The following is a 72,089-nucleotide window of genomic DNA, read 5'->3' on the forward strand; positions in this document are numbered from 1 at the left end:
ATATATATATATATATATATATATGGGAGAATTATTTAAGTAAACATTTCCATTATAGTTTTACAATGAATTAAATGGTAAACCATACCAAATACATTGAATTTTTGTTGCACATTATAGGTATCAATGGTTTTAGAGTTACATTAGTTAATCATCAGGAAAAGGACGAAAGAAACAGAATAGAACTCAGAAAAAGTTACTCAGAAAATGTATTAGAATTAAATTATGACATTAATAATTGTATGCAACATGATTGTACTTTATATTATGCTTTGGGATCAATTCTTACAGATTTCTGTGACAAATAACAATATTATTTAAAGCTTTATTCTTATTTTAGAACAAGAAGTGTAAATTGCGTTAAAGAATAAGAAGGTAGGGGTGTGTAGAAACAGCTGATGGCAAAATATGTAACATTATATCTACGTTACGACAAAAAGAACTGAAAAGGTGAAAACTTGCGTAATCTTTTTTTTTTTTTTTTTTTTTTTGTTATTTGGGTTTTTTCGCTATTCTTATGCCTATGGGAATTATCATCGTAAATAAAAGAACTCTTTCTGGTATAGAAGGCTAGAAAAAAAAACGCAACGCTGCCATCTATTGTCTGGTCTGAGTAATGTCACTGAGCTCTGGTAAAGAAACGCTCTGTCTGAAGAACTTAGTCGCCGTCCTTGGTAAAGCGTACTTTCATGATCCTTACCTTTGTATTCGAGTTGACTTCGAGAGAAATCATAAACATACAGTCAGGGACTTTTACTACTGCTTTCGATGATCTGAGACGTCTCTCCTCCTGGTCCTGGTATGGACCGGGTGTATCTCGATCTCGACTTCGGATTTCCCGTGAGTACGAGTTACTTTAGTTTCCTTTGTTGTCTTTTTAATTTTAAAGTTTGATTATTGTAGGATTTATTACAGTCTGAAACTTCAATTAGATTATTGTATTCTTAGTCTCTTATCGAATTATCTAAATTTGACTTTAAAATACAACTTTCCCTATAGTATTAACGTAATGATTAATGGTGACCTTGAAATGCAGATGGTTTATGGGGCTTTAGAAAGTTAAAAATTTCTGCGGATTGAATGTGTGAATTTTTTACTTTTAAAATTGCTTCGTGGCATAAATATAACTTGCATATACGAAGTTTATTACTTATAATGATTTGAGTATGATTGTTTTTGAATCTGTAACTTGGGGGTTTACTTATAATAGTTAAAAGTATTTAAATATTCATATTGACAGCTTTATTTCTGAAACTTTATTTCAGAGCTATTAGAAAGCATTAAACGCACTGACCATTGTTTATGGCTTAATATTCTGTAAACACTTCGAAACTAATAGCTCTCGTGACAAATTACCATGGCAGTGGTGATAGTACGGGTACTGATGTGCAGCGTATTGTATTTAAATCAAAACTTCAGTGTCTAATGGCTAAGTGAAACAGATGAAAAAGAACCACATTTAAAGCCTATGTAAGAAACTTGCCATTAGTGCGTCTTTGTAATTAACTTGCAATGAGTTTCTAATCTGTTTCAAAGTAATAAGGTTTTTTAAATTGATAACCTAATGTTCGACTTTGCATTTAAAGCCTTTGTAAGAAACTTGCCATTAGTGCGTCTTTGTAATTAACTTGCAATTAGTGTTCTAATCTGTTTCGAAAGTAATAATTTTTTTAAATTGGATAACCTAATGTTCGACTTTGCATTTTACTTTGGGTTAATAATTTTCCATGAATCTTAACTATTTTGTTTGTAATCTAGCTAGGTGTTAGTCGTTAGTATTACGTAACGGCATAATGAGGGGGTTAACAAACTGCATTAGTAGTAACTGAAATAGTAGGAGAGGTGTTTAGTAAAGGTAAAATGAATAGCTGTTTCAACGGTACTTGGCGTACATTCTTTACCAACACTAGGAGTATAGATATTAAGAGTAAGTTACGAAGTTAATTTTGTTGTATCGATATTAAGAGTAAGTTATGAAAGGTAACTTTGTATTTGTGTGAGTATACTTTAATTTTTGCATTCGTATATGCAGCAATGGTTATACGTAATTATTTTAAAACTGCTTTTAACATAACCTGTAAACTCTGTGAATTTTTTTAGTTGTAAATTCCTAACCTCTAATTTGATTTTTTGTGTAACTTTAAATTTAGTCTGTGATAATGATTTTCCTAGTTGTAAATTCCTAATCTCTCAACTTTTTATTTTGGTGTAACTTTAAATTTAGTCTGTGATAATCATTTTTTATTGTAAAATCCTAATATCTAATTTGATATTTTGGTGTAACTTTAATTTTAGTCTGAATGTTTTGAAGTTTACAAATTCCTAAAGTTTTAATTTGTGAATTGTCAATGTGATAGTATTGTATGTTTATTAACTCTTAATCTCTATTCAAAAACTTATACTTTATCCTTAAAAACTGTAGCACATAATCTCGTGTCCCTTTAGTTAAGCATTGCCTGTTGACTGTTAAATCTTTCCACAGGACGATGGAGCTAGAAAATAGTGGTTTGACTGTGAAATGTAGACTCCAAACTATTACCTTCAGTTTACTTGCTACATTATCGGAGGACCACGAAAAAAATGCAGCTACTACCCTGAATTGAAATTGATAAATTTTACCAAATGGATCGAATTCGGGAAGGATACAAATTTTACCAAATGGATCTAATACGGGAAGGATAAAAGTGTTCTGACAATTATTTAAAGCTCTTAAAACTTCCCACTGCTAATTAAAGGAATGTTTTTTCTGGTGAGCTAATAGCAAGCAATGGGTAATGGGTGTACTGTAATGGTTCTGGTGAACTGGTTGCAATTTGATTAAGGGAGGTATTGTATGTGAATCATTTATAGCGAATTCGAAACCTGAAGGGAGTAGAAGGCGCTGTTAATTGAAGCAGATACTGTTTTTCTCATGTTAATTCGTTGGATTGTATCAGTTGCAACTTGATAGGCTTAGCTGGGAAGTTATTCTGTTAAGATAGTTTTCATGGTATTTCCTGTAACTTTGAGCCATAGTTGTTTCCGGGAAATTACTTTTTGTGGACTGTCAATTCTACAAACGATGCACCAGTTGTGGTAACTAAGTTTTGGTAACATTTAAGTTTTATCAAATTTGATCGAAGGCTGCACTCTGGAGGTTATTGCCAATCTATTGGAAATAGTTTAGGAATTATTGGTTAGTCTTAATTGATAAGTAAATTAAATGGGATTAGTGCTGAATAGATCTGCATAAGAATTACCTGGTCTTAAATTGTAATGGGGAGGAAGGCACTGAGACTGCATTGCAGGGACTGAGGAAGGCACTGAGACTGCATTGCAGGGACTGAGGAAGGCACTGAGACTGCATTGCAGGGACTGAGGAAGGCACTGAGACTGCATTGCAGGGACTGAGGAAGGGCACTGGGAGACTGCATTGCAGGGACTGAGGAAGGCACTGAGACTGCATTGCAGGGACTGAGGAAGGCACTGAGACTGCATTGCAGGGACTGAGGAAGGCACTGAGACTGCATTGCAGGGACTGAGGAAGGCACTGAGACTGCATTGCAGGGACTGAGGAAGGCACTGAGACTGCATTGCAGGGACTGAGGAAGGCACTGAGACTGCATTGCAGGGACTGAGGAAGGCACTGAGACTGCATTGCAGGGACTGAGGAAGGCACTGAGACTGCATTTGCAGGACTGAGGAAGGGACGAGGACTGCTTGCAGGGACTGAGGAAGGCACTGAGACTGCATTGCAGGGACTGAGGAAGGCACTGAGACTGAGGGAATGCATGCAGGGACTGAGGAAGAGGAACTGAGACTGCATTGCAGGGACTGAGGAAGGCACTGAGACTGCATTGCAGGGACTGAGGAAGGCACTGAGACTGCATTGCAGGGACTGAGGAAGGCACTGAGACTGCATTGCAGGGACTGAGGAAGGCACTGAGACTGCATTGCAGGGACTGAGGAAGTTGCTAAGAATGAGTAAGAAACTGAAACTTAAAGGGAGTAAGTTTATGGAAGTTTGCTGTAGGCATGATGGAGTGGTGTTGTGGAAAAAGCTTTGAAGTTGGTTGATAGTTTGCTTTTGAAGAAGTCTTGTTTTACTGATTTTGCTGCAGTAATCCTTGGCGTACTAAAACTCCCAGGGAGTATGCCTTAAGGTAGTGTTCTGCCTCTTGGAAAGTAAATGGCAATAGTTTCTAGATTGCTTAACTATTGAGTCGACAAGTGACTTTCGGACTTCAAAAAAGGTAGTGACTGGAAGGAGTTTATTTGGGAGTGTACTTTGCCACAAAATTGTCTTGGACCTGAAATTGAAACCTCTTGAGGGAGTAAATGCCAACACGTGATGGAGTCTTATTAAACCGGATTGAACGTTTGGGTAGAACAGAAACCTGAAGGGAGTACGTTTTTGTAGAAAATTTTGGCCGTTGGACGAATATTTTGTAGTTAACATGAGTTAGTGTAGTTATCCAGGGTTTTGCACTTTGCTCAATGCTGGGTAGAAACTGAAACCTGAAGGGAGTAAGTTTAAATGGAATGTAGAGCACGGCTGTTTTAAGCTGCTTGTAGCTTTGCCAGTTAGCAGTAATAGTTAGCCAGGGCTATAGTTTTTTTTTTTTTAAATCCAGGACTGAAACCTGAAGGGAGTAAGTTGTTGTAAGCAAAACTCTTAATATTGACAGGACTGGTTGGCAACTGCACCTTAGCGCACTTAACTGAAGTTCTGTAAGCATGCTAGTTCAGTTATTGGACACTAGATTATTACATTAGTTTTAAAATTTTGATTTAGGAGACTTAAGTAATTTCAGTTGGAGATTAAGAATTTTCTTTCAATATTTAGATACTGATACTTAACTTTATTCTCTATTTTGAGTTGATGGGGTTTAAGTATGAGGATATGTCTATTATTTTAGAAAGCTTTTCCTAGTTTGAATTTTTTTATGGCCCTTAAACTTTAGCTTCTCTGAACTTAAGCAATTTTTGGAAATTTGAGAGACTGTACTTGGTATATACCTAAGGGCTTTGGCCTTGACACGTCCATTACATAATGGCTCGAAACCTCAAGGGAGTAGTTGCCTTGAAGTACACTTACACTGGACTATAGAAGCTCCAGAGCTTCGGATTTTTGGTGTTCCTGGTGTACGGAGTGAATTATAAGCTTTTTTATTGAATACACATACTCAAGCCAATTTGTTTTTCCACACCCAAACTTTGTAGTAGGCAATGTAATCTGTAATGGAATTAATCGCAGCTGTTAGCCGGCTTGAGTATTTAGGTCTAGTAATACACGAAAGCAGTAGTGAATATTAAAGAGCGCCATCAATTTTATGGTATAGTTTTTAGAGCCTTATGTGGTTATTAACGAGAATACATTGTTGTAGCCATGTAAGACTAGTGTTATTCTTGTAAAACTTTTATCAATTTTTAAGTGGCAACTTTAGTTCCTTTGTTTCAGGTTTTCATTGAAAGTACTGTAAGCTTAACTTTAATGTTACTAGATATGGGTGTATCTATATGAATATACGAACTTTGTAACTGTATTAATAAAGCTAAAATGAAACTTAATTTTTTTATTGAAAATTTCAACCGAGCTGTAAACTAATTACAATGGAGTAGAAGTTCTGGAAAATAAACTGTATATGAAAGTGACTTCAATTTGTCATTTGAGTACATAGACGTAGAACTGACAATACTGTTTTGTTAAATTGGCTTTAGTCTTTGTTCAAAATTCTAAGACATTGAATTAAAATACCTGCTAGAATTTTGGGAATTTGACTTACTTTAACTGGCATAAATTTTAAGTTTTCTTCGAATTATTTAATTTTTTTTGTAATAGTGGTAGTGTAAAGCTTACTCTTCACTAGCAATCTAACTGTGTTAAGCATTAACGTTCTCTTGACATTTGTATAGATTTAGCGGTATCCAGCAAATATAAACTTAATTTGCCTAAATCAGGCTGGAAAAGTTTTATTTCTCGTGTGTGTTAGTGTAACACTGCTCCCACTTCACTCGGAAGTTTGTCATACGTCCTGCAATGAGGGTAGTTTTTCAGTTTTAAGTATTAACACTGGATCTAGCCTGTTTGAAGGTTTATATCTGCGAACACACCACCCAAACAGACTGACCAGACACGGCCGTGTGGACGACAGACTTTCTTAATAGATTTTGTCTGCTAACGAACTAAATTTCCCAAAAGACTGGTCGTATGGAAAAGGTTTCGGGAATATCTGACTATAGAAAAGTTTTATTGGATTAATCAGTCGTTCAGGAGAGAGTATGTGGGTGGTGGTGTTTTTTTTTTTTTTTTTTTTTTTTTTTTTTTTTTAGCCTGTTTGCAATATGTATTAGACTGGTGGAGTAAATTAATCTATTTCTATCATATGTTCCGTATTCCACATGGGGTAGTTAACTGAAGGCTACAGGCCTAAGGACTTGTGCAGCAACGAGGCTGCTGTTCAGTAGCTTATGGTGTTTATTTATTTAGTATGTAAAGAAATCCAGATAAGTCATCGAATATTTTTTTTTTTTATTTTTTTTTTTTTTTTTTTTTTTTTTTTTTTAGCGTTCTGTTAAGACCTAGTGAAGTCTCTCAGGCCACACGAGCGAGCTCTGCTCTGTAAACTCTGCCTCTCTAATTATATATGCAGACACACACATTATGTACATCATATGCACATATATTTTATGTAGAGAGAGAGAGAGAGAGAGAGAGAGAGAGGTAGGAGAGGGGGAGGAGAGAGAAATGTGAATGAGTTAAGGCCTGTCCACACGATCGGGCCTGATCGGCGGACTTCCCCTCTAACAGGCACACTTGACGGGCAAACCGTCAAATTGCCCGATGGGTCTTGTAGCAAAATCACCATTGTGGTGCCCGATGGCTTGAGCTTCGACCCTGGCAGACGTACGTGAACCATATACATTTCTGTTACTGAGCCATTCTTTCTTTGCACCATATTCTCTTCTTTTTCATCACACACAAAGCAATTATCATGCTACACTATCTTCTTCTTTGCGGTGGGCACCATGTTTATCGTACCGCACTGAACACACTACTGGCATCGTCGGGCACGCCCACCTGTCCATCGCCTCACCCGTGTGGACCAAAGACAATACACGAAAGATGGGAAGCTCAAGGCACAGCCGCATCGGCCGCATACAATTTAGTACCTGGCATGAAATGAAGATGGCGGTAGCATTGCACCTGCCTACATCGTCTGTTTGTTTACTTTTTCACAAAGCGGGGCATTCAATTTCAATCATGAGTGGGCGTAGCCATCATCACCCGTGTGTGGTTTGCAATAGGACGAAAAATGATTTTCCCCATCAGATTTTTCATGCTTATCCTCAGAATAAAGAAAGGTAATAAAATCATTACATCTGTTACAAAGTACATGATGACTTTTAGAGAAAATTAAGAAATAAAATAGACCAAATCAAAATTGAATGTCGGTGCGTGTTATTCCGAAATAAATATTGGAAAATATTTACAATACGGTGGACGCCTCTAAGCGGAAAGAAAATATATTTATATGTGATTTTCGACTAGAAAAAAATATTTGCCATTTGAAACCCCAACAACCAACCTAACCTTCCTGGTAGTGTACATCAGTAGCCTAATCATGTCAACAGTTACCTAACCATGTCAACAGTAATTTGCAATGGAAATGAAGCTATCTTGCAAAACATATCAAAATCAACTAGAAAAACTATATTTTCTTGTCATTTACAGGCGTCAATTGTATTTCAAATAAATACCTTAAAGTTATATTTGCATATCTTGAAAATCTCTAGAAATATGAAATAAACATACCAATTCCTATCACTGTCATACAATTCGTGAATATTGGGTCTCCATGCCTTTTCCAGATAGGCTACTCACAGCAACTTTGATATACTGAATATATACTGTAGTTATGTTATATTCTCAGCAGCTTACCCTTGGGTTGTAGTTATAAACGTTTACCTTAATTTTTCATTAAAATAAGCAACTATTTAGCAAACAGAAGTTGTTTCATCAGGAAGGATGGATCTTGTGGGTGCATTCATATGGAAGAGCATAAGTAGGTTAGTTAAGTTAGAGTGTTTTACTTTAATTTCAAGTTCACTAACCTATTAATCTATGATTGAATTTTCCTATATGTATGGATAAAAGCATTCAAAATAAAAAAAAAATTACATGCAAACCAGCATATCTGCTCCCACAAGATCCATTCTTACCGTTTCATCTATGTTTCTGCATTATATGCTCATAATTGTTCAATTTTTAAAATGAAATCTTGTAATTGGTACCAACACCCCACATAGTATTCCAAAGTAAATTTACCATTTGGCAGCAAATGTACGCAGCAATACAGTAGTAATAAATTGGCAAAACAAGTTGTGAAAACCTATGATATTTGCTTGTACTGTACATGATGCAAAAAGAAACATGGTTCAAGTCAATTAGAATAATTGTTTCAAATTTTTTTTAGGAATGTGCATGCTTCTTGCAAAAAAGGCATTTTACTAGAAAATACCAGGCACAAGTGTTGGTTACATTACCTTCATAAAAGGGTGCCAATTGAATATGCCATTTTTGAGAACTCCTCAATTGGGCTATGAGATTTTAATAAATTGTAAAATAGGTTTGTTTCCTATTTGATTTGTGATTTCAATTTTTATTTGCTTTTTATGAAAATTAAGTTAAACCTAGATTTTTGCTTATACATTATTCTGTAAAATACAGCATTGCATTTGTTATAAAAGGGTACCTTACTTTTACTACTTTGTTGTTGTACTTTTCTTAGTTTTATTAACAAATATTGCTTAACTTTTGCCTAATCAGCATGCAAATTAAGTCTGCTTTTTCATTTTGATTTCATATTATTGGTTTTGATTATCCCATGCTTTCTTTGCTATTTAAATTCTAATATATGCATGTTTTATTTGCATGACTTGTACGATTATTGTATGCAAATGAAGCATGTGCCATTTCTTTTACTTTGTTTATGTTCTTTGCAAGAAAACAATTTGTGTACAGTCGCTTAGGTATGTACATTATACATTCATAACACAAGCCCAAAAAAGGAAAATAATTACTGTATACTATATTGGTGAAATAATAAGATAAATGAGAATAAGTTTGTTTCATTCTAACTGTGCCCTCTCAATTTTAGATAAAGATACTTAGCAATTAATGTTAACTGCCCTCTCAATTTTAGATAAAGATACTTAGCAATTAATGTTACATTAACTGAAGGATTTTATTTAATGATTCAGAAATGCCTAATATATAAGTCATAAGCTATGATAGAGCCCTATAATCATGTTAACAGGCAATAATAATCGATTTAGTATTCAATAATTTATAAAGAGAAGTTTATTGCAGCATAAGAATAAATCTTAACATTTAAAAAAGCCGCGCTACGCCACAGCCGAGTTTTAGTTGAGGGCATGATCAATAGATGGCGCGCATTCTGACGGGTTGGATGATTTTTTTTTTAATGGTATTAATAGTCAGTTTCCCATCTTTCGTGTATTGTCTTTGGTGTGGACAACATTCACGGTTAAGTCCGCCAGAATTTACCCGTCAACCCTGGAGCACGCCGATCAGGTCCGGTCGTGTGGACAGGCCTTTATAATTGTTACATTGATTCCAACAGCTATAGCTTACAAAAAATTAACCGGTGAAGTTGCTTTTGCAAATGCAAATATTAAAAAGCAGCAGTATTAGTATTAGTAGAAAAAGTGGTAGAACCAGTATGGGTGGTGGTAGTAGTAGTTGAAATAATCATTAACCAAGGAAATTTTTGCTCCTAACTAATGATTTATTGAATCAAAACTATGTTCTAGTATTCATATCCATAGGGAGGGGGTGTACATTACCAAGTGGCCTCCTTAAATCATTCACTGTGTGATAAGTTATCTTAGCTCAAATCGATGTTATAAAAGTCATAGGTAATGACGGAGTGTGTTGCTTATTGCGGAAGGATCAATTTTTGTTGCCATTAACTTGTTACACGATTACGTCATCAGGAGAAACTATGTATATAGCCTGCGTAATCAGTATATAGTTATGGTGCATGTATGCATAATGCAGAACTGCATCATTGAGTGCATTAAAATACTCCACCTTGATTTGTTTATGAACGGATTATGCATATACTGAAACAAATCGTGTTTAAAAGGAAATAACTTTCACTTAAGGAGTAACCTAATAACTAATCGTAGATGGCCCCAGAGAAGGATAATGAACGGGATATCATAATTTTTCAAACAAACTATATTTACGAACGTAACCAATTTTATTGTCTTTATACATATCAACATGTACAGTATGCACAATGCTAAATATGAATAAGTAAATAGTCAAAATAATTCAAGCATATCTTTAGACATGTTTCGTTCATGCAATGACATTTAACACTTGTGTATTGTGATATGGTATATCTATGAACACATTTGTCTCTACAATCTTAGTTGACGCAGAAATCTTGCCTAATTTACCTAAAATCAGGATGTCATTAACAAGTTTTTGTGCATAAAAATTCTGTTTTGGTCATCCCAGACATTTGTCTGAGGTCATTAGCAATTACAACACCTAAAGCAATACATTCATCATTGTTAATCATATCCTCGGATGATGTTAGTGTTTTCAGGTGATGGGGAGCTTCCTGTAATACATTATCAGGGGCACAAGGCGTTTTGGTTGCTCGCTTTCTGCTCGTTGAAGGGGTGGTAGCAAGTTTTCCGCTCGTTACCGGTATAGGTGTGGCCTCGCGTTTCTGGCTATTCACATTAGCGGTTGGAGTTGAGGAAATAGTGTCGGTCATACCAGAGACTGTTGAAGAGAGTGATGGCGAAGCAACGGGTGATCTTGGAGTAACAGATGGTTCGTCAATTTCCAACAGAAGTGGATCGTTGAATATCTGAAATACGCGCATTGATTAGTTTTAGTTGGTTGAATTTTTCGTGTGTGTGTGTGTGTGTGTGTACATATTCATAAATGGCTTGATACTATTGGTAACCAAGAAGTACACTTGACATTGTGTATATGTTGGTAACCTCCACATTTAATTGTTCAGTGTGATTTGGTCTGATGAAGTAGCACCAGTTTCCAATGGGATATAATTTACCAGGCCATTTGAAAATTATATTAGAGTAATAACGAAATGCGTGGTGGGATTCATTACAATTAACCAATATTCAAATACTGAGTTATAGTATTACAAATAAGGGAAGACTTATTGATGATATTTACAATAACACCCACCACAATATTTCATGAGGAGAGAGAGAGAGAGAGAGAGAGAGAGAGAGAGAGAGAGAGAATACTTAGTGGAGCATGCAAATATAACGTCGTATTGCTTAAGTGTATTTATGCGCTCTTTGTTGTATTTACAGACGCCTTCAACACCAGAGGAATGGAAAAATGTGAGCAACGATTTTTGGAGAATGTGGAATTTCCCAAACTGCCTTGGAGCCATTGACGGCAAACATATTGAAATACGGCAGCCGCCTGGTACCGGGTCCTATTTCTATAACTACAAAGGCACTTACAGTATCATTCTTATGGCTATATGTGATGCTAATTTAAGTTTCACCTATGTAGATGTTGGTGTAAATGGACGGGTGTCTGACGAAGGTATGTGGGCGAACACCAGTATCAGTCAGCGTATTGTCAATCACGTTGCCGGATTGCCAGAGGATGCCAAGCTACCTGGGAGCGATAAAACCTTGCCATTTGTCTTTTTGGCAGACGGCGCTTTTCCTTTGCAACGTCATATAATGAAGCCATATCCATACCAGAAACAAACTACAAGCGAACGGATATTTTCGTATCGACTCTCCAGAGGACGACGTATACCGTGGAAAATGGATTTGGAATGCTTGCAAATAGATTCCGAGTGTTCCTTGCACCAATCAATTTAGCCCCGTAAAAAGTTGACATAATGGTACTTGCATGTACTGCTCTCCACAACTTTTTACGGAAAGATTAAATAAACCAGTATTCACAACCCGAGGGGTGCTGGAACCGAGAGATGGGATCGTTGCACCAGGGGAGTGGCGACAAACGAGTGCAGATTTGCTAGGACTTCAGGTGGTGGGGCGTAATGCCAGCATTGAGGGAAAGGTGGTGCGAGAAAAGTATATGGAGTATTTTCAGGGTGAAGGAGCAGTGCCTTGGCAAAACAAATTTCTTCATGACAGCGGAAATGTTTCTTATGATGTTTGAAATATAAGTGGGATAGTAAATATAATGGGTATTGACAGTATGCAACAATTCATTGCATAAATGTATATGGGAATAAACAGGGTTGACAAAAACATTTTTGTTTCTTTTTATTCAAAAACCATGTATTTGATTTTCTGGTTTTAACTTTGTTTTTATGGATTTTTTTTTCAACTGTTTCCAAATTTTTTGTGTTCCCAGGAAGCTAGTTTTTATTAACTTTGTCTTTCCCGGAACCAAATTGCTTTGAAACCATTTGAAGATAAGTGTAGTACAGGTTTGGATAGCAGATTAATAAGGTAACATGATCATGAGCATCTAAATAATGATATGGCAAACTAGCAACTGTTAAAACACTTCCAAGCTCAAGCTACCAGCCTGCCTGGTAACTTGGCATTTAAAAGCAATCACAAAAATAAATAATAAAATAAAACCCTTTTTTTTTTTTTTCCTTTTTTTGGGTTTTTTGGCTGGTTTAAAAAACCATGGTTTAAACTGCGACCTTGAGATAAATATACTTAATGGATAATTTTTTTTTTTTTTTTTTTTTTTTTTAACAGAGAGAGAGATACTATACATGCCTCATGGTCTGATAATTCCGCAAATGATATCTCCTCACTACTGTCGAGGTTTGACAGTGATGGCCGTACTGTATCACCGGAATTTAAAAATGATTAGGCGTTGAAGCACCATAATTTTGGTGTGTACTGGTCTTCATAATTTTGGTGTGTACTTGTCTTCGCTTCCAGCTCCTGATTTTTTGCCCATACTTACTTTGCGCATTTCCCTTCGATGTTGATTTCGAAGCAGAGCTAATTTACGCTTTACCTCTACTTCATTCATATTGCTTTAGATGTGCAGTGATTTCTTTAATTGCTGCATTTCGTGCCTCACGGTCTTTGTACACTTCCTTTCGTACATCCCACAGACATGGGTGTTGTCGATACAACTCTATTAGGTTCAGAGTTACCTGTCGAGACCAGTGTTCCTTGGACATGTCTGCTGGTTGATGGTGGAACACGAGAACTGACAGCTCGTTGGTACTGCAGGGGTGACAGGAACTCCAGTGTCCCGTGACGTAATTTTTCTGCCATTCTCTACTGTTTACGTGAAGTGAATATAGTTGTTTGTAAAGGGATACGGGCAAGGTGTAAATTACATACTTAAATTATATTGAGGCACAGACATGTCTCTGTATGAAGACATTTGAGAAAGTAAACAAGTAGATAAAGCACGTAGCAACAAATAACCCAGAAACATTCATCGTCAATGAAATGTATAACAATATCATGAAAAACCGTAAACAAAATAGTAAACAGCACAGATATTTTAAGGAAATGAGTTCAATAAATAATATAAAACTGAGAAAGATACATATTTATTAGATATTAAGATTTTATAAAAGCCAACTCCTTTAAATATCATGTGCTGTTTTGATGGTGATTAAGTGACGAATTTTCTGTACCAAATATTTTATGACACATCTAGCACCATGCCTTCATTATCAGGTTATGGTTATCGACCACTCTTGTCAACCAAGATTTAACTTTGCCATTGAAGAGCTTATTTTTTTCTATGTTTTGCGATAGTGGTTCATTAAGATATATGTTATAATACAGTACACTGCATAATTTGCAATTTAGAACTTTTATTTAATTGGTTCGTTTATAAGATTAACCTTAATTACGAGTATTAACATAAGCAATGCATGCATATATATATATATATATATATATATATATATATATATATATATATATATATATATATAATGACTAATAATAATAATAGTATAAGTAATAGTAATAGTAAAAGTAATAGTAGTAGTAAATAGTAATAGTAGTAGTAGTAGTAATAGTCATCGTCATCGTTCATCGTCATCATCATCAATAATAATAAATAATAATAATAATAAATAGATAGATAAGTATATATTATACAATAATATATATATGAGTGTGTGTATGCGTGTGTGTGTGTGTGTGTTATTTATTTATGTGTGTGGGTCTGCATATATATATATATATATATATATATATATATAGTATAATATATATTATCTATATTATATATATATATGCAAAAGCAGAGTCCTGTTTTCCTTTATTAGAAGACGAATTTCCGTCAGGGAAGACCCTTGCCAGGCAAAGCCTTGATACTTCGCTAAACAATAGGGAAGCCCTGTGCGAAGCTTTGCTCGCGGTTTCTCCATTTCTGACGTCACACCGAGCAAAGTTTACCAGCAGAGCTTGCTCGTGTGGATGGGGCCTTAGTGTAACACTGCTCCCACTTCACTCGGAAGTTGGTCATACGTCCTGCAATAAGGGTAGTTTTTAAGTTTTAAGTATTAACACTGGATCTAGCCAGTCTGAAGGTTTATATATATCTCCGAACAACACCACCCAAACTGACTGACCAGACACGGCCGTGTGGACGACAGACTTTTCTTAATAGATTTCGTCTGCTAACGAACTAAATTTCCCAAACAAGACTGGTCGTGTGGAAAATGCTTCAGGAATATCTGACTCAATAGCAAATAAGTTTTCTTGGATTAATCCGTCGTCCAGGAGAGAGTATCAGTCTCTTTTCTTTTGGTAGTGAAGCCTGTTTGCAATATGTATTAGACTGGTGCAGTAAGTCAATTTCTATAAAATGTCTCTTATTCCACATGGACTTGAGCAGCAGCGAGGCTGCTGTTCAGTAGCTTATGGTGTTGATTCATAATTTAGCGTATAAAGAAATCCAGGTAAGTCATCAAAGTTTTTTTATGTAGCGTTCTGTTAAGACCTCTAGTGAAGTCTCTTAAGGTTGTGGGATTCTGTTGCAGAAGTATGAACATCACATGTTTAGTCTACAGGGCTTGACGCTTTATTTTACCCTAAACTATTTCTGGTGATAGAGGGCCCCGTCCACACGGTCGAGCTTTGCTCTGCGAAATTCGCTCGGTGTGACGTCAGAAACTGAGAAACTGCGAGCAAATCTTCGTATAGGGCTTTCTTAATGTTTATCGAAGTATCGAGGCTTTGCCTGCAGCAGGAGGGCTGTTAACTGACGGAAATATTTTTGCTAAACTGATAAGGATGTCACCTACGGGAAAGTTTCCGTAGAGCGCAATTTCTCGTAAAGCCTTCGCAAATAAATGAAAATTTATACACATTACCAAGATGAATCTTGGTTGACAAGAGTGGTCGATAACCATAAGCTGGTGATAATTAAGACATGCAGGTGTGTCCTAAGCAACATGTTTTTATAGAAGCTGGCTTGCATAAAGTCTTAATATCTTTTAAATAATTCTTTGTCAGTTTGTTCTTATATACTTGTAAATACCTTTTTTCAAATGTTTTCCTAAGTTTCATTCGTTTGGTGCATTTCCTTGAAATATTTTGTTACTACTATTCTTATGATCTTCGTTGAAGATTAATGTCTTTAGGTGATTTGTTGCTACGTTTGTTTTGAACCATTTTCACTTAACGCAAATAGTAGAAAATAGCAGAAATATGACGTCAGAGTACAGCGGAGTCTGCCAGGCTTTCGCTTTCCAACCAGCGTCGTTCGAGCAACATATAAATGCGTACGACAGGCTTAGCCCACAAAGAGTCAGAGCTGAATAACCGCTGGTTCCATGCAACGTAAAAACACCGTACAAACAAACAAACAAAATTTATCATAAACTGATGGCCTTATTACGTAATACTTAAGATGTTCTACTGGCTTGAAGCGATACCTAATCCACTTCTTGAATGCTCCAGTGGAACATTACGCGGGTTTTGTCTTGTTTCAAGACATTTCTTATTGTAAAGTCTCCCCTAATTTTTTCCAATTCCTGTCCATTATTTTTACCTTTACACTGATATTTTGCCCTCAAACTATTATATCCAGTGGCTTCGGTACATCAAAAGTAGTTTTGATGTACCGAAGAAAATATTTTATGCTACTGTTCCGTATTTGTCCGATTCAAAATTTATCTTAAACCTCACTCGTATAATTGAACAGGAAATTCCCTGTCTTAAAGTCAGGCTTGTGTCGAGTAATCCTTGCACTATTCGATCGTTTTTTAACATTAAAGATCGCCTTCAGCCCTTCATGAGATCCAACGTTATTTATAAATTCACATGCCCTGGATGTCCGGGCTCTTACGTTGGATCGACTCGGAGGTTGCTGAGGGTCAGATATTGTAGCCATTTAGGCTTTAGCTTCCGAACAGGTCAGAGGATAAAACAACCAGAATTTTCCAATATCAGAAACCACTCTATATGGCAAGACTGAAATTCAAAGAGAACATTTTACAATATTGATTATGTTAAACCCACCCCTGACCACTAACAACGCTGGAGTCGTTATATATTAAAAGACTGGTGCCCTCATTAAACGGTAATTTGTCCTCGTCACCTTTGTACCTGCATAGTTTGTCGTCGCTTCTCTCTGCCAACTGTAACTCATTCCATCTTCACCTCTGATCATGGACGGTTGGTGTTTTTAGTAGTCGCTCTTTTTATTTACTGCTCTTTTTAATCTTTTTTAGACTTTATTTTTTTTTTAATTGTGAATTCCTTTTAATCTTATTTGATTGTTTATAATATGTCTTTGTATTTTATTCACAGACTGATGATGCACACAGATGTATGTGCGAAACGTATCATATGCAATAAACTTGGCCTTTTAATTCTCGTATCATGGACTCCTTCTAGACACTATATATATATATATATTATATATATATATATAGATATATATATATATATATATATATATATATATATATATGGTGTGCGTTTTTAGCCTAGCCAGAGCATTTGGCGAACTGATAACCCTCAGTCTCTTCTCTCTCTCTCTCTCTCTCTCCTCTCTCTCTCTCTCTCTCTCTATTCCATCAGGTCATTAAATTAGAGTCTTAGAGTCGGAGTTACAAAAAATACATATGTTTATTCAAAGTAAAGTATTAGTTGAATAATTCAAGTTCTACAAGATAATTAATGGAATGAGATAGTTCAAAGTCTCACAGACAACTAACTCAGATAACCCCCCGGTATTTAAATGTCTTAATCAGTAGTTAGTCACACCAATTATCTCTTCTCCAAAATACAGTCCCCTCACTAGGACACTCAGCCCCCTCACTAGGACACTCGGTCCCCTCACTAGAACACTCTGTCCCCTCACTAGAACGCTCTGCCCCCTTTTTAAAAGACAGGAGAACACAACTAGTGGAGCACACACACAATTGTAAAGACAAAGTCAAAAGATTAAATGAAATAAAACATCTTTACAAGATATCAAAACAAGCAATCCCTTTGGCTAAATTATAATAACTCACCCATTGCAGCCTGGAACGTCAACACTTTAACAAACAGAACTTTTGCAGAGCTATCCCAGCATTCTGCCTTTTCTCCTGTAGCTGTCTCCCTAGTTCTTGGCTAAACAAAGCCATTAAGAATGGACATAGTTCGTACACGTACATATGAATTCACACTCATCGTCAACGCCCTAATTAACTGGTCACAGCCAGTTTTCAAAGGCACCTTGAACAATAGCTTCATGACACTGACATGCTTAAGTAAGGAACTTTAACATCACACCACCCCAAAAAGAGATGTCAGCGTTCTTAGGTCGTCGCTTCGGACTCTGTCTCCATGGGAAGTTAAATATGATGAATTTGTAAATTCCTCCTTTTTACAGAACAGCTCGGCCACTACCCTGGCTAGCCACATAAAACAGCTCAATATATATAAAACACATCGGCCGGCTTAAAACACAAAATATAAGTAACTGCACGTCTCTGGCATTATAAAGTAATGTCTATCACGGTTCATCTCCAATAACACTTGGGAGTATAAATTTTCTCATTTTGGACTTCTTGAATATCCCTCTTTGTCTGCAACTTCCTGCGCAGACTATAGCAAGCTGTAGGAAGGCGAAAGGCCTTCCTGTGAAAAACATCCAACGGCTCCTGTAGACCCAAAAGCGGTGTAGAACTCTGTAGACTCGTAGAAACTCTCGTAAGTACCCTGGCAAACGACAGCAACATCTCTGCACGGCTGGTGGGCATCTTGCTAGCGTCGGGGAACGACGATTATGGTGTGTGTAAGTATGTCAGTCAAGTCATCGGTCAACCAAAAAAGAAATTAACCCCAGACATACTACTTCTATCAAATAATGACCTCAAAAATTCAGAAATACTAACTGAATGTCTCCCAATTAACTCCATTTATATGACCACTAAATCATAAGTCATTATCACAACTCGCAAGGAAAAAAAAATATCAAGTTCTCTAACTTAATTCTCCAAACTCACACACTAACACACACAATCCAGGACTCACAGTAACTCCGCAGACCTCTGCACTCACATTTCAAACTCAAAAGTTCTCACAAGTAAAAAAAAGATAAAAGGTAATGAGCCCAAGAAAAAAAAAATCACATAACAAGCCCAGACCCAAAATTATCACTGAAAAATGTTCTCCCAAGTTCTGACATTACAGCAACCCACAAAATCAGTAAAAATCTCCAATGTTTAACAGAAAAAAACCCTCACTGCTCATATAATTAATCACAATTAGGCTTGATATCAAACGCCCATTTATGTAAATCACAACCCCGATAAATTACATCTCCCGTCCAAAAGGAAATGCTATTTAAAGCTCAATCCCAAAATTACATCTCTCGTAGGAAAAGGAAAAAAAGAAAAATGTATGATATACATAACCCCACGTTTTCCCCAACAAATGCAATATGCATAGTTACGGAATTTTTTGACATCGCAACTATTCATCTACCGGACACGGCCAGAAAGCAACTCTTACACGTGCACTTTCATGAAATGCTATGGTCAACATTTCCAGATATTGCAATGACCACTAGAGGAAAAAAGTCATCACACCGGACTCATCACAGCAATGTCAACAAAAAATCCATCTGCGGACACGTGTGCTCGAACTGCAGCATAAAAATGGCTAATCAGACTTCCAACTTCAGAAACTCATGATTCTCAAAAAAAAAGGTTCTATACTGACACTAAGTAAGCACATTTCACAAAATTATCTCCAGGATATGACTAAGTGTTCAAAATTTGTCTTAAAGGCATAACTTTCACATGATACTGCCCAATTATAAAAAAATCATCACCTATCCGGGATAAAAAAAACTACGATAAACTCATAATTCAGCAATTATTTGCCACCAAAAATAACGCACTTGTGAACATAAAAAATGCACAACATCTCCATAGGACCACAATGCAGTAATGCCACTCGCCTCCAATTAGTCATGAAACCAAAAAGAACCACAGAACTTTTCTCTTGGCCCGAAAAAACTCCCAGGAAAAAAAAGTCATAACCACAAAAAAAAGGTCACCCGCCAAAGCTTAATGCCACCCACATATATATATATCTATATATAAATATATAAATCACCATATTAATAATAAAACCACGCCAGTGATGAAAATATTTCCTCCACTTAATTAATAACCACACCACCATATTCCCTCTTATTTCCCCAATAACCACGTGTTAATAAAAACCACCACTCCAGTAATAAAATATTCACCTCTGTTTCGGCAAATAAAAAAATACTTACCTCTATTTCACCAATAACTCCACGTGGAATAAAACAAGTCTCCTAAAAAATATTATATCTCCAAGCAGGATAATAAAAAAAAATGTAACTCCACCTCCAAAAAAATGCACTCAAAGCACCTAGCTGACACACTCAAAAATATTGCCTCACATCTCCTCAAAAAAAGGTGTCTCCATTTGCAATAAAGATGGCTGCAAAATAATTGAACTAAACATAGCTTTCACCACCATAGGCAAATATCAAATGGCCAAAAATATATCTCCAATATATCATATCTCACATGATATCTCCAAACAAATATACCTCCAATTCTCCAGAGAATCACTCAACGTTATTGTCAAAGACTACAAACTCTCTGCTTAGCATAACTGCTGAAAAAGGGCAAAAACTCAGCAAATAAAATTGTCCAGGAAATTCTAGAAAAAATCACCAATGTGCCACAACTCATTATAACAGAACTCCAAATTCAAAGTGTCTAAGCAAAGACTTCTCCATATGCACTACGACATAGGCCACTAGAAACTTACCCAAGTTTCCTATCTCTGGCAAAATTGTCACAAATACAATAAAGGTATTGTGATTGTGCAAGAAAACCCACAACTTCTGGAACATAAACATCCAGAAAAAAAAAAATGTAGTGCCATTACGTATGCATTCACAAAAAATGCAAAAATTCTCCCATAAATCTCTCTGCAGCATCAAACAGCTAAAATCATAAATACATCACATTCCCGAACAGTGACTCTAAGTCACGAACTGAGACATGAAAAAATTCTCACAAACTGGAGAGAAAAAATAAATTCAAATTCACCCATGATAAAAAAAACTTGTGTCAGCGATGGCTAACATCCAAAAAAAAGAAAAATCAACGGCACTGTTAAGTATCCCCATGACTCATGTAGATGTCAAGCAATTATCTGCTGAACTCACAAAAAAAAGAAAAACAAAAAAAGTGTTGTTAGTTCCTCCCAAATTCAAAAAAAAACAACACCACCCTTGACAGCATTACAACATCCACGTTAGTATATATAAATAAAATACCAGTATTAGTATAAAAAAAACATCACCAATGTTAATGCTTGCCCATTCACCAAAAATTCAGCACAAAATTCACCAGAAGTTCAGCAAAATTCAGCACAATTCACCAAAAATTCAGCCAGATTCATCACCCATGAACTACTGACATATTCTCCAAAGTCATAGAAACTCAACAAATAATTAACCACAAAACTTCTCCAATAATTCATTGTAATAATTCTCCATAATATAATTATCTGTAATAATTATAAAATAATCTCCCATGAAATATCTCAAATAATGATAATTCTACTTAAGTAATTCTCCCGTAAAATATCTCAAGTATTTATCATATTGCCACACCCAAAATCAACACCACTCACCACTAGGCATATACAACCCAATTACCACTCCCGGGTATCATCATAATTCAGCAATGGCATCACCAATTGACAACATCAGTCATCACCACTCATCAGTCAGCGCCACCGGGCATCACCATTCAGCACCACTCAGCAATCAACATCACTCAGCACCATTTTAAAGTAATCTCTCCAACACCAATCAAATCTCTCTTAAAAAAAATAATCATTGTGACCCCATTATAATTGTGCCTTCCAATGCATAAGGAAAACTTACACCACATATATATGCACTTCATTTCCTTTTCTCTTCACTCAAGAGAAAGAAAATCTCTTTCTAAAAAAAAAAAAAACCCTACGGGCATCTCACATCATCAACCAATCATTATCAGCTGATGTTCTGGCATTGGAAATTCATTATCAAGGGCAAACTCATCCCCGATGCACCGACACAAAGAAAAAAAAGGAGTTCACCCCCACTAAAAAAAAAAAAAAAAAGAGTTTCACCCTCCTCTGAGCGTTAGAAACAAACCCCCCCCCCCCCCCCAAACAGTGTTTGAGTACCCCACGAGGCAGACCACTACTACCCTCCCCTTGCAATACCCCTCTGGGTCGATCAGCAGAAATCACACTGAGCGCGTAAAAACAAGTGGGCGCTCTTTGTCTCCAAGCAAAAAATGCAATTCCAGCACAGTTTCGCATGTATGAAAATCATCCATACACACGCATATATCAACACAAAGACGAATGCGTCTCTTCTAAACATGCACCAATAAAAAAAATATCACTTTCTGCGCCTATGGGAACTAAAAATGTGGTATTCCTAAACAATCCCACAATTCACAAAATGATTAAAAAAAAAAAAAACCAAGGACCAAAAACACATTTTGTAACACTCACCGCTTCATAATGAGAGAAAACCCTGAAACCTGCTCAATTATAAACACGCGAACACACACACACAGACGTCTCAGGAATGCACTCACAAGGTCTCAGCTCTAACTGGCTGTGCCCAACTCTCTTGAGGCATCTCGCCCTGCACAAAATGCTGAGTCCAGTTCAATTCTCTCGTATCATTACCACAGTCAACGGACGGATATTTCTCATTACCTCTCACTTAGCAACTGAAACTTAACAATTTAACAATTTTCCACAATCTCACAAAAGGCTTTGTCGTTCGAACACCGCTGCCCACCAACTATTACCAGCGAAGGGCGTCGCCCCCCCACTAGTTTTAACATTTGGTATGCATTTTAGCCAGAGCGTTAGGCGAACTGGTAACCTTCAGTCTCTTCTCTTTCTCTCTCAACCTCTCTCTCTCTCTTTCTCAAAGCGATCACTGGCAAAAGCAAGCCCTCTCTCTCTCTCTCTCTCTCTATTCCATCAGGTCATTAAATTAGAGTCGGAGTTACAAAAATGCATACGTTTATTCAAAGTAAAGAATTAGTTGAATAATTCAAGTTCTTACAAGATAATTAATAGAATGATAATAGTTTAAGTCTCACAGACAACTAACTCAGATAACCCCCCGGTATTTAAATGTCTTAATCAATAATTAGTCACACCAATTATCTCTTCTCCAAAATACAGTCCCCTCACTAGGACACTCAGCCCCCTCACTAGGACACTCGGTCCCCTCACTAGAACACTCTGTCCCCTCACTAGAACCGCCTGTTTAAAAGACAGGAGAGCACACTAGTGAGCACACACACAATTGTAAAGACAAAGTCAAAAGATTAAATGAAATAGAACATCTTTACAAGATATCAAAACAAGCAATCCCTTTGGCTAAATTATAATAACTCACCCATTGCAGCCAGGAACGTCAACACTTTAACAAGTTTGTTAAAGTGTTGACGTTCCAGGCTGCAATGGGTGAGTTATTATAATTTAGCCAAAGGGATTGCTTGTTTTGATATCTTGTAAAGATGTTCTATTTCATTTTAATCTTTTGACTTTGTCTTTACAATTGTGTGTGTGCTCACCAGTGTGTTCTCCTGTCTTTGTAAACGGCGGTTTCAGGAGGGGGACAGAGTTGTTCTAGTGAGGGGACGAGTGGTCCTAGTGAGGGGACGAGTGTCTAGAGGGGGCTGAGTGGTCCTAGTGAGGGTACTGTATTTTGGAGAAGAGAGCTATCCCAGCATTCTGCCTTTTCTCCCGTAGCTGTCTCCCTAGTTCTTGGCTAAACGAAGCCATTAAGAATGGACATAGTTCGTACACGTACATATGAATTCACACTCATCGTCAACGCCCCAAATTAACGTCACAGCCAGTTTTCAAAGCACCTTGAACAATAGCCTACGACACTGATATGCTTAAGTAAGGAACTTTAACATCACACCACCCCAAAAAGAGATGTCGGCATTCTTAGGTCGTCGCTTCGGACTCTGTCTCCATGGGAAATTAAATATGATGAATCTGTAAATTCCTCCATTTTAAGGTTTATGAGATAATATATGATATATATATATATATTATATATATATTATTTATATATATATATATATATATATATAATAATATATATTATATATATATATCTAATATTATTATATATATAATATATATATATATATATATATATATTATATATATATTATATATATTATATATATATATATAATATATATATATATATAATATATAATATATATATATAGTATATATATATATATATATATATATATATGAATAACTTAATCACGAAGTATATAAAATGTGATGCTATGTATAAATAGAGGTTTTTTGCCACGAAGGAAAAAATGAAAAAGCGAGATAGCCAAGTACTTTCGGTCCTGTTCGGACCCTTTACTGAAGGCAAACTGATTTTACAGAAGACAACATAGTCAAAAGAAGGCTTAATATCCAAACTGACAATACAAGATTAGCAATAAGGGCGATTTCACTCTACAGAAAGGAGGAACCGCCTGAGGGTAGCCATACCTTGAAGGATACACGCAGTAAACAAGTTATTCTTCCAGAAAACAGTACATTTGAAAAAATACGGAAGCATATACAATTTAATATCATGAATTTTACACAATTTTCCCAAAAATTATTATTAATGAAAAGACAAAAGACAAAATATAAATATATATATCGAGCAAGAGAAAGAGGGAGAGAGAATATCGAACCAGAGAGAGAGAGAGAGAGAGAGAGAGAGAGAGAGAGAGAGAAATATTAACTATATACTTGTGGGACTAATTTATTAGTTGTTCATTTATTTTAAGGTCCTTCATCAACATCTTGCAAATATATGGGTCAAAATGGTACATTCCCAGACTAAGATTTAGGTTGTTTTTATTAGTGATTTGTATAAATGCCGATTCCAGTAAATTTCTTGAAACATAATCATTAGATCTAGCAATTACCGAGGTATCACCCCAATTAATACAATGAGATTTTTCACTCATCATGAGGGCCACGTTGACTTTTACTTTCCTGTTCCCACTGCTGAGCTGCTTCGTCACCTCTTTCTCCAAATCCTTACAGGCGGCGCACTCTACCAGAATTCACCTGAAATTCCTGAAGAAATGCCTGGCGGAACAAGTGTTACCCAAATCATTGCTACCATACCGCATAAGAAGATACGATCAACATCCTTTTAACGAATTTTCTTCAATTATATTAAAACGTCACATTGCTGCCGCGAAAATGGAGGAAAAGGAGAAATTTAAAGAACTGGAAAAAGCCCGACGTAACTTCAACTACTCGATTCCCGCTGATTGGAAAGACGCATTAAGGCAAGAAATATATGGAAAACTTCATAGAACTACAGACACTTTGATTAGAAAACTGGACAGAAAATTAAACAAACTTATCAACGACAGTGATTGGACCAATAATGCTAGAAGTGATTGTGTGGTGAATTTATCGAGCAAATAAAATAAGTGATAATGCAGTGCGTGCATTAGGCTTTGGATTGTCTTTCTTCATTTGTAACAAACCCTCAGCTTTGTCAATAGCGACATCTCTATATAAGTTTGAAAAATACTGTCACCTACCACAAAATCATTTAGACATTATCAAAGGCATGACATATAGTGCTACGAATGCCTATCATGAAAATGACTTCCCCGCTCGCTACAGAAAAAGTTGAAAAGAATTGAAGAATGATAATAGCTTACACATTACCAAGGCTGATAAATCCAATAGTTTAGGGGTTCTTGACAAAACTGACTACATATCACGCATGCATACTTTACTAGAAGATGAAATAACTTCAAAAAACTCACAAAAAACCTCCGTTGGACCAAGTAATAAAAAACTTTAATATCAATATCAAACAAATTCTTAAAGATAAAAAAGAACTTTTGTGTCAGTTAACTGTAAAGTGTCCCTCATTACCTTATTTATATGGCCTAGTCAAAACTCATAAGGAAAACAAACCTATGCGCCCAATTATTAGTACTGTAGGATCAATTGCCTATAAACTATCTAAATATCTTACTAAACTGTTATCCCCGCTACTTGGAACTGTATCTAATTCACACATCCGGAATTCTCTTGATCTTGTGGAAAAATGAAATAACATTGTACTAAACCCTAGCGATATTTTTGTCAGTTTTGATGTATGTTCTTTGTTTACAAAAGTCCCTATTGACTCTGTGCTAGAAAATTTAAGTAATGAACTTGTACTGCATGAATTGCCTATGTCCGTTAGTCAGTCTTACCTGTTGGTATCGATGTAAATGATTTACTGTCTAAATTGAATAATTTAGTGTCATCCATAAAATTCACTGTTGAAATCGAAAATAACAATGTCATCCCTTTCCTAGATGTAATTAATACATAGAGAATCTTTCCAATGCAAATTCAGTATTTATAAGAAAACCCACAATTTAATTAACATATGTACATTTTTATTCTGGCCACCGTCTATCTAAAATTTCAATTTTTTCTTCTCTGTTCCTACGCGCTTTGCGTATCACGAGTCCACAATATCTGGACCAAGAAATAGAATACATAAAAAAGATAGGAAATGATCTCTGCTACCCACCTCATTTAATTGATTTATGTTATCAAAAAGCTCACAAAAAGTTTTATAGTGTTGCTATTAATGAAAAAGAAATGCCTAAAAATGTACTTAGCTTACCTTACTTTCGTGGATTCGAAACCATAAAATCAATATTTAAATCGTTTAATGTTAATGTAGTGTTCTCTTATAACAATACCATTAAAGATATGCTAATTAAGAATAGTCCCGTAACAAATAACAACATCATTTACAAAATTCCTTGTAAGGATTGCCCATCGTTTTACGTTGGTCAGTCAAGTAAAAATTTATGTGTACGTATTAAGCGGCATATGTATTCAGTTAGAACAGCCCAGACTTCAAATGCACTGTTTATCCATCTGAGTGAAAAATCTCATTGTATTAATTGGGTGATACCTCGTAATTGCTAGATCTAATGATTATGTTTCAAGAAATTTACTGGAATCGGCAATTATACAAATCACTAATAAAAACAACCTGGGAATGTACCATTTGGACCCATATATTTATAAGATGTTTATGAAGGACCTTAAAATAAATGAACAACTAATAAATTAGTCCCACATGTATATAGTTATTCTTTCTCTGTCTCTCTCTCTCTCTCTCTCTCTCTCTCTCTGTCTCTCTCTCTGTCTGTCTGTCTGTCTGTCTCTCTCTCTCTCTCTCTCTCTGGCTCGATATTCTCTCTGCCCTCCCTGTTTCTCTTGGCTCGATATATATATTTATATTTTCTTTTGGTTTTTCTTTTCATTAAATAATAAATTTTTTGGGGAAAAATTTGTGTAAAATTAATGATATTAAATTGCATATGCTTCCGTATTTTTTCAATGTACTGTTTTCTGGAAGAATAACTTGTTTACTGCGTGTATCCTTCAAGGTATGGCTACCCTCAGGCGGCTCCTCCTTTCTGTAGAGTGAAAATCGTCCTTATTGGTAATCTTGTAGTGTCAGTTTGGATATTAAGCCTTCTTTTGACTGTGTTGTCCTCTGTAAAATTAGTTTGCCTTCAGTAAAGGGTCCGAACAGGACTGAAAGTACTTGGCTATCTCGCTTTTTCATTTTTTCCTCCGTGGCAAAAAACCTTAATTTATATATATATATATATATATATATCTATATATATATAATTATTATAGTTATGATATATATATATATATATAGTTATATATAGTTATATAAATAGTATATATAATATATATATATATATATATATATATATCCTATATATATATATAGTTATGTCTAAATAATATACATACATACATACATATATATATATATATATATATATATATATATATATATATATATATATATATATAACTATATATATATATATATATATATAGTTATATATAGTTTTATAGATACATATAGTTTATATATATATATATATATATATATATATATATATATATATAGTTATATATATAGTATATATATAGTTATATATATATATATATATATATATATATATATATATATATATATATATATATATATACAAAGTTTGATTTTATCTGCGTTTTAGCAGGGAATTATCAGTCGTCACTGAACGAAAGTATGCCAGTCCAATTTGTAAGCGTGACGTCAGAGCATAAATGAAAATACATAAAGCCTGTAACAGAATACGCTAGCCTATTTGTTACAACATTCGAACGAGGATATTCCCCGATTCTTATGAAAGTAGATACTTTAGAAAATGTAAAAATAGCTTTTAAGTCTTCAAATTGTTTAAGGCAATGGTTTCCTGACAAAAACTTAATGGAAAGTAGAAAGTTATAACCGACCTGTTGTAGAATATTAAATTTTATCTCATATGATTGAAAAAAAAACTTGCAGATCAGTTTTTTGCAAGGTAAGAAGTGTACATGGTAAAAAGCTACATGGTAAAAAGCTAACAGTCACTGCAAAAAAAAAATAAAAATAAAAACAGAGAAGTGTTTATGGAAGCAATTAAAGGATGCACTTGCTATGGTGGTATAAGTGTACAATGAAAGGATCGAACTTTTGTTATGAAATTAAACATAAGAAACCCAACCTATTAGAAATAAGCGAATGATTGATTTAAAAGAATTAGTCGAAATCTGAATTAACGAATCGGCCAATGTATGTATATGTTGGCTTCACTTAGGTTCATAAAGCTTTATGAGATCGCACGAGAGCCAGATGTTTGCAGAAAACAAGAACAGACAAAATGAACGAACAGGCGAAAGAAAAAGAGAGGAACTTTTTTTAAATATATGTACAAGGACAGTTCTATGATCTGACATTCAAAACATAGTATGGTAAGGAATCACAAAATATGTCATTATTTACAAAACTTAAAATTATGATAAAGATCGATTTTGATTTCCACCTCCGTATGCTTACGTCAGGAAACGAAGTTTTCAGTCAACTGAAACATTCACTGAAAAAATATAGTAGTGGCGGAAGGGAGAGAAGACAACCATACTACTAGTAGTAGTTATGGGTCGAGGCAATGGCTTTGCAACGGCGCCTCTTAATCTTGGGTATTTTTTTTTTTTTTTGTTTATTTGTTTAGCTCTTTCCTTTTTTTCTCTCTCTTTTTTTCCACATCAAGTATATGGTTTCTTTTCTTATTTCGTTGTTACCTGAAAATAGAAATTTTCCCACTACGTCACTTTCCTTCTCTTCATAGGGTTGTTGTAGCCCTATTGCTTAGGAAATGAAATATGTCTTCTGCTGTATTATGGCAAAAAGGACAACAGGTGTTCTCATTCTGGTGCCTTTTTGCTATATTTAAATTAAGAGAGTTGGTTCTGGCTTTGAAGAGAAGTACTGAACCAGTAGAGTTGTCATAAATTTCTTCATCTTTTATTTCTCTTTTCCACGTTTTATATATGTTCACAGTCACTTTATTTTCCAAATCTTCTTTCCACCTCTCTGTGTCCCATATTCTTGCTTTGTCCTTTATTTCTGTTCTGGACATTCCTTCTAATTTTCTTAAATTTATTTTAACTTCATGCATGTACTTTTCCACTGTTTTCCACCATTTTCTTTCCTTTTTTTGCATATCTGTAATTCTTCAGTATCTCTTTCCGTCCATTTAAAGTATTATTTACATAGCTTATCTTCCCACTCATAATTCTACTTTTCATTGAAGAAGCTCCTATCTCCCCCCTTAATGTGGCTACTACTGTACTTCTACATGCTCCTAATATTTTCCTATATACCCCATTCTCTATTCTTTGTAATTTCTCTATTTCTGTGTCTGTTAGATTAACCACATTGGTTCCGTATAAGACTGATGGTAGAGCTATGTTTTTCCAGAATGTTTTACCTATTAAAACTTTTTTGCAGCTTTTTTCTATCACGGAGTAGGTTAGGTTGGCTAACTTCTGTGCTTTATTCAACATTTTTTTTTGTAGCTTAAAGAGATTTCTAGAATCATTTATCTTTATTCCTAAATATGTTATGTTCTCCCTCACTTTTCTGTTCTCTATCTCTTCTGGTTTTTCTTTCATATTGAAAATAATGATGCTGCTTTTCTCTTTATTTATTTCTAGCCCTCACTTGTTTCCTATATCTATTAAAATCTTTATGTTTATTCTTGCATCTTCTATATTACTTGCTAGAACTAATCCATCGTCGGCGAAGAAGTGTCCCTATCTTTACTAGTTCATTTTCAAATCCTGTCCCTTCCTCCTCCATTTTCTTAATTATTAAATATGTCATTAGTTTGAAAAGTGAAGTAGAACCTGTGCAACCTTGCCTAATCCCAACTAGTAATTCCCAGTTTCCTGTTCGACTCCCTCCCCTAGGTCTATTATTGTGTTATCCCCTTCATATATATTAACTACTGCCTCTATGATTTTTGGATGTATTTTGAACTGTTTCATGACTTCGATCATGATTACAGTAAAGCATTTACTGAGTCAAATGCTTTACTGTAATCGATAGCTATTACTATTAATGGTTTTCTATTCCTGTAGCTCTCTTCTACACCATATTGTAGTGTAAGGATGTTATCTTCTATCCTACTCCCTCCTGTGAATCCTGCTTGGCATTCGGGATCTTGTTCATTCAGTCTGAGGTGTGCTTCTATTTCGTCTTTTATCAGCATCATGAATACTTTGTATGATATATTTAATAAAGCTATAGGCCTTAAATCCTTAGCCCTTGGTTTCCTTTTCTTTTCTATCATTTTTGTTCTAGATTTTTTTCCAAGATTCAGGCTTTTCTTTGATTTCTAGTTCTTTGTTGTAACACCTAACTAGTACTTCTATACAGGCTTCGCTCTTCATTAATGCTTTGTAAAGCTCTGGTTTGATTCCATCTGGGCCTGCAGCTTTTTTAGCTTTGAGCTTACTTAGACAAGCTATGACTTTTTCCTTGGTTATCAGAGGCTCCTGCATTTTGTTTCAGCCTCATTATATAAGTGTATAGTTTCTTTTTTGGCTCTTTGCTTATTTCTTATCTTACCAATATTTTCCCAGAGCTCTTTGTTTTTGTTTCTTCTGATTTCTTCTGTTATTTTCTTTTCATATATTGTTATCTTTTCTCTTATTAATATCTGCACTTCTTTTTTCTTTTGTATATATTTCTTCTCAAGACTTTCCTTTACGACATTATCTCTCTCATTCCTTTTCTTCCTATTCAGCTCCTTCCATTCCTTGATACCTTTTCTTATTTCTTCACTGAACCAGGGTTGCTCTTCTACTTTCTCCTCTACTAGCAACTTTCTCCTATATGTTCTCACTAGCTTGTCTTCTGCTACTTCTTTTATTGATTCTGTCAATGTCTTTATCTATTAGGATCTCTTCTAATTCTTTAATAAAATCATTTAGGTTGTCTTCATCTGTTTTGAAGTATTTTACTTCCCCCCATTTACCCTTGTTGAGATTCTTGTTCTGTCCTTTGAATGTTAAGTGAATGGTAATTAGGTTATGGTCTGAGATATCAAATTCATTTTTGTCTTCATCAATTACCATCTCCTCAAAATATACTTTTACTACTAGGGGTAGTAGTAGTAGCAAAAGTAGTGGTAGAGGCAGGAGTAGTAGTAGTAGCAGCTGCAGCAGCGAAAGCTATTCGTCTTTACAAATGCTCAAAATCACTTTATTTTTGGTCTGTTTGTTGACTTTCTAAGATCTGTTTCTGTGGTACCTACAATTTACTTTTGATGAAATTTGTCATTTTTTTAATTTCTTACAAATCAAGAAAACGATCGAATAAGATTATAGTTTTATCGCCACTTCTACCAATGTTACCACTACTCTTACAATGAAGTAAAACATACAAAAATATTAGTTTATTTTAGGAAATATATATATTATGGTAGGATACCCTTTTCCAATTTTGCTATTGACATATTTTTGCTTCAATTAAGGATAAAAGACGTAAACAATCTTGGTCTTGATTTCAAAAGAGAACCATAGTCTCAGTTCAGATCCTCATCAAAACAAGAAGAAGATTTGTTACTTTCTGCTACGTTCCTTAGCGGCAATGGCTGTCGGAAAGAATAAGGGCCTCAATAAAGCGGGCAAAAAAGGGTCGAAGAAGAAGGTGTAAGTTGACATTTTTGTTATTATTTCAAAGTTTACTGTATTAGCCTACCGTTACTGACAAGTGTATATATCTTTTTATTATATGTACCAAGATGATAACGGATTAAAATTGTCACGGTAACTTCAAGTTACACCGCCGTCATCACCATGATTTTATTTTGAAAGTTTCTGTTAATTTTTCCCAATCATATACGTAGATATATTATGGGTTAGGATGAATGTCTTATTTGGAGACGTATGTTAAGTTAAATTTCTAAAGGAAACATGATATATTTACCGGCTTTTATCTTAACAGGATCGACCCTTTCACTCGTAAGGATTGGTATGACGTGAAATCTCCTGCCTTGTTTACCAATCGCAATGTGGGGAAAACTCTAATCAACAGAACTCAAGGCACAAGTAAGGTTTTAACACTTCCACTTGTAATTATCTTAGTTCGACCGTAAGGTTTTTTATGAGTTGAAAATATCCTATAGGCCAGTACTGATGTTGGAAGGGCTGCCTATTCCCTTTCGTACGGTGTTCCGGATGGTGAATTCGCATAGTGTTGCTGTTGGGTATTTAGGGTTAGGCTTTGTGCCTTGTCCCCAGCGTATATGTAATTAGGGTAAACTACCTAGCGCGACGATACGGCCACCTCACCCGGAGCGTGTCCACCTTCCTGAAAAAGTTCTTGAATCCTCTTTCATTAGGGTAAACAACCGCAAGGCCTGGCTTAACTCACCGACAATCACGGCATGCCACCCTCCGAAAAAGTACTTATATGGTAAACAACCGCATGGCCTGTTTCGACTTGCCGACGGTCACGGCATGCCACCCTCCGATAAAGTACTTAGGGTAAAAGTTCACGGACGTTCCACCATCATCACGCTGGATGGGTCTTATTCACTCGATATTTAGGGTAAAAAATCATGACGACCAACCCACATCACGCTGGACGGGTCTTATTCACTCTATATTTAATTGGTGAAACAAGAATACAATTAGGGTTAAAAACCGCATGCTACAGGGGTGGACCATGTACAATTAGGGTAGATCATCACAGCAGGCCACGCAGGCCACCTACCATCAATGCAAGCCACCCTCCGAAAAAGTACATTATAACGCGTCCTGACACCCGAGATGGGCATCAGTCGCGACTTGTTGTTGGTGAGAAACGGAGCTAAAGACCTCTACTCTCCTTTCGAAGTAAGTATTTTCCCCAAAGTTAGAAATTAAGGCCAAATTTTAAGATTTAAAAACAGATTTAAACAGAGGGTACTGAAAACGGTCTCAAACGTAGTGCAAATCTCACAAAACGCGTTCAACATTTTTACTTACAACTCGAGGTATTTAGAAGATTGACGCCATCTCGATGTTTACGGAGTAGCTTGTGTCAATAAACTAACCATTTCCTGTGATAAATCCGCACACCACTTGTACCCACAGACGCTGGAGCACTTTTATCACAACAATCGAAACATGATTTCTCATCAACAACAAGCCAGGCGTAAACAGCTGTTGGGGGTAGAAGATGACGAGAACGTGCTCTTGGCTAATTTTTAAATAAGTAGTAAAAACATCAATATTTTACATATTTATGATGATTAATTTGAAAATATTCGTTATTGAAAAAGTAACTCGACTCTGACTCAAATTTAAGTAATTATTTTTCTGAATTAGAACGTTCTTTCAAGTTCTGTATTATGACGTCACGACATCTTGACTTTCGTACCTATTGTAAATAATTGCTATACTCAACTGTCATTGCAGAACAGTTTACCAGTTATTCATGCAGATTGTTATCAGCTATACATGTAATTGTTATAATCGTAATGCGCATATATATCTTTATTATTTACTTTTTGGATATATGAAGATGTTTTACTGCTGGATTATCGCCGTAGTGTGACGCAATCTTTTCGGTCCATGGGCCTCTGTCTGTTTTCGCACCATAAGAAATTATGGGGCGAATTTGCAATGACCAGAAAGTCGTTAAAAAGAGGAAAGTTAGCATTGAGGGGCATATGTTTTGACTGAGAAAAATACAAATTTATTCAATAGCTAGCTTGTAAAAAATACTTGGTTATAAAAACTTGATTGACAACTAAGAAGCATGTCTACTATGGGTTTCAGAGACAGTGCAAGCAGGTTTTTTGGGCAATACCTATTTCTGTAACGAACACTCTTAACAGAACGAGATTTTGCTATAGTGCATTACACCCAGTGCCGTAATTTATAAGGGTATCGTGAATCACTAATCGTAAAGAATAACGACACTTGTCCTTGTACCAAGAGACAAAAACTCCATTATGCAGAAATGGATACGAACACGCGTATAAAGCTCCACCTACCCTCTCCCCAACACCCCCCCCCCCTCCCCAACACCCCCCCCTCCCTCCACCGCCATCCCGTTTTCCTTCTTCGTTCCTCCGCCTTCCTTTCTCTCTCTCTCTCTCTCTCTCTCTCTCTCTCTCCTCCTCTCTCTATCTCTCTCTCTTCTCTCTCTCTCTGTTGCCATTCGGTATGTGTTGACCCTCCAAACTGGGTATAAGACTACACACAAAACGTTGAAATTGGTGAAATTAGGCTATGTATTGGAAGTATATATACATAAATATTAAAGCAATTTTATATCATTATTGCATTACTATGACAACTAGAATTCATGAAACTGTTTATAACCTGTTAAGCGTCACCTCACGTAATAATACGTTTACCGCTATCTACTCGGTAGCGCCTTCAACGGGATATTACGTTCAAGACTTTAACTGTGCTTGTCAAGCCGTCAGCCCCGTAATAATACGTTTACTCGTATAGAAAGTGTAGGAACATCATTTGGTAACACTCTCAGCACATGGGAAACTTATTTCCAGCCTGGCAACTCTTTCCTGGTGGTCGCTTATGCTAGAAAACTGCCTGTCCCTGTTGGTTTTCTTTCAATACGCTTCGGGCGTTTATCGAGACAAATTGGATTTCGCGTCTTTCACGAATAATGTCCCAAATTTCCCCAGGAGGCATATTTCTTTAGGTGAGATCAATCAAATACTAGATGAGGAGTGTGATATTGATAACCTATTTGATGATGAGAGCTCTAGTTCTGAATCCTCCAGTGATGATACAAACTTTTCTTCCAATTGCGGGAGTGAAGATGACTTTTCTTTGCCGAGTGACTGGACTCCGAGAGAGAGAGAGAGAGAGAATTTCCTACAGTTAATTACAGTATGAATAACAAGCATAAAAATCAATATTAACTTTGAAAAACTATCATCAGTGCTATGATCGCTGATTACAAAACAGCGTGACGGTACGTTAGCAGCGAGCTCATCTGGGGCGGACGCTTAACAGGATAATGGAACGGCGTAGTGTGAAGCCTCCACTAATGTGGCAACGATGATTTTGCCATTCTTAGCATGCAAACATTAAAGCATGCAAACATTAAAGGTTACATTTATTTCTGGCATACGATTATTTAAGAAATTCAAAATACTAATAAAGACTGAAATCAATGAAAAGTGCTAGCAAAAACAAAAAAGTAAAAAAAAAAAAAAAAACGTAGTCGTTCCTCTATGCACTTTTCCGTTATTCGTTCCTCTATGGTTTTCGGCAGCCAGATGTACGAAAACGTTAGAAACATTTGATTTTATCTAAGTTAGAAATATCTGTAATTTTTCGGGGTAATTTGTTGCAAAAAAAAGATAATATACATGAATTAAATCAAAATTTTTAAATAACAATGTAAATTTAAACTAAATAACGAGTAAAGTAAAACAGTTTAGGGAATAAAACTTTGCAGTTTCGTCGTCTGTCGTCGTCTGCTGTTTGTAATTGTGTTTATGGCGCGCGCGCTTAGAAACCAGGAACAGCAACGGGTTTAAAGTGCAATGTGGAGTGAACTGAGACCAAAATGTGTATAATAACAATCAAATAAGCACTGTGGAGTTTCAGTTGTGATGGCAGTAAGGATAAAAACCGCCGATACAAGGTAAGAATGAATTCAGTTCCAACCATAACCCCGGGAATAACAAGTTTCATACTTTCACTAATATAGGCAACAAAATGTTGTTTTATTGTGCTGATTACAACTGCAATCTTGAGTAAGATCAATAAACGTTACATACATACGCTAACATTGTTCAAATGAGTGCTGGGAAGGCTGGGGAAAGATGGTGTCCGTCACTGATGAGAACCCATCCATGAAAAACGTAGCCGCCATATTGGATTTCAAAACTGCCTTGAAAACATATTTTTACGAAGAGCTCACATGCTTATTTTAGTTCGTATGGGGCTTTCATATATCACAATATGTTGACGAAACTTCAGTCTTTTAAATGGTATGCTTAGAGTTGCAATTGTATTCATGTTTTCACCAATTAAATATCGAGTGAATAAGACCCGTCTACCGTGATGAGGGTTGGCCTGTACTGATGTTTCCCCCTAGTGTGTAGGGTAGAACATCACGGCAGGCCAACCCTCATCACGGTGGACGGGTCTTATTCACTTGATATTTAATTGGTGAAACAAGAATAGGGTAGAATATCACAGCAGGCCAAGCAGGCCACCTACAATCAACACCTAGCCAACCCTCCGAAAAAAGTACATTATAACGCGTCCATGACACCCGAGATGGGCATCAGTCGCGACTTGTTGTTGGTGAGAAACGGAGCTAAAGACCTCTACTCTCCTTTCGAAGTAAGTATTTTCTCCAAAGTTAGAAATTAAGGCCAAATTTAAGATTTAAACAGAGGGTACTGAAAATGGCGCCCACGGCAGTGGAAATCTCACCTCGCTTTAGAAATTTTTTACTTACAACTAAAAAATGTTTTTGAAGATTGACGCCATCTCGATTTTTGTTTTGCAGGAGTCGCTTGTGTCAACAAACTTTCCATTTCCTGTGATAAATCCGCACACCACTTGTACCCACAGACGCTGGAGCACTTTTACACAACAATCGAAACACGATTTCTCACCAACAACAAGCCAGGAGTAAACAGGCTGTTTTGGTAGAAAGATGACGAGAACGTGCTCTTAGCTAATTTTTAAAATTAGTAGTAAAACATCAATTTTTACATAGGGGGAAACATCACGACAGGCCAACCCTCATCACGGTAGACGGGTCTTATTCACTCGATATTTAATTGGTGAAACATGAATACAATTGCAACTCTAAGCATACCATTTAAAAGACTGAAGTTTCGTCAAACATATTGTGATATATGAAAGCCCCATAAAACGAACTAAAATAAGCATGTGAGCTCTTCGTAAAAATATGTTTTCAAGGCAGTTTTGAAATCCAATATGGCGGCTACGTTTTTGCATGGATGGTTCTCATCAGTGACGGCACCATCTTTCCCAGCCTTCCCAGCACTCATTTGAACAATGTTAGCGTATGTATGTAACGTTATTGATCTTACTCAAGATTGCAGTTGTAATCAGCACAATAAAACAACATTTTGTTGCCTATATTAGTGAAAGTATGAAACTTGTTATTCCCGGGGTTATGGTTGGAACTGAATTCATTCTTACCTTGTAATCGGCGGTTTTTATCCTTACTGCCATCACAACTGAAACTCCACAGTGCTTATTTGATTGTTATTATACACATTTTGGTCTCAGTTCACTCCAACATTGCAACTTTTTAAAATAACCCGTTGCTGTTCCTGGTTTCTAAGCGCGCGCGCCATAAACACAATTTCGAACAGCAGACGACGACAGACGACGAAACTGCAAAGTTTTATTCCCTAAACTGTTTACTTTACTCGTTATTTAGTTTTTAAATTTACTTTGTTATTTAAAAATTTTGATTTAATTCATGTATATTATCCCTTTATTGCAACCAAATTACCCGAAAAATTACAGATATTTCTAAAGTAGATAAAATCAAATGTTTCTAACGTTTTCGTACATCTGGCTGCCGAAAAACCATAGAGGATCGAATACGGAAAAGTGCAGAGGAACGACTACTTTTTTTTTTTTTTGTTTTTTTTTTTTTGCTTTTTTTTTGTTTTTTTTTTGCTAGCACTTTTCATTGATTTCAGTCTTTATTAGTATTTTGAATTTCTTTAATAATCGTATGCCAGAAATAAATGTAACCTTTAATGTTTGCATGCTAAGAATGGCAAAATCATCGTTGCCACATTAGTGGAGGCTTCACACATACGCCGTTCCATTATCATCCTGTTATGCGTCCGCCCCTGATGAGCTCGCTGCTAACGTACCGTCACGGGAGCGCTTACAGTTCAGTTGACCACGGGTTTCGTCTGCTATGGAATCGGCGTAGCAATACAACAAGATGGCGGACGCTTTGTTTTGGCGCCCGGTTTAAAAACCCCGAAACCTATAAAAACGATAATGGGGGACCCTTTTGGGAACCGGGGTTTTTGGGTGGGGGAGTACATGCGAGTAAATGAAAACGGTAAGGGGGGAGCCATTGGGAAACCGGGGTTTTTGGGTTTTTGGGGGGTGGGGGGAAACCCAGATGACGACAATGAAACACGAAAAACAACAAAACCCTAGCAGACGAAACCCGTTGCCAACTAAACTGTAGGAGCTCACGTAACAACAAAAATGTAGGAGGTCCCGTCCCCCGTTGTGTTAGGCTAACCAAACGACGGCAATGAACACTAAAACCACGAAACCCTAGCAAAAAAACCAGTGGCCAACTAACTGTATGAGCTCCCGTTCCAACTAAACTGTAGGAGCTCCTGTTCCAACTAAACTGTAAGAGCTCCTGTTCCAACTAAACTGTAGAGCTCGGTGAGCGTAACCAAACGAACCAACCTAAGCAAACTTAGGCCGTCGTGCCCTTACCTGGCCGGGCTTCGACCCTGGAACCCCCCAGTATAGTATATTAAGTGATTGGTACCTAACCAAAGGCCAACCAACCTAACCATAGTTAGTCTCCACGTCCTTACCTGGCCGGGGGGCTTCGCCCCCCCCTGGACCCCCCCAGTATAGTATATTAACAGTGATTGCTACCTAACCAAAGGAACCGACCTAACCAAACTAAGTCTGCATGTCCTTACCTGGCCGGGGGGCTTCGCCCCCCCTGGACCCCCCTGTGTAGTAAGTTAACAATTATAAATATCTAACCAATATAACTTGTCCATAAATATGGCTGGCACCCGTATATCCTTACTGATAACTAACAAAAATTAATATTTCCGAGAATACAGGTTAAGTCAAGGCCACGTTGTTTGCTCGAACACATGGACTGCGTTTGAACACGTGGACTTCTAGCGAACGTGAATGTTCGGATGTGTTTGAGCGTGCCTGACTTCAGCAAAGCGGAAATAACAATGGCGTGCTTAATTTTGGCAAAATAATTAAAATAAGTGCATTTACATTGATACCTTACCTTGGAGATGTTGCTAGTCGTCCAGAAATATAGAACTTAATAAGAGAAATCCGAGTCGTTCAAATCTTCTGGTAGAGGATTTTTTGGAGCGCCTGCAGATTCGTGTGCCCAGAGTACTTTCTGCCCGAGCATCGGCGGATGAATACAAACAAGATGGCGGCCGTTTGTTTTGGCGCTAGTTTTGAAAACGTGTAGTGTTGGAAAACCCGAAAACCTAAAAAAACGGTAATGGGGGACCCTATTGGGAACCGGGGTTTTTGGGTGGGGGAAGAACACACGAGTTTTGGTTAAAAGTAAATGAAAACGGTAAGGGGGGACCGATTGGGAAACCGGGGTTTTTTGGGTGGGGAGAGAGGCAGACGACGACAATGAAAAAGGAAAACCACGAAACCCTGGCAGACGGAACACGTGGCCAACTAAACTGTAGGAGCTCCTGTTCCAACTAAACTGTAGGAGCTCCTGTTCCAACTAAACTGTAGGAGCTCCTGTTCCAACTAAACTGTAGGAGCTCCTGTTCCAACTAAACTGTAGGAGCTCCGGTGATCGTAACCAAACGAACCAACCTAAGCAAACTTAGGCCCGCCCTTAACCTGCCGGGGGGCTCGCCCCCCTGGACCCCCCATATAGTATATTAAGTGATTTGCCTACCTAACCAAAGGAAACCAAAGCCTAACCTTATAGTTAGTGTCCAAGTTCCCCTTACCTGGCCGGGGGGCTTTCGCCCCCCTGGACCCCCCAGTATAGTTTATTAAATTAATTTGATTGCTAACCTAAACCAAAGGAACCCAACCTAACTATAGTTAGTGTCCAACGTTCCTTACCTGGCCGGGGCTTCGCCCCCCCTGGCCCCCCCTGGCCCCCCAGTATAGTATATTAACAGTGATTGCTACCTAACCAATGGAACCTACCTAACCAAACTAAGTCTGCATGTCCTTACCTGGCCAGGGGGCGGTTCGCCCCCTGGACCCCCCTGTGTAGTAAGTTACCAATTATAAATATCTAACCAATATAACTTGTCCATACATATGGATGACACCCGTATATCCTTACTGATAACTAAACAAAATGAATATTTCCAAGAATACATTGGTTAAAGTCACGGCCACGTTGTTTGCTCGAACACATGGACTGCGTTCGAACACGTGACTTCTAGCGGACGTGAATGTTCGGATGTGTTGAGCGTGCCTGACTTCAGCATAGCGGAAATAAACAATGGCAGTGCTTAATTTGGACAAAATAATTAAAATAACGCATTTACATTGATAACGGCTGTGGTGGACATAGAAAAAAAAAAACGAACGTACCTAACTAAAAATGACCGTAAACGAAACGAACCCCCCAACCTAAGCCGAGTTTAGAACGGGTGGACTAACACTTTCGTTGGCCTACTTAGAAAAAAACAAATAACAGATAATGAATCGAGCAAGGTCGTATGATCTGAAAAAAAAAAAAAAAAAAAAAAAAAAAAAAAATATAAAACCGGACTTACCTTTGTTGGGTTGCAAATCGGGGAGTCGAAATCGGAAATCGGCAGACAAGTCGGACGGGTAGAACTAAAGCTGGAAATCGGAATCGTCAGACAATTCGGACAGTTCGAACCTTCCTCTCTTCGGAGCTGGCTGGAGTGATTTTGGCGGGATCGGGCCGGATGAAATTGGGGGGACAAACACTCGCGTTTTAAACGGATCCGTTTGGGTAGAGCGATCTATCAATGATTGTTGCGTTTCAGTGGAATTAGACCGCATTTTAACGGGTGTTGAAACTACTCTATTTAATGGATATGCACGTTTAACTAATTCTAAAAAAGCTTTAAAAGGACAATCTACATTTGAAAGGTAACGCTTCTTAATGCAATACATGGAAAAATATGAACTATATAATGTTTTTACTGTACCACTTCTAGGCAAAACATTTCGTTTCAAGACCCGCCATGTGGATTCTATTGTTTGTGTGTATGCGTTTATCATTGGGATCAACAAAATGTAGTGAATGATTTACATTAAGGTGTGTTTTGAAATGCTGACTTAACGTGTGGTAGGTTTGTTCATGCCACTTACCTGACAGATATATATATAGCTGTATTTTCTGACGTCCGACAGAAATTTCAAAACTCGCGGCACACGCAGTGGGCGGCCAGGTTGGTAGTACCATTCCGCCGCTGGGAGGCGGATATCAGGAAAACCATTCCCATTTTCTATTCATATTTTTTTTTCTGTCGCCCGGTCAGTAAACATCTGTTTACAGACTCTGCTCAGGATTTTTTAAATTTTTTGGAAATTGACTCGCTTTTAAGTATCTGATTTGATTTTTTTGGTATTGAATTGGATTGTTTGGAATTGGCATGCGCGATAGTGGACCGTTTTTGATTTTGGATTGACTTTTCTCTATAAGATATGTCTGGATCAAGTGTTGTGAGTTCAGTGTGTGTGTGAGGGCTGATTGTAAGGTGAGGCTACCGAAAAGCATCGGTAGACCCCCACACAGTATGTATGAGTTGTAGGGGGCTTAATTGTTTGATGATCATCGGTGCAATGAATGTGAGAAATTGACTGATGATGAATGAGAGCATATGAGTCCTATCGCCTTAAATTGGAGCGCGATAGGATCAGGAGGGTCTTCCTCAAGGAGTGGTTCTTCCAAAGGTAAGACTAACGTTTCTCCTGCACTAACACCTGTAGTGTTTACAACCCCTAAACCTGTGTTGCCTTCGGGCTCTGATTCTGTGTCGGGAGGAGCGGATGCTCTCTCTATGATTTTGGAGTCTCTTCGCACTCTGGAGACCAAAGTGAAAGCCTTAGAAAAAGAAACTGGCTCGGTGCAAGTGTGTGATCGTGCCCCACCCAGTGTTGGGAGGGGGCGTCAGATCGGCCCCCATAATGCCTCTAGGCCTAGACCTCTATCAGACTCCCAAGACCCAGGGAGGAGGTATGTCGAAAGCCGCAAGAGGGTTACGGGGGCTTCCCACCGATCTGGCGTCCCTTCGGCAGACCATGTAGCAAAGACCCAGGCTGCCAAGGACCGTGCACGAGCACGCGTCATGAAGGAGTGCTTCTCTCCTCCGAAGCGTCCTCCCCGCGCAAGGGGTGGAGCGCTCGGAGAGACTCTCGTCCGTTAAAAGAGGACGTTTCTTGCGGAGGACGCTTCACGTCCTCTTTCGCCGCTTTCGTCGGAAGACGCTTATGATGTCTTTCCGCCTCAGAAGAGAGGTAGGATCTCCTCCGATGAGGACGCTAGGTTGCGCGCACAGGGCGCGTATACCTGGAGAAACAGGTAGCTGTACCTGTGAGAAGGAAGGAGGCGTCCCCCTCGCCCCTCGTCTTCTCACGGACCAGTCCTGCTTCCTCTGCTCATCTTCTCCGACGAAGAACATTCTTTTTGGTCCCTTCAGGACCAGCTATCCTCGCTTATGGCTCAGAGGACTCGCCCAGCAGCAGTCGAGCCTAAGCGGAGGAAGGACCTTAGACTGCCTGTCAAGAGGACTAAGCAGTCTCCGTCTCCTTCACCTACTGCGTCTCGTTCGCGATCGCTTCTCCTTCAGCGATTCGCCGGTCTCGTTCGTCTTATAGAAGGACGTTACTCAGGACGCTTTTGAAGACGCTCTGTACGAAGACGCTCGGCAGGACGTTCGGCAAGACGCTCGTCAGGACGCTTGTCAGGACGCGTCGTCAGGACGCTTGGCAGGACGCTCGCCAGGGACGCTCGCCAGGACGCTCGCCAGGACGCTACACAGGACGCTAGACAGGACGCTTGGCAGGAAGCTCGCCAGGACGTTCAGGCCTCCTTTCAAGACGTTTTTGGGGATTCTGAACAAGAAGTCTTACCCCCAGATGCTATTTTACGCGCTCAGGCACGTATGCCAGCGAAGAGATGTAAGGACGCTTCTCGGGCAGGTGAGACTGCCGCGGAAGGCGCTGAAGACGCTCGTCCTCCTCAGGACGCTCTAACCATCAGGCGGAGCAGTAAGCGTCATAAAGAAGACAGCCGTAATAAGGCTGCTATCTTGCAAGGATAGGGGTGTTCCCTTGATCTTGCTAAGAGAACCCGCCAATAGGACGCCTTCTCCTGACAGACGTTCTCCTCTTCCGTTTAGAGAAGAAGGAGAACTAGGTAGTTCGGCTGAAATCGGGTGAAGAGGAACCTGCTACAGCCCCTTCTATCTCGGACTATAAAGTCCTAGTTAGACTTCTTGCGTTCTTCTTTTGAGGACAAATTTCAGCCCGCAGCTCCCAAGTCTCCTCCTTCACAGTTTTCTTCATCGAAAACTGGGAAAATCCCGGAGTTTTGTAGAGAGAAAACTTCTCTATCAACGAAACGTGCTTTCAAGAAGCTCCAGGATTGGATGATAAGAAGGAGAGACCAAGGCAAGACGACCTTCGCCTTGCCTCCTACTAGACTTAGTGGAAAAGGGTGGGGGCATTTGGTATAGGACCAAAGACGAAGTGGGGAGTTCGTATCCCTTCTTCGGCTCAAGGAGATTTCTCCAGCCTTGTAGGACTTACAGAGGAGGTCGCTTTTACCCTCTGCCAAGGTAACTTGGACCGCGTCGGAGACTGACCATCATTTGAAAGGTCTGCTCAGGACGCTGGAAGTCTTCAACTTCCTTGACTGGTGTTTGGGAGTTCTGGATTTGCAAGCGAGAAGCCCAGAATCTCTTAGTCTGGGGGAGCTGTCCAGCGTGTTAGCATGTATGGACAAAGCCGTCAGGGATGGTTCGGAAGAAGCTCGTATCTCACTTTGGAACAGCTTTGTAAAAAAGAGGAGCTTTGCTGTGCAACTTCACAGCTCGTTCGGTGACGCCAGCTCAGAAAGCGGATTTGTTGTTTTCGCCTCTTTCGAACCATCTCTTCCCCCAGACTTTGGTAAAGGACCTGACGAACAGCTTACAAGAGAAGGCTACTAGGATCTTTTGGCCCAGTCTACAAGACGGTCGGCCGTACCTTCAACCTCTTCGGCTGCAGTTCGTCCGCCGAAGAAAGTAAAGCCCTTTCGTGGGGCTCCCCCCTCGAGAGCAGCTCCTCGAGGGAGAGGGTTTTCACGAGGAAGAGCTTCTTTTAAGCCAAAGCCTTCCAAGTGAAAAGTATGTCCTTCAGACACCAGTCGGAGCCAGACTGAAGTATTTTGCGGGAGCGTGGAGAGAGAGAGACACGGACTCTTGGTCCCTCAAGATCGTGGAGCAGGGGTACAAGATCCCCTTTTTAGATCTTCCTCCTCTTTCTACGACTCCCAGAGACCTTTCTCCATCCTACCAAGGAGAAAAGAAGAAAGTCTTGTTCGATCTTCTTCAGCAGATGATCGACAAAAAGAGCGGTGGAACAAGTCGCGGACCTGGGGTCTCCAGTTTCTACAACAGAATTTTCCTAGTACCAAAGCAGTCGTCAGGTTGGCGTCCAGTTTCTAGATGTAAGCAGGCTCAATCTTTTCGTGGAAAAGATCAAATTCACGATGGAGACGCCTCATTCTGTTCTGGGAGCGTTGAGACCGGGCGACTGGATGGTATCCTTGGACTTGCAGGACGCGTACTTCCACATCCCGATCCACCCTCTTTCAAGAAAGTATCTAAGATTTGTCTTGAACAACAAAGTATGGCAGTTCAGAGCGATGTGCTTCGGACTGACCACGGCTCCGATGGTGTTCACAGTAGTGATGAAGAAACGTAGCGAGGTGGCTACACTCTTCGGGAATAAGAGTTTCCCTATACCTCGACGACTGGCTGATCAGAGCGTCGTCGAGAGAGAAGTGTCTGAAGGGACTTGCAGTTCACTTTAGCCAATTTTTCACCAATTAAATATTCGAGGGAATAAGACCCGTCCGTGATGAGGGTTGGCCTGTCGTGATATTCTACCCTACAATTGCAACTCTAAGCATACCATTTAAAAGACTGAAGTTTCGTCAACATAATGTGATATATGAAAGCCCCATACGAACTAAAATAAGCATGTGAGCTCTTCGTAAAATATGTTTTCAAGGCAGTTTTGAAATCCAATATGACGGCTACGTTTTGCATGGACGGTTTCTCATCAGTGACGGCCACCATCTTTCCCCAGCGTCCCAGCACTCATTTGAACAATGTTAGCGTATATATGTAACGTTATTGATCTTACTCAAGATTGCAGTTGTAATCAGCACAATAAAACAACATTTTGTTGCCTATATTAGTGAAAGTATGAAACTTGTTATTCCCGGGGTTATGGTTTGAACTGAATTCATTCTTACCTTGTAATCGGTGGTTTTTATCCTTACTGCCATCACAACTGAAACTCAACAGTGCTTAAAAAAAAAAAAATATGTATATAATTCACTTTTCCGTAGTCATTCCTCTATGGTTTTCGGCAGCCAGATGTACGAAAACGTTAGAAACATTTGATTGTATCTACTTTAGAAATATCTGTAATTTTTCGGGGTAATTTGGTTGCCAAAAAAAGGGATTAATATACATGAATTAAATTAAAATTTTTAAATAAGTTAAATTTAAACTAAATAACGAGTAAAGTAAACAATTTAGGGAATAAAACTTTGCAGTTCGTCGTCTGCTGTTAGTAACTGTGTTTGTGGCGCGCGCGCTTCGGAACAGCAACAGCAACGGGTTTAAGGTGCAATGTGGAGTGAACTGAGACCAAAATGTGTATAATAACAATCAAATAAGCACTGTGGAGTTTCAGTTGTGATGGCAGTAAGGATAAAAACCACCGATTACAAGGTAAGAATGAATTCAGTTCCAACCATAACCCCGGGAATAACAAGTTTCATACTTTCACTAATATAGGCAACAAAATGTTTGTTTTTATTTGTGCTGATTACAACTGCAATCTTGAGTAAGTTCAATAAACGTTACATACATACGCTAACATTGTTCCAAATGAGTGCTGGGAAGGCTGGGGAAAGATGGTGGCCGTCACTGATGAGAACCGTCCATGCAAAAACGTAGCCGCCATATTGGATTTCAAAACTGCCTTGAAAACATATTTACGAAGAGCTCACATGCTTATTTTTTTAGTTCGTATGGGGCTTTCATATATCACAATATGTTGACGAAACTTCAATCTTTTAAATGGTATGCTTAGAGTTGCAATTGTATTCATGTTTCACAATTAAATTATAGAGTGAATAAAGACCCGTCCACCGTTGATGAGGGTTGGCCTGTCGTGATATTCTACCTATATAATACAAATAGATACGCTAATTTCACTTATTTCCCCGGTTTTGTGTAAGTCTTATACCTAGTTTGGGAGGGTAAAACACATACCAATTGACAACACTGATAAACAATTGAAGAGCGCAAAACGCGCAAAGAATGCCGTAGTCCCCTTGAATAAGTGCTGGTAAGAGGTTGGTTTACGATTGTTGTGATGAAAGTGCCCCAGCGTCTATGGGTACATGTGGTGTGGCAGATATAGCACAGGAAATGGGAAGTTTGTTGACACAAGCGACTCCGTAAAAACATCAAGATGGCGTCAATCTTCGAAACATTTTTGTTTTAGTTGTTAGTAAAAATTTTTCTAAAGCGTTTTGGTGAGATTTCCACTGCCATAGCCACCCTTTTCACTACTCTCTGTTTAAATCTCAAAATTTGGCCTTAATTTCTAACTTTGGAGAAAATACTTACTTCGAAAGGAGAGTAGAGGTCTTTAGCTCCGTTTCTCACCAACAAGAAGTCGCGACTGATGCCCATCTCGGGTGTCAGGACACGTTATAATGTAATTTTTCGGAGGGTGGCCAGCGTTGAATGTAGGTGGCCTGTTTGGCCTGCTGTGATGTTTTACCCTACAACCCAAAAAAAAGTACATTATAACGCGCCCTAACATCGGAGATGGGCATCAGACGCGACTTCTTGTTGGTGAGAAACGGAGCTAAAGACCTCTACTCCGGTGTCAGGACGTGTTATAATGTACTTTTCTTGGGGTTGTAGACATTGATCATACATGGACCACCCCTGTACCATGCATTTTTTTACCCTACTACTCTAAGCATACCATTAAAAAGATTGAAATTTCGTCAACATATTGTGATATGTGAAAGCCCCATACGAACTAAAATAAGCATGTGACACTTCGTAAAATGTTTTCAAGGCAGTTTTGAAATCCAATATGGCGGCTACCGTGTGGATGGAAGGGTCTGTTCACAGACTTTCCATCTTTCCTAGCCTTCCCAGCACTCATTTGAGCAATGCTAACGTTTATAGGGTAAAAAACCGCAGGGTACAGAGTGGACCATGTACGATCGGTGTGAACAATCCCAAAAAATGTACATTATAATGCGTCTTGACGGAGATGGGCATCAGTCGCGACTTCTTGTTGGTGAGAAACGGAGCTAAAGACCTCTACTCTCCTTTCGAAGTAAGTATTTTCTCCAAAGTTACGAATTAAGGCCAAATTTAAAGCATTAAACAGGGTAGTGAAAAGGGTGTCCAACCCAGTGCAAATCTCACCAAAACGCTTTCGAAATTTTTACTTTCGCTTCATTTTTTTAGAAGATTGACGCCATCTCGATGTTTGCGGAGTCGCTTGTGTCAATAAACTAACCTTTTCCTGTGATAAATCCGCACACCACTTATGCCCACAGACGCTGGGGCACTTTCATCACAACACTCGGAAAGCGGTCCCTCACCGGCTTGTTTGTTAGTAAACAACTGTTTTGGTAGAAGACGACGACGAAGAGTACACTTCGATAATTTTTTAAATAAATAGTAAAACATCAATATTTTACATATTTGTGATGATTAATTTGAAAATATTCGTTATTGAAAAAGTAACTCGATTCTGACTCAAATTTAAGTAATTATTTTTTGGAATTAGAACGTTCGTTTAAGTCCTGTATTAGGACGTCACAATATCTTGACTTTCGTACCTATTGTAAATAATTGCTTTACTCAACTTTCTTGCAGAACAGTTTACCAGTTATTCATGCAGATTATCAGCTCTTCATGTAATTGGTATGATCGTAATGCGTTATATATCTTTATTATTTACTTTTTGGATATATGAAGATGTTTTACTGCCGGATTATCGCCGTAGTGTGACGCAATCGTTTTCGGTCCCTGCACCTCTGTTTTCGCATCATAAGAAATTATGGGGCCGAATTTGCAATGACCAGAAAAAGTTAGCAGTGACAGGCATATGTTTTGATTGAGAAAAATAAAAATTTATTCAATAGCTAGCTTGTAAAAAATACTTGATTACAAAAAACTCGATTGACAACTAAGCAGCATACCTACTATGGGTTTCAGCGACAGTGCAAGCACATTTTTGGGCAATACCTATTTCTGTAACGAACACTCGTATCAGAACGAGATTTTGCTATAGTGCATTACACCCAGTGCCGTATTTTATAAGGGTATCGTTAATCACTAATCGTAAAGAATAATGACACTTGTCCGTTGTGTACCAAGAGGACCAAAAAACCTCCAATTATGCAGAAAATTGGATACGAACACGTGCGTTATAAAGCTCCACCCTACCCTTCCCCCCCCCCCCCCCCCTCCCTTTTTTCTTTTCTCTTCGGTTCCTCCGCCTCTCTCTCCTCTCTCTCTCTCTCCTCTCGCCTCTCTCTCTCTCTCTCTCTCTCTCTCTTCTCTCTCTCTACTTGCCATTCGGTATGGTGTTGACCCTCCAAACTGGGTATAAGACTACACACAAAACGTTGAAATTGGTGAAAATTTAGGCTATGTATTGGAATTATATATACACGAATATTAAAGCAATTTTCTATATTCATTACTATTGACAACTAGAATTCATGGAAACAGTTATAATAATGGAACGGCTGTATGTGTGAAGCCTCCACTAATGTGGGCAACGATGATTTTGCCATTCTTAGCATGCAAAAACATTGGTTTTTTAAAAAAAGGGGTTTTTTTACATTTATTTCTGGCATATGATTATTAAAGAAATTTAAAGAAATTCAAAATATATATAGACTGAAATCAATGAAAAGTGCTAGCAAAAAAAAAAAAGCAAAAAAAAAAAAAAAATATGTATATAATTCACTTTTCCGTAGTCATTCTCTATGGTTTTCGCAGCCAGATGTACGAAAAACGTTTTAGAAACATTTGATTTTATCTACTTTAGAAATATCTGTAATTTTTCGGGGTAATTTGGTTGCAAAAAAGGGATAATATACATGAATTAAATTAAAATTTTTAAATAAAGTAAATTTAAACTAAATAACGAGTAAAGTAAACAATTTAGGGAATAAAACTTTGCAGTTCGTCGTCTGCTGTTAGTAACTGTGTTTGTGGCGCGCGCTTAGGAACCAGCAACAGCAACTGGTTTAAGGTGCAATGTGGAGTGAACTGAGACCAAAATGTGTATAATAACAATCAAATAAGCACTGTGGAGTTTCAGTTGTGATGGCAGTAAGGATAAAAACCACCGATTACAAGGTAAGAATGAATTCAGTTCCAACCATAACCCCGGAATAACAAGTTTTATACTTTCACTAAATATAGGCAACAAAATGTTGTTTTATTGTGCTGATTACAACTGCAATCTTGAGTAAGATCAATAAACGTTACATATATACGCTAACATTGTTCAAATGAGTGCTGGGAAGGCTGGGGAAAGATGGTGGCCGTCACTGATCAGAACCTTCCATGCAAAACGTAGCCGCCATATTGGATTTCAAAACTGCCTTGAAAAAATATTTTACGAAGAGCTCACATGCTTATTTTAGTTCGTATGGGGCTTTCATATATCACAATATGTTGACGAAACTTCAATCTTTTAAATGGTATGCTTAGAGTTGCAATTGTATTCTTGTTTCACCAATTAAATATCGAGTGAATAAGACCCGTCCACCGTGGTGAGGGTTGGCCTTCCGTGGTGTTTTACCCTATTGTAATTTTGTCTCAAGCTGGAACTCTTATGATACACAAGATAAATAAAAATTAATTCTGGAACTCTTATGATACACAAGATAAATAAAAATTAATTTTTTAAGGGTGAAAATTTTTGGGGGGTCTCATTATTTGCAAGATGCATATTACGCAAGTATATACATACAGTATATTGTTGGTTGTGGCTTAAGGTACCCCTTAACTGTTGTAGGCATTTCAGATGGAATAGGAATACAAACTAACCTAACCTGAATTTCATGCCCTTATCTGGCCAAATGATGAACCCCCCCCTCCCCACCACCCCACCCCACCCCACAGGTAAGTTTAAGTTGTGATCACTCCATCTGCATACTACCCTAGTTGTATTTACATTTGGTCTGCTGGCCCTCTGATGGGATTTTGGGTATTCTTCATGTGAAGCAAAAACTATTTCCAAATATTAGCCATATGAAAGTAGAAAGCAGAATGGTGGGGTGGGCTTTCTCACCTTTCTCACCAGACGCCAGGTAGGCCTCCAGGCCTGTCAGTCCACCTGCTTCAGGAACAGTCTCCATTCTTGGCGATCATCATAGAGCCTCATCTCATCAACTTCCCGCGCAAACTAGAGCCTCTCCTCTCTACTCCTCTCTCTATGTTTTGTAGCCATCTCATTTTTGGTCTTCCTACCGGTCTCCTTCCTTCCGGTGGTCCATTCCAAAACCACCTTGATAGGATATCGCCTCCTCCTCCATTCTTTTGGTGTGTCCAAACCATCTAAGCTGTCCTCTCTCCACAAAATCTAGTATCCCCTCCACTCCCAGTTCTCTTCTAATGTCTTCATTTCGTAGCCTATCTAGTCTTGTTACACCTTTTATGAGTCTTAGGGCTTTCATTTTCAGCTGCTTGAAGTTGGCTTCTAGTTCTTGATGTTAATGTCCATGATTTCATGGCCATAACGTCAATATTCGGTTTGGTTAAAAATAGAGAGGTATATTATGGTTTTCACTTTGCGAGGTATATTTCTGTCTTTCATTAGTGGTAGAGCAGATACAGATTGTTACTGAATTTCTGTATTCGGGTAGTTATTTCCAGCTTTGAATCGTTTTGGTCACTAAACTAACTCCTAAGTATTTGAAATTTCTACACTGGTTTCAATGTCTGAACCTTCTAATTCTACATCTACGTTACTTGTGTTCGTGATAGGTGCATGATCTGTCTTATTCTTGTTGATCCGCATTGCCATTAGCTGTTAAGATCGCGTTCCAGTTGTTGACGTTTTCTTGGAGAGATTCTGCGCTGAGGGCTATCATTGCATGGTCATCTGCATACATAAGGTTGATGGTCATATCTGCAGCTTCATCCTCACCTAGTTCCCTCATACATTTATCTAAGAACAATATAAAAAGAAGTGGCGAAAGGACGCTGCCCTGTCTTACTCCCGATTTTATTTCAAACCAGTCTTCATTCTCTTGATTTGTTTTTACTCTGGATCTGATGTTTTGATAGGTGTTATAAATTGCTCTTATAAGTTTCTCAGGGATTCCATAGTAAGGGTCTTTTAGGGCATCCATATTTCATTCTTGGTACTCTATCAAAAGCCTTTTCTAGATCTATAAAAGCAATATCTATCCCTGTCCCATTCCCAGCTCTTCTCAAATATCATCTTGCAGGGAGAAAAATCATATCAGTTGTCCCTCTTCCTGGTCGAAAACCGTTTGCCATTCACCCAGCTTTGGTTTCAACATATCCTCTCAATCTAGTTTCAAGTATTCTTTCATATACTTTAAAAGCATGTGACATTAGGGATATTCCTCTATAATTGCTGCAATTTGTCTCTTCTCCAGTCTTCAGGTGGCATTTGCCCATTCCAGAGTATGGTCCGATTAGCTCTAGTAGCCAGATGAGATCCTATCCTCCCCCATGTTTTTAAGGAGCTCTGCCAGGTATTGTATCCACTCCAGGGGCCTTTACCATTTCTCATCCTCTTGAGAGCATTTTTTAACTCAGTGTTGTTATGTCAGGTTCTGCATCCCCAACCACATCAAATTCTACATGTTCTTCAAGGTCATTGTTTCCGTTGTTTAGTAGTGTTTCAAAGTGATGTTTCCATCCTAATTCAATTTCTCGGGGTTCGGTTAAAATTGTCCCATCCATAGGGTCTGATTACATAAGTGGGTGGTTGGCTTCCCTTTCTATAGTTTTTGGCAGTGCTATATATGAGTTTTCTGGTACCTTGGAGATCATTTCCCAGATCTTCTCCTATTCTTTCCCATGTTTCTCTTTTGTTTGAGCTTTTATTCTTTCCGTTTCTCTCGACGCTTCTTTATAGTTATTGTGATCTTCCAGATTCAAAGTTTTCATCCATTTTTCTGAAGAGTTTCATTTTGTTTGCAACAGCGGCCTTTAGTGTGGGGGTCCACCAAGCAGTTTGTTTTTTCCTCCTACCTCGAACTCTTTTCTTTTGCACTGTATTATTAGCAGCACCCACTACAGCCATTCTAAAGTGTCTCCATTTTTCATTTGGGTCATTGCTCTCCTGTTGCATTTGTTTAGCTCTACTTATTTCGTTTTGATATAAAACTAAGCACTCCTCTTCTCTCATTCTCTAAAATAAATCTTTCTCTCATTTGGCTTTTAATTGGCTTGGGTTTTTGTCATCTTTAATTTAATTAAGAGAAGCCTGTGATCTGAATCGAATGACACGGAGGGGATGCTTTTTACATCTCTGACCATATTTTTGTTATTTGTTATTGCCATATCAATCATTGATTTTTCAGTATATGCTCCTAAAGCCGAGTTCCATCGGTACCCACGTCCACTTGTGGCTGTCTCTATGATTATAGAAAGAGTTCATAATGGACATCTGGTTTAGTATGCAAAAATCAATTATGTTTTCTCCTTCTCTATTTCTGTCTCCAATGCTAAATGCTCCTAATATGCTCTCTATGCCTGTCCTGTCTTGCCCAATATGTCCATTCATATCTCCAATTATTAATGTATTCTCTACATATGGGACAGAATCTTTTACTTCTTGTAGATGTCTGTAGAATTCTTCCTTTTCTTCTTGAGGGCGGCCCTGCTGTGGTGCATACACCTGAATTATGCTGGCTTGAAATGTTCCTAACAATTTAAGGAAATGCTAATAATCCTATCACATTTGAATTCTAGATGACTAATTTTTCCAGCTAGCTCTTCACTCACAATAAAAACCTACTCCATGTCGTGCGGTTCTTCCACCTTTGTAAAATAATTGGTAATTGTTATGCAATAATTTTGTTCCTTCTCCTGGTAAACGAGTTCACACAACCCCAAAATGTCTATTTTTCTTTCCTCCATCATCATGATTACCTCCTCCTCCTTACCTCTCAAAGTACTTAGATTAATTGTTCCTAATTCTCAAGGTTTTTTTTCCTGTTCATGTCCAATAACATTCCGAGTCAGGATTGTGCCCGGGCATCCTTTGATCAATGGGTCTGTCCTGAAGTAAGTCGTGCGGTTCATGAGCAATTTATAGCAGCTCACCGGCTTGCTAGGCCTGTCGTGAGCCCTCAGAGCTGTTAATTTGTACCATCCATAAGCCTATTGCTTCCTCAAAAGGTCACAGAGGTTCCAACATTACCCCCAGCAGTCTATGTAGGTTTAAGCCACTGCACCTCTACAAGGTTACACAGCTCCTTATCCCAATGTATGCTGGCCTTGGGACCGCAGTGGGGTGGGCTATATTTTTTAATTTCATAGTTCTAAAAACCTGTCAATTAAATCCACTTAGATTGAATTTGATTTGATTCATGTACCCAGATAGACCTACTTATGCTTTTAGATCCAGATTTGACTGCTGTGTTGTTACATTTGCCATAGACAAATGGACAGACATGATAAAAGTGTTTTCCATTGGTTCAGACAAGTGTTCAACACTTGAAAAGCTCTTATTTTGGCTGTTTATGGGTATACAGGAAATCTAGATAAATTTTAACAGATTTCCCTGTAGGGTTTAGTGCTGCCAGTGCACTGTATGAAAGGTCCTGTGCAGTGTGCTTTCAGCCCCCGGTAATGGGTGGGTTTCTGGTCTCGGCGCTGTGCTAAGGAGCAAAAACCTCCATTAATCAAATCTAGATGAATTATGCTGCCAATAACCGATTAATTGCGCCCCTTATTAGGTATGTTATGTGCTGATAACTGAAACTAGGCACGTTATGGACCCATAAATTGCCGATTTTGCCAATTCTGTGGTGCTAGACAATCCTCATAAAACCAAATTGCCATTAAGTGTCTGCCAATAGCCAGGTACTGCCTGTATACTATTAATTTCCATTTCAGCGCTAAATGACCGCGTAGGTCCCAATGCTTGGCCTCTGGCCTTAATTCTATATTCAATTCCAATCAATTTGAATGGATTCCTCTAATGTATGGATTATTGGCCAGGTTAGGTCATGGCATCCACAAATGTAAAAGACACATGCAGCGAAACATTGTACTTGGTGATCTTCGTGGTTGTGGTTGTAAGGAGGAAATTTTAAGCAAGGTTGGCCTGAAATGAAATTGAAATTCACTTAACCCCCCAAGCATGCATAGTAGTGAGGAGACAGTCTGTGGCCAGTAATGGCAGTTCTCATAGATCTAATATAAACAGGCCATGCATGCACAGTAGCAATGAGATAGGTGATGACCTGGAAATAATCTCCCAGGAGTGACCTGTGTTGCAGGTAAACATTGCAATTTAAATCATTCTTCAAAGAATAACATTTGTCCTGCAGTGTATGCACTGGATAGGTTGAATAGGTTAAAATACCAATTGAATAAACAGTGCTTAAAGTGCATAACATTTTAAAGTAGCATCTCTGTCCTTTACATCGTTTTACAGGTGACATACACACACTGAACTGGTGTTCTAATCATGTGACTTTACTTGTATAATTGACTAGCTCAGCATACACTTCATATGATTTTTTTCTTCCCCCAGAGATTGCATCTGAGGGTCTGAAGGGTAGAGTCTTTGAAGTATCATTGGCTGATCTTCAGAATGAAAGTGATGCAGAAAGGAGTTTCCGCAAGTTTCGCCTTATTGCCGAGGAAGTTCAAGGGAAGAATGTCCTCACTAACTTTTATGGATTCAACTTGACCACTGATAAGCTTCGCTCTATGGTCAAGAAGTGGCAGGTAAGATTTTCTTCATATACGAATAGTTATCGGATTGGAATGGATTAGTAATTTGATGAAAATGCTATGTCTGTGTCTGGTATAAAATTGAGAAATGGGATAAATTGTTTTGTTAAAGTTTGGTCATGTTTTATGAAGTATGAAAACTGAAAGGTTGTCCAATTTGATAGTCCTTGCACAGCAGTTAGTCATGCTCATATGGTCAGGCTGAGTATCAAAAATTGAAAAATAACATGGCTACTTATGCTGTAACTTGCCACTTGATTTGTATGGGCCCAAAGTCTAGTATAGTAATGATTGCATGTGTTAGGGAGAAAATTCTATAAAAGAATTGGAAGTTGCTGATGATGTGGCCAGATCATACTTAGAATAAAATTGTTTTTGTAAGGAACAGAAAAACTGCATGCCTTGCATGTGGCTTAGAATAAATTTATCCGGTGAATTATAAATGTAAAGTGAAAACAGCTGGTGCACTGTAATGTTTAGCTGAAATAGAGAGAGAGGGGACGTACTAAAAAGATTTAAGCAAATTTCATTGTATAAGAATAAGTTAAATAAAATATTTACGTACATAGTTTTGCCTAAAATGTAATGTGGCCCTGTGTATTTATATTAATGAGTAGTTCAAGTTTGTTCATGATGTGGCAGATCTCATTCAAAAGACATGCTTGTAAGTTAAAGAAGGGAACAATTAGGGGGTAAAGGTCTGCATAGTAATGAAGCTTTGCCTGAAATTCTGAGAGGGGTAGCTGTTGGTTCAATCCTTTTATTTTATGAGAGTTCTCACTGGCAAAACTCTAGGGGGTGTTAACTGTCTGGGGTGTTACCTGTCTGCCTGCTGATTCCGTGGGTTTGCATAGACTAAACAGTGTGGTGACTGAATCCAAGCCTTACTCGTGGCATGGTGGGATTTCATCAGCAGAACATTGATTTACAGTCTATTTAAGCTAGAAAAATAGAGTTTTGTGGGTAGCCAAGTGATATACATGCTTGAGTCTTCAGTCTTGGAAATTTACAGTATTGGCCAGATCATGACAAGGTACGTTTCACTGCCATAGCACAACTTTGCTCTCCTTGTGATATCATAAATAAATAAATAAATAAATAACAGTTAAAAAAATACTTAGTACATATAGATAACATTTAGATAGGATTGTGAAGTCTTGGCCTTCCTTACATCTTTTAGTCTTTGAAAGTCATGCACCATGTTAATGATTCATTGTTTACTTAAGCTGCAGGGGATTTCATTTGAAAGGTTCCTCAGTGGAAATGCAGTGAATGAAACATTAAAAATGAAATTGTTTCAAATTAAGAAATACTGGTAGTTATTATGGTACAGTTCGTTATGGTTGCAAGTTTCTGGTTATGCTGTATCACTGGAAGCAGAGCCATGTGAAAATTGAATATGAACATTACCCGCCAGTCTCGGAGATAATTACAGTTTTATAGAGATATGTTGACCTGAGTGGTTAATGGGGTGTATGCTGAAACTTTTTTGTAGGTTATTCTAACTAATATCAAAGTCAATTAACGAGTTACTTGTTTGAATACTTATGGTGTGCAAACCTCACAATGATTTAATAGAAAATCCCTTTTTTTTATTGCAGACTTGTATTGAAGCCCATGTAGATGTCAAAACTACTGACGGATACAGCTTGCGTGTGTTCTGTATTGGTTTTACAGAAAGGGTTCCCAACCAGGTAAAGAAGACCACATATGCCCAGCATCAACAGGTAAAAAATATTAGGAAGAAGATGGTTGACATTATTTCCCGTGAGGTGTCCAACAGTGAGCTTAAAGAAGTCGTCAACAAACTGATCCCGGATACCATGGCTGATGATATCCGTAAGGCCTGTAACTCTGTGTACCCACTTAAGGATGTGCATATCCGAAAGGTGAGTGGCAGTAGATTTTGATGATTTACACTCAGAAGCGTGTGTTGTAAGATTTAAATCTGTGGTTATTCTGAGGTTGAAATGACTTTCAGCTGTACTAGTAAATTTGGTTAATTCTTGCTAGATGTCTAAAGTGATTTTCTTCATCTGCAGGTTAAAGTTCTTAAAGAAGCCACGTTTTTGATCTAAAACAAGCGTTATGGAAATTGCATGGTGAAAGTGGTAAGGCCATTGCAGCAGGTGATGATGTTGTGCCAAGGTTGATCGCCCTGACAACTATGAACCACCTGTACAGGCTAGTGTCTAAAAAATAAAGATGTATGGGTAAATTTTGAAGTATCTTTTGTCCTGATTGCTAACTGTAACTTGATTACTAGAAGTAATTATAATGGGCATATCTGAAAAGTACACTCATTTTTTGCTTGTAACTGCTTCTCCCTGTTCTTTTTAAGGATGATAATTAATTCATGAAGGTTATATGGAAAAGCAATAATATGATAATTAATTAATGAAGGTTATACAGAAAAGCAATAATTTTGAGCACCTGCATGTGTTGGCAGCTTATTAGCAGTTAGCAGGTCACAGTTGAAGTAAAACATGTGATGTGGTCTGGTCTGAAGGGTTTGAATTCAATGATGATTATATATGTAACAGTAATATGGGTAGTGCTAATTTTGCTTTAAAATGTCAATGCATTCAAAATAGGTGAGTGATATAGATATTCAGTAATATCTGGCTGGGACGGCATTTGTCCATGACATAGTAGTATCAGTTTGCCTGCTGCATGGTCATCCTGAAATTTCCTTTGTACAAACACTCGGGGATCCAAATTAATCCAAATAAGTTGCTATGTAAGTTATGAAAATAACCTTTACTATATGTGCAGGAGAATTTTGAAGATACTTAGGGTTTCAGCAGCAGTCTATTCACTAGGTGAAATTTTGCAAGCAGCATACATATATTATTCATTACACTTATATGAAGATGACTGATCTTCCTGCCTGAACTGAATAGGTGAATATGCCATTAGACATTTATGCGGCTGTTCAAGTAATGGAACCTCTTTCCTGCTCAATTCATCCAAATCGTATGTTGCAACATTAATACATTGGTGCCGAACCATTAAGGATTAACCAAGACAGTGGTTCTGGTTGACTGAATGACTTTGGATCAGGTCCAAAGGTCCAACTTGTAACTACAGTTTAACTTTTCAGTTGAATGCAAAAGAAGTATGGTCAGTAATCCTTAACAGTGGACAAAGAGGAAACGAAGAAAGGTGATGAAATCCTTAGTCTGGGAAACTGGTATGATTGCAGCCAGATTCTGCTTGTTACTAGAAGCAGCAGCAAACCTGTCTCGTTTTGACTCTGCGATGACATTCTCATCTTACATGAACCTTTTGAGTGATTGTGATGTTTTTCTGCGAAGACGATACCACTTCCAAGTAACAGGTTTTCTAAGTCTCCTGTGTTCCCAAGGAAAGCAATGGTGGTATGTTTGTCTGACATAACCCTTCATACCAGTAAGGGTATCAAATGCTTGCAGGTCAAGGAGTAGTATAGCTTATAGTTTGAATGTACTGTATCTAATGTATATTTGTCTTTCTGTCTACTATATTCATCTGTTACGAGAATTACTGACTGCAGATCTGGCATGTTTGAACCCTTAATCAAACGAACAAGATCAACTTCTCCAGGAGACCATGTTCCTTAGTGCCACTTGCCATAACTTTGGGGAGAGGATGTGTGATTGCACTCAGGCAAAGGTTGTACATCGGTTGTTGCAGACAGTCCGTTAATAGCTATGCTTTCTCCGGCAGGATTTTAATATTCGTGTATATACAGGCAGTCCCTGGTAAGGGGGGGAGGGGTATCCGTTCCCGGCTGAGCGCCGATAACAAGAATCGCAGGTAAGTTAAGGTGTCGTTAGGCAAGTGCTGTAAAACCGGAACAGTTACAATTCTGGATAGTTGAATGAGGTTTTCCAATTTCTGATTAATTTTGGTTGGGATACAGCTGTGACTTGACAATTGGTGTTGGGCATGCATACCACTCCTGTGCCTGCAGTGGTTGACATGCTGAAGCATACTGCCTTGATGTTGGATGGATTGGCTGAGGAAAAAGGCAGTTCAAAGGTCTTAGCAGGCCAGGAAATCTTTCTTGTTGATGGGTCTTCTTTTAAAGTAATTTTTATCCTGAATAAGTTAGCTCTCCAACTCATTCCAGCCGATTAGACATGACTAGTGGCCATTGAGCTTCAGGATAATAAAGAGCTTGCTTCAGAAAATTGAAATCACTTCCTCAATAATTCCGTTCTCCATTTTAGATGAGACCTAATCAAGTTTGGGATTTCCCAACAGCTCAGAAATTGTTGGTGTTCTTCCAGAAAGATCTGATAGCATGGCCTATGCACCATCACTACTATTGGGTTAGCTCCTATCCCTTGCCACAATTCAAATTTCCCTTGGATATAAGCCCCACCTGACGGTATGGTAACTGGGGTTGGGAGGGGTGGTTTCACGTTCTGTCCGAGGATAGGAATAGGAAGAAAGATTAGTACTTAAACCAGACCTAGCCTAGCAAAGGCTCTGCTTGGTGTGGTTCCCAGGAATTAACCTGAGAAAAAAAGAACTTTGCTTAGGAAAATTACAAATTTATTAAGTCTGAAATCTTTGCCTTCAGTGAGAATTCCTGACCATGTTGGATCTCAAAAACAAATGTCTCTTGAATCCAATTTGGGCATTCAACGAGTGGATAGTCTTGGGAACCTGGCATCTAGGTATTATATTTCGTTGAGTCAGAATGTCGGGGTTGATGACAATCAGAAAATCAGGTTTGACCTATGTGGAGTCTTGCTAAGATTACTTCTTCAGAGCTTGCTTTTTGAGACGAAACCCATGGGTAAACCTCAGATTTTATATTTTTCATTTGTTTGATATTGGTACTGAAGACCAATCTGTTTGCCAACCTTGATATATTAAAGATTGACAGACGCCATACATTCTGATACGGACATGAAATTGGTGGGGTAATATTGCGTGCTAATTTAGTGGCAGAATCTGCATTTTCATTCCCCTGAATTCCTAAATGTGTTGGTATAGGAACTTTCCTTGGACTCGAGCCCTGATGCAGCAAAAGGGCACCGATAATGGACTCGTTGGTTCTGTAGGGAAAATAGGATCAGCTGTGGTAAAAGAAACTTACCTGAAGGGCAACTTCCTCTGCTGGTGTTGACCTTGTTAAGCTGAGGGTGATGTGGAGACTGGTAAGCATAGTAAGCAGATCACCCCAATTCCTTGACTAACATTGCATCTTCACGCATGAGGCACGATGCCAAACGTACACGAAGCATAACTATGTCCTCTGAAGAGGGGACCTCTGCTGAGATGACATTGGTGCTGCCAAGGACCCTTTCCTATCAATTAAGCATTTTACAACGGACTAATTTTGAAGAGGTCGGAGTACCAAAGGTTGGACCTAATGCAGTAAGGCTCTTCAAAGCTAAGTTTTTTTTTTTTTTTTTTTTTTTTTTTTTTTTTTTGCTAGGCCTCCCAGTCCTGAATCTTATATATGCAACCCCAGCCACTAATCTGTTAGGAAGAGAAGCAACATAGTCCCCACTGTGCCCAAGTCCGTCAATCTCCGGATTGTTGAGGTTTATTTTTCATGGGGAAAGTCATGACTCCTAGTCTCGGACCTTTCCATTAATTGAATTGCCTGTATGGTCTAAAGGGGTCTAAAGCTTGGGAATGCCCAGCCTTTGCTGCCTTCATGACAGACATTGGATAATAAGAAACTGCTGCATACTGATGATGGGCCTGGGTTGCCAGGAAGTGGCATTCACTGTCTTCCAGTAATAGGCCTCCCCGTTGTAGTGCTGGAAGTAGTAGTAGAGGTGGCTAAGGTCCAGGCTCTAGTACATTAGTCACAAATTGACCTAGAGGCTGCCTTAGAAGGCACTGTTAACAGCTGATTTTGGAAGAATGCAGACCAACAAGATCAGACTACTGAAGCTGTTGCTTAAGGTAAGGCCATTTTTATAGCAATCTGGAAGCAAATGGTTAGCATGAATGGAAATTGGTGGTTTGCTCAAAGAGGGATACTTGGGAACACCACATACTGGTTTGAGCAGGAAGCCAAAGATCATAGGCTTAACTGATGTCCATCTGGAAGATTAGGTCTTGTTGGACAATTATCAGACAGTTGGCAATTGATTCTTGCAGTTTCATCTTCCACTGCGTTAGTTGAACATAATGAACACCTCGTACTATATAAACTAATTCTTCAATAGCATTTACCTAGTATTCCACTTAACCAAGAAAAAGTTTTAACATATACCGGACAAATTTGAGTTATGTGAGAGAAAATTATACTGTGAAAATGAGAAATTAATAGAAAGTATACAAATGAGAAGTAACCTGAAAGAAAGGCCCAAATTTTAAAAAATAATACAGCCAAGGGAAAAAAACAGGTCCTTTTGTAAGTAAAGCTTAGTAAAACTGGCAACCATCAGTTCCCTACACACATTATAAGTTCCCTACACACACCCACCATAATAGAAAAAATACAAAGGCAAGAATTAGTAAAAAGAAAATAAACTAAGTAAATACTTAGACCAAGACAGAGACTGATAAACTAGGATAATGGTGAGATGGTAAGGTGGCACTGCAGGTGCACAACGGGTTAGTGCCATAAGTGTGTTCTGTTCAAGGTTAAACATGCTGTGACAGAGATGATTCTACACACAATAGACATTTTGATTAATGGTTTGTAATGAACAAATACTAATTTATCTGGATTCTTATATAGCTGACTTAGAAATATGCATTACACACAACAGTTCTTCCATTTCTAAGAGACCCCATTGAAACAAAAAAATAAACAACAAACTGCATAAATTTAGAAAAGATTTATTTGTTCCTACACGATATTACAAACCCTGAGTCCTTTGCTATAGGAATATGTTAAGGCGAAGCCGGACCAGCCGCTGAATTCTTAACAAGGCGGTTGGGTAGTTACCTGGTGGTTGGTGGTACCTCCGACCGTCCCCGGAAGTAGACATTCCAATTTGCTTTTGGCCGCCATCGTGGGTAGACGTGTAAATCCATCGCTCTCTGCAAGACTGTTTGATGTAGTTTTCTTCTAATCCCGGTGGGATTTTTCTTTGTTGTTTCTTATTGTGGATTATTATTGTTGTTGCGATGAGTTTGTGATATACTGAAGGGAAACCTATGTATAGCAACTGCCGTATACGTTTTTGTTGTGATACTGTGTTATGATAGAATCATGCAATCTGTATAACCTTGTACCTGAACCCTCCCCCCCCCATTAGGGTACGAGATGCGTCATGTCCGTGTCTTTTTATTAGTGTTTTTTCTATCTTCACGCCCTCACCCATCGTTGTCAGGAGCGTGAATGTAGTGCTTTGTTAATAGGGCGAGTACAAAGTACATGGATGGATACCTCACGCTGTGGATAAAATGCAAATGACTTTAATTGTGATTTTTGTCCATGTCTATCCCCACGCCCTTGCTCATCGTCACCGGGATCATGAGTGTGATGTTTGTTTAGCTTATTAATATGATTACTTTCAGACTTGTATTTTGTATAAATGTGGCAAGTAAATTTCAATTAAAGGAAGACCTGTTGGAGGATAGACCCCAGTCCTGATACCGTCACTGCTCTTCCCCCTTCTTGGTCTTCCCTGGGACTCGTGACTCTGTGGCAGCGCGGCTTAGTAACCACTCCCTCGGTTGATGTTGCAACCACATCCACGACATCCTAGGTTGATTGCCTCGCCTCTCCCCCTCCCTTCCTTACCAGGCAGTGGACATCAACTGCCGATGGGCAGTTCTCAGTGCCGCACTGCCAGGTGTATGGTTGCAAGACCCACTTCTGCTAGCATTGCTCCTGCCACACTGCCAGGCGTGTATTGCAACATCCGTGTCATTCAGCACAGCTCCTGTTCCCGGACCAGCTCCCACTCACGGTCCTGTTCCTGGCATTGCTGCTGCTCCCGCCTCCGGGCTAGAGGATGGCTTTGATACGATCCCACAGAAGCTATCAAGGATGAAGTTGAAGACGGAGACGATAACACTTTTCTGGATCTTCTCTTTGCCTGTTTCCTCCTCGTCGTCGTTATCATCTGCCTTCTCCTCTCCCTCCCCTTTGAAGGTGGGAGACTGAGAAGCGGATGATAGCCTTCGAGGGGCTGGCATTCCTCCCGAAGCAGCTGGCTCTCCCGGAAACTGAGACTCGGCCTCTAGGGGTACGAGACTTGGGAGCCTTTCCCTCGAGAGGTCTCGTACGAGACTTCGAGGGGTCTGCATTCCACCTCCAGTAGGAAAGTAACTGCGCTCTCGTCGGCTCTCCCACTTCTGCGGGAGCAAGAACCGAGATTCTGCCTCTAGGGGCACAAGACTCGGGAGCCTCTGGAGCTCGGACGATGTTCCGTTCTCCAGCCCTGAGTTCCAAGGCCACCACCTACAGAACTGGGTCCATGTCAAGATCTCGTTTGCGAGATTAACTTGAATGTGCTAACCTCCAAGGGAAGTAGCACATCCATTGCCGAGACGTGGCTTCAGTTTCACATGGCAGCAGTGGTGCGGGACAAGAGATGGGGTCGAGCTGTGGCTCGACCCCCACCCCCTTCCCCCATCGATGTCCAAACCTGGTTCTTCATCGAGAGCCTTTAGCGTTGCATCTGCCCATGGGATAGAGGCAATAGTACAGGCTATTATTGGGGGGGGTCCCCTTCAACTTCTATAACGACGTTGCAAGTTCTCGCCAAGTAGTTAGCCCATCCCTGCAAGCAGCAGCACTACTCGTGAGGCATCGGCAACTACCAGGGCTGCTCCCAGTCCTGTAGTCACAGTACTTCTGCAGCACGGTGAGAACAATCGTGACCGAGTTTGTTGCAAGTCTCGCCAAGGAGGCAGCTGCGTCTCAACGGGCAGCAGCGCTGCTCGTATGACATCAGCACCTACCAGCACTGCTTACCATACAGAGCGGGGAGAAGATCATATTCTCCTCGGGAGCTCACATCGCCTATACGATCGCGCTCTCCTGAATTTGCGCACTTATTGCCACCGTAGGTTGGTGCAAGGGCTTGGCTCACTCCCCAGGCAGTAGTGCTGTGAAGGTATACGATTCAACTCTAGTATTGCAATTATTGCCATTGTCATCGTCATCCCGGTATGCGTGCCTGCCTCCGCCAATGTTCCATGGAGTGCCTTCGTATCGTTCCTGGAAAAGGTTTTGAGGAAGTTGAGGAGGAAGAGAACTAGGAAGGTGTCATCCTCTTCCTCTTTGGATTCATCTTCCTCATCATCTTCGTCTGCCTCCTCTTCCCCTTCTCCTCCGAAGGTCGCTCGACCTAAGAAGGAGGGGTTTGTCTCTCTTCCCCCCACCCCAAGAAGTCTCGTGCCGAAACTTCTCAGGGTCTGCACTCCTCCTCCGGGAAGAAGACAGTTGGCTTTCTCATTGGCTCTCCCTCTCCTTCGGGAAAGGGAACCGAAGCTCCGCCTTCAGAGGCCAGAGCCTCGGCAGTCTCTGGAGAATGAACTACGGTTCGCAATCCAACTCGGAGTTCTGATGGCGCTGCCAGAGGAACCGGAGCCATGTCAGTGTCTCGTTGGCGAGTAAGTGAGTGTGCTGCCTTCCAAAGGGGGCGGCACACCACTGGTGATGGCACGAAATGAGAGAAGGGATCGAGCCACGGCTCGAACCCTTCGGCGAAGACCAAGATTGGTTCTCCGTCGGGAGCCATGACCGTTGCACCTCCCACATCAGTAGGAGCAACGGAAAAGACGAACAAGAGGTCCCCATTCAGTCCTATTCATCAGGGGCTTCGGCCCCGAAGAGCACTGGGACGTTTCGTGAAGGGGATGCAAGTTCTCAGCAGGTAGAGAACCGGGTCTCCAGGAGCAGCAGTGCTGCTTAGAAGAAGACCACAGTTCCCACCAGTGCTGCTGCCAGTCCTGCTACCAGCACTGCTGCAGAGCAAAGAGAACAGTCGCAGTCTCCTTGGGAGTCTGCATTGTCATTATGATCTCTGTCTCCTAGACACATGCCCTTGTCACCACTGTGGGTTGGTACAGGGGCTAGGAGGAGTGTTGGCATCTGATTCATCTCTCCCATTCCCTCTACTTTCTCAGGATACATCAGGAGGGGCGCAGTAGATGGTAGGAACCCTGTAGAGACTTCTCCACGGGATTTAGCAATGGCAGCCTACGTTCCTGGAGTCCCAGGACTCCAACGATCGTACGCCTAAGTCGTTGAATATGGATCAAAGTGGTCTGGCTTGGTTCCTCCTGACAAGAGGAGCAGATCGGGAATGATCCCTGTAAGGACTTGGGCCTTTACCAAGGGATTTGGACACCCCCGAAATGCAGAGGACGTTGCGCTGATCCGTCAGCACAACTGAGAAGCAGCCATGACATCCTCTTCAGGAGATTGTCCCTCCCGCATCGAATCCTTTTGGGGTCCGTGAGTTGGTGCATGATTTTCCTGGATGGGGAGCAGTGCTGCTGCTAGCACGGTACACTGCTACCATGTTACTAGCGCCGCTATGGATAGAGGTGCTACTACCCAGTGCTATTGCAAGTCCTTCTACCAGTCCTGCTACCACACGGTCCTGTAGAAGCCCCTGTTGACAGCCAGGTAACCAGACCTAGTTTACCTGGGTCCAGGTGTGTCTTTGCATAACTGACGGGCAAGAGAATCTCTCTTGACAGGATATAGCAACTCTGCAGCAGAGTACCTTATTGGCAGCCCTTCAGGCAGTCTCCTACCTAGACTTGTGATTCGTCACAAGTGACGAGAGTTGCTGCTTCCTTTTCGGTAATTGTCCTGGAGGAAAACTCAGTGTTAGGGAAACTGCACCTGTCCATTGGCCTTCTCACTTCTCCGGAAGTAGGGACCGAGTTTCTCTCCCCAGCAATCAGGGTCTTGGGGTGGAGGATGCCTCTGGAGACCAAACCAAGGTTGTTCTCCAATCTCTGTTCCCAAGGGCTCTGTTCAATGGACAGAGACCGTGTCGGAATCTCGTTCGCACGAATCTCCAAATGTACGGCCTCCTAGGGGAGGCCATACATCATCCACAGCCAATGAGGGATGCTGTCCTTTCCATGGCAGTGACACGGGGCGAGAGCAGGACTCAAACTAGGCCTCGGTCCCACTTGTGAAAAATCTGGATTCTTCTACAGGGGTTAGGGACTTTGTCACCATTCCTTGAGGCAAGACATCTGGAGAATAGCGGGAGCTCACTCGAGTTTTTGGGGTCGAAGAGGGTTCGGAGGCGCCTTGGAGATGATGCATGGCCTCATCAGGCTAGTAGCAGCGTCGCTGGTGGCCTTGGCTCTGCCAGCCACGTCACTGCTACAGCTATGAGAGAGCCGTGCATGTCCATCAGGAAAGCACCCCACCACAGTGATTGTGCTCTCCAAAGACTACGCCCTTGCTGTCACTACGGGTTGACACAAGATCATGGCTCATTCCCCCTGACAACGGCGTTGTTAGTGGAAATGAAAGCATCCGATACCCCTCTCTCATTCCTTCTACTCCTCAAGCTACAGTAGAAGTATAAGAGGAAACTGAACATAGGTATTGTGAAGTCGTGTCAGACCGGTCCCCATAACTGGACTTTCTCGTAGAGAAGATCTCGGGAATGTTTAAGACTGGTCTTAGACTTCCTCCCCTGAACAATTTCTTAGCCAGACTTGGTTAGGGATAGAAACAACACGAGCTATGTTTGCCCCTAATAGTGAGAATGACTTCATGCGGATGGCAGACTTCAAGGATGCCTATTTCCAGATAGCCATTCACAGTCCTACTGCCAATGTCTCCACTTCGTCCTCGCAGAAACAGTCCTCCAGTTCACGATACACTGTCAGGCTCTCGACTGCTCCACAGGTGTCACAAGTGTTTGACCTGGTCTCGGCTTGAGCGCATTCGCAAAGGATATGTCTTTGAGGTATCCCAACGTTTGTTTGGTCCAAGCAAACTTTTGTTCATGGTTTTCACAGGACGGAAATTTACTCCTCGAGTGTCTCTGAGATCTTAAGATCCAGGTAACCATGAGAGGTTCCATTTCGAGGTCAAGCAGAGGAATTGCTATCTGTGCGGGTTGGTACACACGAACACCTTCTCATCAACGTCCTGAAACTCAAGGTTGCCTTTGTGGTTCTCCGAGAGTTTCGGGAAACTGGGATGAGAGACTGTACCATTGATGATCAACACTACAATAGTGGCACACGTCAATAAGCAAGAGACTTGCCTCTCCCCAGCTTCTCCTTGACAGTGCAGGTGATCGAGGGGGCAACTACACACTCGATCGGGCAGTCAACCAGATGCATTCCAGACAAGAGGAATGCAATGGTAGACAAGCTTAGTCTTCAATATCTGATAACTTCTAGAAAGGACCAGGAAGAAGTACAAGTCTGCTGCTGATGGCAATGGTACACTTCCCCTGAAAAGGTCTTGAGGTCGGGCATTGTCCTGTTCCCTCACGTTCCATAGAACCTGTCGGTTCGGGATGTTACCCACAGGCCCCTGGGCACTTTTCCTTGGGACCAATGGTGGCTACTCGAAAAGTAGTGTATCTTACCCAGCTCCTTTATTGGATAGTAATGCATCCCGCCTCGTACGGTATGATTGAGCTGACTGGCTCCCCCTTTCCTCTCTTTCATCCTACTCTCCCTTCGGGGGGGAGAGTAATGTGGACTGTTACATGCTGGACTGAGCGATTGATGCAGGTATGACACTCCTTGGAGTAACCTACCTATTTTCTTGATTAATTAAGAGGAGTAATTCATGCCCATTCCCTTCACACGGCAGGGAAGAGGCACCTGGACATAAGACAAACTCACAGCTTGCATTTGCCCTAAGTCTCTCGACATATGGTTCTTAGCTTTTTCTTAAGGGGGACACATATTCGCTCCCTTATGAGTAAGCCAAGAATACTGACTATGATCTTGCAGTTCTTAACTCCGATCAGTAGTCATTTTTAACTAACACAATTATAATTTTTAACTAACAATTATAATTTTTTTCAACTAACACAATTATAATTTTTTCCAAGAACTATACTTTAATAAAATCTACTATATGTAATTTATTTTTAAAAAATCCTTTCAGTCATCCCTGTGAAACCTAACTAGCTCAGTGCTCTGGCGAAGCTACTTAATATTAATAAAGGTGGATGCATTGCACAATGATTAACACCATTAAAACCTGGCCCACTGTAAAGGATACTAGACATTTTTATCTATATGCACCATATAGATTATCTTAAACTTTAATTGCCATTTTTGGGAAAACAGAAACCATAAACCTCCATCATAACATACATGTGCAGAAGATAAAGCATTTATTTTGGAATACTGCCAACATTCCAATAGCTGGCCACCTGGGGGCAGGAGGCAAGCCAGCCTCAACGGATGCCGGTCCCAAGCCCAGATAAATTGGTGTCAGGAAGGGCTTCTGACCGTAAAACCCACGTCAGAGCCAATGAAATTAGTTGTGGTATTGATGAGAATAGTGTTAGGGGGTAAACAACGCACAGACGCATTGCCCCAACTCTGTGACAGGCGAGGGCTACTGCATCATGAGTAGGTGCAGGTAAAGAAGCGAGCTCTAAATGTGATCAGAATAGGCCAGCTCAATATCGGGTCTATGACAAGAAGAGGAAGAGAGTTAGCGGAGTTGATGAGGATAAAGAGACTGGATACTTTGTGTGTGCAGGAATCTCAATGGAAGGGTAATAAAGCTGAAGAACTGGGGGATGGCTACAAGCTAATCTATAGTGGAGCAAATGAGCAGGACTGGTGTTGGTGTAGTGCTGTTGGGGGAAATGAAGAATGCATTGACGGAAGAGTAGAAAAGGGATTTTGACGTAGGAAAAATCTATTTCTGGGCGAGGAAGCCGTGTCGCCCAGTGAAATTTCAGGGTCGTCTATTCAGTGTCCCAAAGAAAGGGACCGACAAAAGGAGGGTGATCTTAGACTTGTCCCGTTTAAACTTGTACATTCGTTGCGACAAGTTCAAAATGCTGACCATCTCTCAGGTACGGACCTTACTTCCCTGTGGGTCCGTCACCACCTCTATAGATCTTACAGACGCCTATTATCATGTCCCGATAGCTCGGCACTTCCGACCATTCCTGGGCTTCAAACTAGGGAAAGAAGCCTACTTCAAGGTGATGCACCTTCGGGCTGAATATAGCCCCAAGGGTCTTCACGAAACTGGCGGAGGCAGTGGTGCAGGAGCTAAGGTCTCAGGGTATATTGGTGGTGGCGTACCTAGACGACTGGCTAATCTGGGAGATGGACAAAGACAAGTGTATGAAAGCCACGGACAAGGTCATGTCTTTCCTGGAATATATAGGGTTCAAGATCAACAGGGCCAAGTCCCGGTTGACTCCGGAGTCCAAGTTCCAGTGGCTAGGTATCCATTGGGACTTGGATTCACACATTCTTTCCATTCCAGCAGGGAAGAGGAAGGAGATTGCCAAGGCAACAAGACAATTCTTAAAATGCATAAAGACTTCGAGAAGGAATCAGGAGAGGATCCTATGCTCGCTCCAGTTTGCCTCGGTCACAGACATTCTGTTGAAAGCCAAGCTCAAGGACATCAATCGAGTTTGGCGTTCAAAGGCCAATGCCAAGTGTCGGGACCAGTTCGCCCGGATACCTCTGATTCTCAGGAAACATCTGTGCCCATGGGCAAAGGCCGCAAACCTAGCCAAAGAGTTACCGTTGCAGTTCCCTCCCCCGTCCCTAGTGGTGCATACGGACGCATCACTGACAGGTTGGGAGGTTATTCACAGCACGAGAAGGTTCAGGGAACTTGGTCACCTCAGTTCCAAAAGCTTCACATCAACATCCTGGAAGCTATGGCAGTGTTTCTGACTTTAAAAAAGCTTCGTCCTCCGAAGAAGACTCACATTAGGTTGGTTCTCGACAGTGCGGTAGTGGTACACTGTGTAAACAGAGGTGGTTCAAAGTCAAGTCATGTGAACCATGTGATGATAGCAATTTTTTCTCTAGCAGCCAAAAACACCTGGCATCTATCGGCTACCCATCTGGCAGGAGTCCACAATGTAGTGGCAGACGCACTGTCTCGATCAGTCCCCCTGGAGTCAGAATGGTCCCACTGGCCAGGAATCCTTCAGAGGGTTTGCAGGAAAAGTACGGGTCTGGAAGTAGATCTGTTTGCTACAGAGGCAAACGACAAGCTGCCTTGTTACGTAGCCCCAAATCTGGACTCTCTGGCATACGCTACGGACACCCTGAGTATAGATTGGAACCAGTGGAGGAAGGTTTATTTATTCCCTCCAGTGAACCTTCTGAAGGTGCTGCACAAGTTGAGATCCTTCGAAGGTCAGGTGGCTCTCATAGCTCCTCACTGGCCCAAGAGCAATTGGTTTCCCCTTCTCCTGGAACTAGGTCTTCGTCCTCACCCTCTCCTGGACTTGAGGCTGTCGCAACAAGTTCAAACGAGGACTGTTCGATTCCTCAGGTCTTCACAAAACCCTAACTTTATGGATTTCATGAAGTTTGCAGGTAGGAGAGTAGGGGACATTGATCCACAGAACATTTTGTTTTTGGAGTCAGACAAAAGAGAATCTATACTTCGCCAGTATGATTCAGCAGTTAACCCTCTTACGCCGACTGGACGTATTTTACGTCGACATTTTTTGTCTCTCCTGTGCCGACTGGACGTATTTTACGTCGACATACAAAAGTTTTTTTTAAAATTCGCGGAAAAATACTTATAGGCCTACCAGCCTCTAAAACTTTGAATCACGCGCCCTTGGGGGAGCTGGGAGTTCCACGGATCAAGGTGTTTGTTTTTGTTTACAATCGTTATGCAGGGCGCGCAAGCGCGAATTTCTTTCTTTGCCTTGCCGCCTAAAAAGTATCTGTGAACACATCTCTGAAATTATTTCGTCACTTTGACATAATTTTTGTACCATTGTAAATTAGCCGTTACATGAAGTATTATATATATGAAAATGTGCGCATTTTTATGTAGAATACAACAATAAAATACTCATGATTGTAGCTTTTATCAGTTTTGAGATATTTTCATATAAATAACGATAATTGCCAAAATTTCAACCTGTCAACTTTGACTCTACCGAAATGGTCGAAAAACGCAATTGTAAGCTAAAACCCTTATATTTTAGTAATATTCAATCATTTACCTTAATTTTGCAACCAATTGGAAGTCTCTAGCACAATATTTCGATTTATGGTGAATTTATGAAAAAACTTTTTCCTTACGTCAGCGCGGTAACTCTTCCGAAAAAAGCATACATGCGATTGTTGGTAATGTTTGCACCATTTTAAAAATTAGCCGTTATTATAAAGTTTTTGTATATGAAATGTGCGCAATTTCATGCACAATACAACTAAAAACAACCCATGGTTGTAGCTTTTATCAGTTTTGAGATATTTTCATATAAATAACGATAATTGCCAAAATTTCAACCTTCGGTCAACTTTGACTCTACCGAAATGGTCGAAAAACGCAATTGTAAGCTAAAACGCGTATATTCTAGTAATATTCAAGCATATATCTTCATTTTGCAACAAATTGGAAGTCTCTAGCACAATATTTCGATTTATGGTGAATTTATGAAAAAAATAACATTTTCTTTACGTCCGCGCGGTAACCCCCCCGAAAAAAATCACACATGCGATTGTGGTAATGTTTGCACCATTTTAAATTAGCCGTTTACATAAAGTTTTCTATATATGAAAATGTGTGCAATTTCATGTAGAATACAACAAAAAATAATGAAGGTTGTAGCTTTTCTCATTTTTGAAATATTTGCATATAAATCACGAATAAATAGAAAAAAAACCACGTTCGGTCAACTTTGACTCTACCGAAATGGTCGAAAAACGCAATTGTAAGCTAACACTCTTACAGTCTAGTAATATTCAGTCATTTATCTTCATCTTGAAACAAATTCGAAGTCTCTAGCAAAATATTTAGATTTATGGTGAATTTAAAAAAAAATCTTTCCTTCCCTCCGCGCGCTGATTCTCCGCCACAAATCTCCGAAATGCGTACTTCCCATTCTCGGAATATTTACTCAGTTTCATATTAGGCATTTCATAGTTTTATATATGAAAATGTGCGCAATTTCATGTAGAATAAAACGAAAAATATTTGACGGTTGTAGCTTTTCTTATTTCCGAAATAATTGC

At 39.3% G+C, this 72,089-nt stretch overlaps 1 protein-coding gene and 1 long non-coding RNA gene across 2 annotated transcripts; both read left to right on the plus strand.

Moving 5' to 3' along the window:
* The first annotated feature begins 723 nt into the window (after window positions 1-723).
* On the plus strand, window positions 724-2,920 carry LOC135202594 (uncharacterized). Its single transcript, XR_010311767.1, has 2 exons — window positions 724-840; window positions 2,483-2,920. It is a non-coding gene; the product is annotated as an uncharacterized LOC135202594 (long non-coding RNA).
* A 28,648-nt stretch (window positions 2,921-31,568) lies between these two features.
* On the plus strand, window positions 31,569-57,201 carry LOC135202595 (small ribosomal subunit protein eS1-like). The gene is given in 7 exon segments (XM_064232105.1): window positions 31,569-31,674; window positions 31,970-32,073; window positions 54,781-54,977; window positions 56,585-56,872; window positions 57,026-57,049; window positions 57,052-57,121; window positions 57,124-57,201. Coding segments are annotated over 7 exon segments (801 nt in total). The 5' UTR covers window positions 31,569-31,612; the 3' UTR covers window positions 57,180-57,201.
* The last annotated feature ends 14,888 nt before the right edge of the window (window positions 57,202-72,089 follow it).

Source organism: Macrobrachium nipponense, chromosome 30 (assembly GCF_015104395.2).
Source record: "Macrobrachium nipponense isolate FS-2020 chromosome 30, ASM1510439v2, whole genome shotgun sequence".
Taxonomy (NCBI): Eukaryota; Metazoa; Arthropoda; class Malacostraca; order Decapoda; family Palaemonidae; genus Macrobrachium; species Macrobrachium nipponense.